We start from the raw sequence: 68,368 nt of genomic DNA on the forward strand, positions 1-68,368 counted from the left end.
AAGGCTTGCCAGTAGGGATTCTCAGACAGACTGAGGATGTGCCTCCAGTTTTGCAGTGGGGAACTAAGTACAGAGCTATTTGTGGATGCTTTTCCCTTCCATTATGCAAAACTGATATGACAAACAGCAGGTCTGGAGGTCACATCTGGTATTCATTGTCCACCTTCTTGGCAGGAAGGCTGTGAAAGGCAAGACTGAGTGCTAAGTGTCAGTGGGTATTTGAAGTCTCTGCAAATTCCTTAAGGATGCCAAAATGTAGGTTACCATGAGCTACATAAACAAGTCAGTGTCTGGCTTCAAACTTCTCTACATACCTATACCCAATTTGCTGAGCCGTAAGCTGAAGTAGGATATGAGAACCTGGTTCTTTCCTAATTCTGAGTGCATCTTTGTGGGGAAAAAAGAAAAGGTAGAAATATTCCACAGAGTTAAATAATATCCTAAGCATGCTTCACTAAGAGTGGATTTTGTTTTTTTTTTTTTTGCAGTAGATTCTCAGTGTATCTATGCTGTGGCAAGACCCTGGGCTTACGTGAGGTCAATCTTGGCATGGGGGCCTGTGGTCGTAACAGTGCCGTACTAAATGCTTCTAAGCTTTATCAGTGACTCCCATTGCTTCCATCTCAGTGAAAAGAGTACAAATGGCATCTGCTGAAGTGATAAACCAAGGCTCAAGAGCCATCGGTGTCTGAACTCCTTGCATTGCCTTCAAGAGGGCCATTTCCAGACAACACTGCCTGTTTCAGGTGTTGGGAGCAGCAGTGCTTGGTCAGCGGCCTCTGGCAGCCAGTGCTGCAGGGCTTGGCCTTGTCTGCTGTGGTCTTTGCACTGCCTTCCTGCCTGCAAACAGTGAGCTTTTAGTTCTGACGCATGGTGAGATCAGACCTTACAGAAAGTGCAATGGAATGATCAAGTTGCCTAATTAGTAGCATACAAAGCAGATGATATAATTGCATCCGAAGGTGAAAACTACAGGTGTGAATACTTGGGCATGCTGTGTGGTACTAATTTTAGCCCAGTGTGGAGTTGTATTTTTACTGCATAAGTAATGTGAATAAATCTAAGAAACCCATAAAATGTTTCTTGATCAACTTCTAATCATGTGGCTCTGTAGAAGGGATTGAACCAAAGTCAAAGAAGAACAAAACAGATATGACATGAGCCTGGATTTGAGGTGGGTTCAGGCAGGCAGGGTCAGGTTTGCTGCCGCCTGGCGACTAGAAGCAGCCTGCCAGCAGGAGTTATGGATACAGGTTGGGTGCTGCTTGAATGACTCAGATATTAATGGTTCCCAGCTTCTCAGATATGCACCAGTGTTGAACTTCTAGTTGTTGCTTTTTAAAATCTTCTATGTTGGGCAACTTTTTATCTGTCTTTATTGCTCTTGGTATTCAAACAAAAGATGCCCAGATTGGATCTGAATACTGTACATGACTATTTGCCCTTTTTAGACTGCTTCCCAAAAAAATGCCAGGCTTCTGTGACTGCTCTGTCAGCTGAATAACTTCTGAGTTCATTGGTCAGCTTTAACCACATTTGAAAAGAGAGCTAGAAACCTGAAAAAGCATTGCTCTGTATGAAATAGGAGGGTGACATAAATTAATGTCTCAGCTCAGAAGAAGGCAGTGAGCAGGCAGTCTCCAGCTGTTCCACATCACTCGGCAGTAGCTGACCAGTGAGCTGGGCAGTGTGGACTGGGGTCATCTCCATCCTCAGGGCTGAGGGCTGCATGCAGTACGCACTGTGCTCTGCCTGCTGCCAGCACTTAGGGGAGAGCGCGGCTGTTGGAAGGGAGGGGTGAACTCATGAGAGGATAACGGATGCAAAATAGGAAATTCTTCACTTCTGTGCCTGTGAAGTCATTTTTGGTTTTGTTTTTTTCATATTCCCTATTACTAGAGTAAATAACTCAGTTCTGTGCAATCTACTCGAGTGTGATTATGAAATGAGATTGCTAACAGAACTCACTTATTTTCCCTTCTCTTGCATGTGGAAGTGATTTTCTTGTGTGTGTGTGTGTGTGTGTGTGTGTGTGTGCGCGCGCCAGTTTTTGAGTCAGAAGTTGTATCACACTTCTTTCAACACTAGCTTTTAGTCAACTCCCTTCTGTCCACCCATCTCTATGGGTATGATTGATTATTGATTCATTAGCAGTATCTTTTTCTAGTTCATACAACCTCAGCTTGCTAGGGGACTACAATATCATTTTCCTGCAACTCTTGTCATGTTTTCCTCTTCATACATGAAATGTACACACACACACACACACACACACACACACACATTTTCTAAAACAACATGTACTAAGAGAGATTAGAAATAACTGAGGATCTCAAGTGGAACTAAGTGATGAAGTCAAGAGGCTACCTCAGATGTGAAGCAAATTTTCTCTGAAATATAGCTCTGACCCTTGGGTTGCTTTTCTTTGGGGCTTGTCTGACTGCTTGAACTTAAGAAGATGAGGCGCTCTGTGATTTGATATTATTGCATTGAGGAACTTCATGGGTCATCAAATCCAGCCTTATGAAAAAAGTGCATTCAACCAAAAGCACAGCTGATAGATGTACCTGCCCTTCTCCTTATGTCTTGCTTTGAATTTCTTACAGACTTCCTGTGGATGTGAATGGAAAATTTTATCGTTGGTGCTAAATTACGATCTTGATAGGTGCCTGCCCTGAGCCGTACCATCAGTGACGCAGGAGTGACAGAATAGATAAAATGTGATGAATGAGTAGTCCTTACTTTTCCATAAGCATCTGCTGTTGGCCACTGTTAGAGACAGCAGACTGAGCCTGCTGGGCTTATGCTCTGGTTTAAAACAAATGTTATTTTCTTAGGAATTCTGATATTCCTCTCCCTTTGGAGCAGAGGGGAGTTAGAAAGGGGAGCCCCACATGGCTGGGCTGCTATAACACATCCTGCATGAGCCAAGGAGAAGGACTGTGACTTGTAAGCAGAACATTTGTGTTGCTTCTCTTTACCAAAGGTTTGATGGTTGTCTGCACATCATTTTTGTCTGCCATGTACCATTTCTCCTTCTCAAGGCAGGCAGCCTTGGCAAATGTATTCATCCTCTATCATGCTTATGTGTCAAGGAATATCTGTGAAAATGAGAGGCAAATCAATCAAGTTGTTTTTTGAACAAGAACCAGAAACTGCTGGGGGTCCGGTTCAGCACCCACCTTCTGAAGCAAAATGCTTGTTTTTAACTTCAACTTTGGAAAACAGTTGCATTAGTCAGATACACTACTGAGCCAGAGACACATGTAACCATGACTGGTTATGTGTGAAGTTTGGATCAAGACTTACGCATACCATGTTTGGGACTGTAAACAGCTAATGTACAGTCTAAGTTTTTACAGGGTCTTTAGATTTCGCTTGTGTAAATTGTGACCAGTGTGAATATCTGAAATTGTTCTTACAGTTAAGCTTATTTCTGTGAATAATAATGTCATGTTCGTGTTCAGTTTGCCATCAAAAAACTGCTATGTGAATATCTTCCCCTATGATTGTCTTTGCCTGTATATTATTTGTTTCTGTTTTACTGATTCAGTGCTTCTTTCTCCTTGATTAATTTGGATTTCTCAAGTTTCCCAGTGCTTACCTCTATGAATTTAGCAAGTTTAATCCTACTTATACCTGCACATGTAGGGTCTCTTCAGTTTTGGGTGTTAAAATTTGGTGAATTGTAAAAAATAAAAAAAAAAAAAAAAAAAATTGGAATAATCTTAGTGGATCTGTTTTTAACTGAATGTTAAGTCCACTTTTGATTTATTAAGGAAATGGAGGAAAGGACTGTTTTCCATCAAACATCCAGGGCAAGATGTGATTGGGATTATCTTTCAATTAAACTCGAATTATTTTCTTCATAAATGTTGGCTTGAGCTTTAGCCTTTTCTATTACCCCTCAATGGATCGTGTGAATGGACCTTGCACAGAGAGGATGTGATGATCTCTGATATTCACTGGCCTTGAAAACTCCTGAATAGAACAAATGTCTTTTACCCTTTTTTAGTGCTTGGGTCTCATCCAAGGAAAGGCTGGGAATTAGCTCATCCTCAGGCGAAACCTGACTGCTTTCATTGGCTCTTGAATTATGAACTGAAACTTCATAATGGGGATGTAAGGTAAAGTAGGCTAGCCATAAAAGTTGCCTTGCTCTGTTTTTTGGATGAATGCAGCTAATAACACTGAAAAAGACTCAGAATATTCCAGGGTTTTTCTCTTAGCAAATTCATAGCACTAAATTGTAATTTCAGAAGAAGAATCTGTTGTACTGAGAGAAAATCTGCATGGGTCCTCACCAGTCTTGCTGATCTTCAGCTGAACTGAAAGAGGCCTTTCTGAAGTCACCACTGTATCAATTCACATCAGCCTGCTGAAGCCAGCTAGCATGTGCTCAGTGCCCTTTGTACGCTTCTGATGGGGCTTCAGAGAACTGGAATTATTCGTCACTGATGTCTTTGTCAAAGCAGCCATGCTCAGGGTGAGGGAGAGCCATCTGCTCCCGCAGGGTTAAGCCAAGCGGTGCCCATGAGCTTGCTGTGCTTCACCGCTGGGGCCTCCGTGGGCATTTCTGCATTTCCTTCACCAGCAACAAAATTAAACACTTGTTCAGGGTATTTTTGCCTACGGATAGAAGAGGGGGATGGAACTAAGATCCGTAGTATCTCAAAATTGAACCATAGATTAAATATCATTTTGCTTAAGGAATGTAATAAATATTTATTTGGTGAATTGGAAATGTCAGCAGAAAAGATAAATAAAAAATAGTTCAAGGTTTCCTTTTTTTTTCCCCTTTTGTTTCCTTTGACTTTTCCTTTAGGACTTTATTATTAACAATGAAATAACAAACTTGCTTAAGGGCAGAATTGCACGCTGAGGAGCATAACGGCGGTTATAAAAACAATGTTTTCCTCCCTGTATGCCAGACAGCTTAAATTTTAACCCTGTAAAGCGGAATCCACAAAGTGGGCCATATGAATTTTTGCTGATAAGGTTTTGAATTAATCCCATTTTGTACAGACCTGTGCTTGCGGAAGCTTAGGAAAATCCATCACGGTTGCAGATTGTTTTCCAAGTAATATCCTCACAGACCACAAAGCCTTTCTTTTTATGATAAATGCATAAAGGTTTTTGCTGAACTTCAGTTTTAAGCCACTCCATCTCTAATCTTCGTCGCTCGGTTTTTAAGCAGGCTTTGGGTGTCTGGCTGAGCCGTAGCAGCGCTGACATAGAGATGGCGCAGCTCAAGGTGGGGGAGTGGAGCTGGGGGAGGTTCAGCCTCGACACAGCTTGCATTTCCCTCCTCTTTGGTACAACCGAAGCTCTTATTTCCTGCACAGACAAGCAGGCAGCGTGATTCTGAATATCTGGGTGGAGGATAATATACTGCAAAATAATTCAACCATAATCCCTAAGGATGGGATAACAAATAGCATCCCTTCTGTACAGGCAGCTGGAATTACTTAGAAGGTGTAAAGCAGCTCAGTGCTCTGAGGAGCTGCCTTTATAACATGCTTTTAAGTAGGCACGTCTGTAACTTTGCAGATGACGCTGCTTGCAGGCACAGAGGTGGCTGCAGGCTTGTTGGCTGTGCTGAGGGCTGACGAAGTGCTGCAGCCTGCTGGCACTGTGCCCAGAGCTGCAGGCGCATTGCAAGGCAGCTCAGGAGGGCAGATGCTGGCTTGCAGTCACCCATGCATTGTAGTTGCCTGTCTTTCCCGGCTGCCCTTGAGAAGATTACAGCATTAAGTAAATGTTTTTCTTGATACTGGTATGATTTTTAATCTGACTGGTTAAGAGTCAGTTAAGCGGTAGCTCAAGGGAGAGCTGGCTCTGCATCCAGAGGGAAAGCTTTAAGTAAAAATAAATTTAAAACTTTCCTTAAAAAAACCATGTAACTGCACCCAGGCTGATGTTTGCTAAGAGCACTTCAGTGGTAAGGTGGGGCCTTGGCCTGTTCTTGTTTCTCAGTTCTCCAGCCTGGGCCCTGCTGGTAATGCATGCAGAAGGGGAGGTAGGAGGGAGCACGCAACAGGATGGCAGGAATGGCTGCAGGTGTCTGCTGGGCTCCAGCTGTTCAGAATCAGCTGGCCCAAATCCAATCCGAGTTAATGGGATCACAGAATGGAGGTTTATATGCCAGATAATGAAGTGAAGCCCTATGGAAGCGAGTGCTTTTAATTTTAGTTTATACTCATTGCAAGTCTTTGGAGAAATTAAGTTCCTTTTGCTCCTAAGAAGGTATAAATGAGAAGTGCACCTTTTACGCAGATGAATATGTGAATGGTGAGGAACTAATCTGATCTATTAGTATAATTGGAACTATGTCTGCTTAACGCTTTGAGCCAAACTGCATTAGGTTTAGAAATAATTTTCAGTTTAAAAAGCTGCACTTGAAAATAGTTCTATTTCTGAGCAGAGTATTTAATGCTGAATGACCAAAGAGCAATGTGTGGCTTTATGAGAACTGCTCTCCACTGCGCAGCGCAGGTCTGGAAGCTGGGCATGCTCTGCATCTGCCCTCATTGCCAACCTTCTGCAGGCCAAACAGTTCCCAACATGATACTGAAATAAACAAATAAAAGATTCTGTGTTGATTGATACTTTTGTAGTGCTTTTCTTAAACTGTTACGTCGGCTGTACTGGGTCCATCTAGCCCTATATCCTGTCTCTGCCTGTAGCCAGCAAGAGTTGCCTGGAGAGCAGCATTGCAATAAGCCAGAGAGGATGCTGGGCCAAAATATTTTCCCTGCTTCCTGTGACCGCAGTCCAGAGTGCTTCAAAATCAGTGGTATATTGCCCAAGGATGGCAGACACACAGGGCTGGCGCCGGGCTGAGTCTGCAGCATCAGGCTGGAAGGAGGTGTCCCGCACATGCGTGGAGCAGCAGTGCAGGTTCCAGGTGGGATCCTTGCTCTGCTCGTACGTCATCAGCGTAGTTTGGGTGCTGGACAGACGTCCCACTCCAAAGCCAGATATTCGGAGCTTGACTGGGAAGAGAATTTGCTTCTCTGAGCTCAAGCAATAGTACGTTTTAGGGTTAATTGATAAGGGGATGACTCTAATGTAAAATGATGGTTGTAATGAGGCTAAAGAAGTTATCACCTTTTGTAGCCAGAAAACTATCCAGCTGCGGTGGAAAGCCAAAATCTGCAAAGGAGAACCCTCCTCCAGAAAAGCACGGGGGCACCAGGTGCTGTCAGGAACTGTTCTGCTCTTGGAGAAGTGCTGGTCCTACTCTTCATTGCATTTTCAGGCTGCCACTTTTCTTCCTGAAGGTCCTTGTTCTAGAGGAGGATGAGGAGGTCATAGGAGTGGACACCCATGCTGCTGTGAACTTAGAAAGCTTTTCAGTTTGCCAGACTCTGGCAAAAGCCTCTGATCTGCACTGCACAATCGAGCCTCAGTTCACGCTGGCAGTGGAGGCCTGTAGCTGATAACGTGGGCAGCTTCAGGCTGTCCTGAAGGGTTTTGTGCAGCGTGTGCCTCTGCTGCGCTCACTGGCCCTTGCCTTTCTCAAAATGTTAAGTATTCAGCCCTACTCCACTGCATTATCTCACAAATCTCCTTTTGTTTGGCGCTTTTCTGAAGCGTGCATTGTGTGCAGTGGCACAAATGGTGGCTGAGCTGCATTTGCAGTGTGCTCGGAGGCGCTCTGCAGCACGGCCCGCTGCGGGCTGCTTCGTGCTCTTGCATGGCCTCCTTGCCTGAAACCTGTGAATGGAAGCACAGAAGCACCACAGCTTTTATTTGGTGGTGGCTGTGTCATGCTCCTATTCCTGGAGCTGTCAGACGGAAGGGAGCTAATCTGATAACCCGTAATAACTTTGTCTTCTGTGATCTTGCTCGATAGCTGTGCTTTAATGCCCAATTCCTTATAGAGTGGGCCGGAAAGGAAAAAAAGTCCTGTTCAGGCTCAAATCCTGTGCAGCCAGGCTGCTAAGTTTTCATCAAAAGCAGGAAACAGATGGACAGGCACAGCTGCAGGAGGTGCTGCAATACTGAAATACTCTCCAGGCATGTGCATGCAGGGACATCAGCACAGCAGTGCTGCTCTGCACTGTGTGGACGGGCAGCCCTGCAGCCCGCAGTGCTGCTTCCCAGAGGCACTGCTGCACATACGGCTCCAGGGCTCTGGGCCAGCTTGCTGGAATGGTGTTAAAATATGGGGAAGGCAGACGCATCAAAGACTAAGTCTTGTGTTTGTGCAGCGTGCTGAGGGCCCTGTCCTGGGGAGCTTCCCTTGTATCCTCTCCAAACACACCTTCTTACTTTCTGTTGAGTTCTCCTTTGCAATCTATACAGCTACATAACAAAGGGGTCTTGTGAGCTGATGGAGTCTCAGAGGCAGCCAGAGAGACCTCTGGGATGACCGTTCTTATGTGCTGGGGACAGAAGAGCAAAGAGGGTCTGCAGCCAAGCAGTGCCCCAAATCTGTGTCCAACCACTCAAACAGAGTCTGATATGCAGTCATTGCTCAAGGGATACGCTGTAAAAATTAGTCTGTATATTGTTTATTGGACTTCTCCTGTTTGCTTGAAAGGTGCAAATATTTAGATCTCTTCCAGAACAGATCTGAGTTATTTTTCTCATTTGGGAGGTTTATTTTCTTAAGCGGTTCTGTATTTTTTCTTTCTTTGTATAGTTTTTTACAGAAAGTAAAGATATTTTCCGAGCAAGAAGTCTACATAAACACAACTGTGTAGAGGGGAGAATGTGTTTCGCTGCCTGCTTTCCCTTTTCTAAAGACAAAAGATCCTTATTGAAATGTGCTTCCTTTCTGCCTGCTAATGGGTTTGCCTTCCTTCCTCCTCACAACGAGCTCAGCATTCTCCCATCCTGTTGGGTATGAATTTCAGCCTGGACTGTTCTCCCTGTTGAGGTGTTGAGTCATTGGCCTTGAATGGGAGCTGCAGCGGGACTGGGGGACTCTGGGGCTTGGGAAGTAAGAGGCTGTCCAGCCATGTGGTGGTAAGTGGGATGAATTTTAAAAAACAAGCGTAAGGTGCTATTCACTTTTGTCTGAGGCTCCTCATACTCTTTTCCTAGCTTTATTTCTGGACACTTTCTTACGTTATGGAGCTGGATGAATTCCAAAACATTATACATGAAATACCCCAAGGAAGGGGTGGTTCCTGTCAGTCAATAGCAGTGTTCCATTTTAAGCTGTATCAGGTTGAAGGGGAAAAAATCTTGTACTGTGTTACTGGAACTCTTTTGTGTCTTGGAGGAAAGATACTGAAAGTCTTTCTCTAAAGGCTGTGTGGGAATTATGTCCTAAAGTCTGGATATTCTCCTGAGCTTAATTGTGCTAATTCATAGAAATGCTAAACTCACTAAACTGGACAGCAGAGCTGCAAATTTGGCTGTAAGTGCAGATAGTGTATTGCTTTGTGTGCACTGCGATTCCCAGCACTGGGCTGGGCTGTACACTTCGCAAGAGTTAGAGAAATGGACAATAATTAAAGCAGGCTTTGCTATGTGCAAAACAGAAAGGAGCTAAACAAGTCAGAAGAAAGCTTCCCATGCTTTTCCCATGCTTCCCAAGTGTAGCATACTTTTAGTTACGTTTTTAGAGAGATTTGGAAGAGTAGCTTTTGGAATGGTATTTACGCTGATTGTTCAGTTTTCATGAAAGTGCTTTCAAGAGCGCTCAAACTCCCACTAATGAGGAAAGAGGTGCTCGGAGTAGACTACAGAATTCTGCCATATTCCCCTTCGATGCCCTTTTCAGCACAGTTCTTCAGACAGAAGTAATGAGAATTACTTCTGACAAATCTAGGGGGATTTGGGAACTTCTCCCTTCCCTATCTCTCAGCTTAGAGCTGTAGTTCCTCTGGAAATATTTGCAAAAAGAAAATCACGAGCTTCTGTGATGGATCACTAATCTGTCCATAAGGAAAGAGCGATGAGAGGGACAAATGTGTCGCTTGAGCACACGGTGGGGAGAGGCCTACGAGGTCTCATTGACTGCTTGGTTAATGGCAGCATACTGAACTGTCAGGCGGGCTCATTAGGGACACGCTGCTAATTCAGTCAGGCAACGGCTGCCAGGCTGCGTTGTGCGGAGCTGAGCAGCACGAGCAGAGCCTGCAAGCAAAGCTGCTGGAATCCGCTTTTGTGCTCCCTTTGGACAGCTGTCCTCCCTTGTTGGCTTCTTTCCCCAGTTCTAACTGGCCACGTGGAGTTTTGGCACTGTTCGTGTTGCCTGAAGATTAATTGTAGATTGCAGAAGTAATCCAACTAGCGCTAACCTGAGTAACCCTGCTTCTCTTCCCAGCTGATTTTGCATACATACCTTTAGTCACAGTGTCAGAGCCAGCGTTAATTCACTGCGTCTGGTGACTTAATTGGAAATTGGTTTGAGCTCATTCTCTTTAAACCCTAATTTGAAATGCTGTAGGTGTTTTCCTTATCTTCACTGCTCACATCTGCTTGGCAGCATATGCTGAAGTTTGCATTTCTTTTCTGCTGTCAAAAAGACAACCTTAGTCTCCTGGCTTGATTTTTCAGTTACGTCTCTCTGGAGCGATGCCCAAATGACAGGACAGATCTTTAGCTTAATGACCTGGAGATACAAGGAAGGCCTCGTGCCTTCTCAGACGTCACATGAAAATCTTTCCCAAGAATTAAAATTCACCAAAGAACTGCAGGTGGTTTCAGAGTTACCGCAGTATTTGCCTTGTAAATCCACCGCAACCCCTGGAAGGACTTGGTACTGAGCTGTAATGCAAAGGGATGGCTTTTGGAGCAGAGAAGAAAGAGCAGTGATGGGGAAAACCCGTTATGTGCAGCCCACAGGAGCTGGCATCCTGTTTTTTGTGTGATGGACCCAAGTGATTCCTTGGGTGATTATCATGGAAGGTTGAACAAGGGTAAGAGATTGTTTCTGGCTCATAAAGGGAGCAACTAGATTGTGTCTGTGCTGTTTTTTTTTTTAACGTGCATAAGAATATAAAGTTAATTGAGGAGTTGGAACCCAACAGAGGGTTTTCTGATTCTCTACCATCTGTTTGCCTTTATGACTCCAGCTCCTCTCCTATTCTTGGGGATGATTTTCCCTGACATCTTCAGTCTTATTAAAGCTTATTTTTGTTTCTGCCCAGTCTTCTGCCAGAGAAAGGCTGAAATGGATAAGTTTCTGGTAATCGTTTTCTGTGTTTTCACCTGATTTGTCTCATTGTTTTAAGGCTAGGTCACATACTTAAGGATTTCAGATGTGATCAGAAATGAAGCAGAGCAAGGTTTCCCAGGAGATGACTGTGTGTGCTTGTGCAGAATATGCTTCCCAGGGAAACGGTCTGCAGAATTACCTTGCAGAATGCTGCACAGCTCCAGCACGTGTGTCACTAACTGTCCATTCACAATTGATGATTTCTCCAGGTAATGCTCTCATCCAGCCAGACTCTGTCAACACACCAGGAGGCTGCCCTCCTTCCCAGAAACAACAATTCCTGCCTCTGCCTGTTCACATGGAGGGATATCTGTGTAATTTAGGGAAGGGAAACAGTATTTTTCTAAGAATGGAAAAATACTTGCTGTGTGGGAGGGAAAACTTCTTGCGACCAAGCACTGAGTTTTCTCAATTCACTTTGTGGGGGGTTTCTATTAGAGTAAGGCTGGAGGAGGGAGGTCTGAGATGGTTCTGGGAAGCTTTGACTCAGAAAGGGGAGAGTGATTCATAGATTTTTAGTACTGTTATTTATTAAAGCCAGAACAGACCATTGGACCTAGTCTTTTTCTTATCTTTCCTTTTGAAAATGCAAAGCACTTATGCAATGACCCCGAAAGAGTCTGTGGGTTTAAACTTAGGTCTTTCGGCATTAAAATATAAATCCCAGTGGTGGAAGCCAGCCTACCACTATTTTAAAGAAGATTTATGGTCAGTTACTTCTGGAGTCTTGATGGAAGAGTTCATTCATTCAAGAGTTGTTAATTTTCAGAGGGAAATGCTGCTTACCAAGGAAATCAGCTTTTTTAGGAGGAGCCTTTTTCTTCTCCCTGATTTGGAAGTGCACATTTACTTCTCCATAACTTCATTGTTAATACTCAAAATAGACGATGAGCTGCAAGATGTACCTTAGAAAAAAAGATTTAAAGCTCATATTTTCCTTTAAGCTTGCCTTACACCGAAGGCTCACACAGCCCCTGTACATTTGGATATGCTGTGTCAGTGGCTGAGAGTCAGAAAAGCTTCCAAGCTTCCAGCAGTCCATGGTGGATCCTGGAGCAAACAGCTTCATTACCCTCCTGAAAACACTGCTAGTAGGGCGATCTCATCACGTCTAAACTACTGCCTTGAATTTGGTTTGTACTGAGTCAGTAAAGCTAGGTAATGCCTTAATCTTGGCAGAGGTAGGGAATGCATGCAGAGGCTCTTCAAGAGAGAAAAATGATAGAGAAAGGACAAACATCCACTGTCACAACAAATAGAGGAACTTGGACTTGGAGCTGTGTTTAACTGCACTGGGGTAGACAAATCTTCCAGAACTGTGCATCAGACACTTCTGACAAACACAACATCTGTCCTAGAAGGATTTAATTATGTGAAATAAGCTCAAGATAAACTGATTTGTGTCAGTAGCTGTAATAAACACATTCTGCATGGTTAAGAAGTCTCCAAGGCTTTGGATAATCAACTGAAATCTCAATTCAGTTTAATCTCTGATAAGCGTTTATCAGTAATTTTAGACATTTAGTTGACTTGTAAGCAATCCTGTAAGATTACCAAAACCAATTTCTTGATTCACAATTATTACTGCATTCGAAACTTTTTTGCTTAAATATCCAGAGTGTGGTTCCAAAAAAGTATTTCCCTGGGAATGGTTTTGCTGCTTGGGAAAAATCTCACACAGGTGCAACCAATTAGAAAAGCCAGACTCCTTTTTTTTGTAATGAGAATAGCAAAAAAGAATCCAAAGAAGAGGTGGTGGTATGTTGCCTTGCCAGCAAGGGAAGTCAAGAGGACTGCAAACATTAATGGAAGTAGAATTTTGGAGGGAAAAAGCTACAGTCTGCTGTGAGATGTACACAAAATTTTCTGGTTTACAGAACCAATAGTTTAAGAAGCCAACAGAAATATGCCAAGAAAAACTTTCAGTCAAACAACCTAACCTGGTTACTGGAGAACGTTGCACTCTTTTGTGGAGGAGCTGACCGTGGATACAAGTCCTCTGCCATGCAAGAAGACTTGCTCTGCTATAACCAATTTCAACTGCAGCAGCCAACGTCGGTTCCTCAGATTGAATGACACCAGTGCCAAAGGATAGTGACCTTCTTCAGCTGAGAGGAACAGAGCTGGGTGAGTGGTTATTTTGACAAATTCTCCTAGCTGCATCCCCGCCCTCAATCTGACAGTACAACACTGATGTATTCCTCTTCTCTTCTAGGAATGAGAATTTGGCATCCAGCAAGAAGGTAAGCAGCTTATTTAGTTATAACAAATCCCACATCCATTCCAAAAAGTTTGTCCTAGAAATCTTTTCAATCTGAAATTGAAGTAAGTCTCAACTAATTTCTCATGCAAAGGATTCTGCTCATATGTTTCTTTTTTGTTTTGTTTCAATTTAATACCTTATGTACATGCAGAATATAATAACTTACTCTTTTGTCTCCCTGGCTAAGGAAAATTCATTGTGTATTTTTGCTTTGCCCCACTATTTTGAGAAATTCATTTCACCTACCAAAATGATTACATGTCCATCAGTCCAAAGTCCAACTCCTTACCACTGTTATATATACTGGATAAATTGAAGCCAGACTATCTCAAATATATGTTTCTGTGACACACCAAAATGTTTGGTAGGATTGTAACTGTAGATGGAACTGAGAAGTATTTTATAGTTGAGCAAATAAAACAACCAATCTTCCCCTGCTGCCTCCCCCTCTCATCATTCTTAAATCCACTGCAAACTGTGGATTTAAGTGATTTAAAGTGTATAACCATTATTTGATCTTTTCCTACAGCATCCATAGGAGCCTGCTGAAGCAGCTACCTGAAGCAGTCCTCTCAGCACTCTCAACCTGTAGCCTTGTGTGCCTCATCTCTGGATCACCACTGCCTTTGGGCTTTCTCCTGGCCCTGAGTCAGTCTGCTCGCTGTTAAACGTTCTCCCATCTGTTTTTGGCTGCACGCTGGATTTCTGCTGGACCCTGAAAGCAGTGAATAGTTGTGAAGGAAAATTATGCAATTGAAGCAGAATACAATTTGAAGAGCCCTCCATGTGGGGTTGCTGAGTACTGGAAGCCTCCCTTTTCAGCATTCATGGTTCTTTAGTTACTTCAGTGCCCCGGTATGCAGAGCTGGCTTCCTTGGCTCTGGTTTTGTCTCAGTTTTTTTTCCACTCCTCTTTCCTCAGACCTGTCATTCCTCCTCAGCTACTCTTTTTCCTCTCTGCCTCAGGTGCCATCTCCCTTCTGTGCAAAAAACCTGACTTCTAAATCACAGTTGCATTTTTTGCATTTTAGTGTTAAATTTCATTTTATTTTTAATGCAACCACATTGCATATCTTTTTTGGGGTCACAGAAGCATGTTTGGAGTCTTTCAGTGGTCACTGCCAGGTTCTTCTCCAAACAGAACTGAAACCAGTATGTTGCTCTCTGTACTAGACCCTTCCTAGCAGCCGTGTTATGCAGCTCCTCATAAAATGGATCCCTGATTAGGATTTTTGAATAGCTCAATCACTGAAAAAATTGCATTTTGAACAAGCTAGAGCTATTTTTAAAAAATTGGGATAATGTGTGATGAAAAGTTTGAGTCTGAAGAAATATCAGTGACAACACCCTTCAGAAATTTAGGCCCAAAACATGGTCAACGTGAGTATCACAGTTATGAACTTACTGGAATTTAATTGAACAATAAGTTTTTTTGTTTTTTTGTTTTTTAAATACTATAAAAATTTTTGACAAAGATTGAAAATCGTGCTCAGAACAGTCATCCAAAATGGTACAATTTTAGTTAATTTGCATGAAACAGAGGGCAGGTTCTTTGTTTTGGAATTGTCTAGCAGCAAGTTTGGGGCAATGTGATCCTGAATAAGAAATCAACATCAGAGCACAGCTGCCCAGACGACATGAGTAAAAACCATCCTCTGCTCTCACTGTCACTGGTACAAACTACAATACAGCCTGGTATATTGGGCCAGTGGGGTGTGAATTGCCATCCTCTTCCTGCCATGCAAGGTGCTCCCTTGGTGAGGTTGCAGAAGCACTAGTTGGTGTGCCACCTGCAGTGCCTTCTGCTGTGCTGGGAGCTCTACAGACTTTAATAGTGTTAAAGTGAAAAGGAAAATGTACTTCATCTGGGCTATTCTGCATTACAGTGTTAGCAGCTGCATTTTCAGTATTTTGCAAATTTGGCTACGTGCTTTGTTGCTGCAGCTGCTGGCACCAAACAAAAAAGATAAGCATACATTAAGGCAGGGAAACAATTGTTGCTTCTGCTCCATTAAACTGGAACACATGATTAATGTACCAATAGCTACTTTGTCAGACAAACTCCATGCTTGAATGTTTTCCAAATCATAAAACAAGACCAAAGATTTATAATTTTGTGTCACAACTCATAAATCCAGATCTCCTCTTGTCCTTCTACTCTGTGTGGATGGCTTGTAGAGGAAATTGTGGTGGTTTGGTTAAGTCTACATTTCAGCAGTCAGTCCTCTTAGGTCAGACAGGTAAGAAATATCTGTAATTGTCTGAGCAATTTGGCAGTTGATCTCATACTTAAATCACATTTTCCCCTTTGAAAGTTGGAAATGTCCATGTATAAATGAGACTCACAATCCGCATACCTCTGCCCTTGTGAATTAGACAAGGTATCACTTGCTGTTACATCGCAACTCCTGCTGCAAGATAAGAACAAGTTGTTACCTTGATGTAGTAAAGGAGAACAGCTTGATGTTCTTCTAAAAGCATATACCTTTTTAGTATACTTTTCTAGAGTAAAACAAGGCTCCTGACTGTTCATTATAAGAAATAAAGCTGAACACATTTTGAAATGAGTCTTCTGAAAGCAGAATTTGGCAAATGGGCAGCAGTGGGAGATTTAAACTGATGTCTGGTGACCTTTGCATTAACAAAGCAAATGATTGCTGTTTGCTAAAATTGTATTAGCGTTGGATGCTTCTGGTACGGACTGAGCAAATGAAATTTAAATGGCTGTCTGACAATCAGTAAACTTTACCTTTTGATTGAGTCTACAAATGCTATAGCATAGGCCTCCGGGCAGAAGTTTGAGGCGCTGCTTTTTTTGATGACCACATGATTTAATTCTTCCAGAAAGTGATTTTGTTTGTAGTAGAAAAGCGTGATGAGAAGAGGTAAAACCCTGGTACGGAGTTAAGATCAGTTCCCGCACGTTTCATTCCAGCATGGTGCATCCTTTGGTTGCCACGGTACTTGTTTGAGCATCCTGGGGAAGTGGCTGTCTGCCACAAAGCAGGGGTTGCACCACCGTGTACTCCTGCTCAGGAAGGACCAAACATAGCAGTAGCTGTCACCTTTTGCGTGGCCCTTAGTAGGCAGAGGCAGAAGCAGGAAAGAGGGCCTCAAGTGAAGCTGCTCCCGGATCAAAAAATACCCCCACTGTCTTCACTATGGTACTACTGTAGCACCATGAAAAATAGAAACACTGTTTTCTGGCGGTACTTTCTGCAACCTCTTTTACTCTTGCGTTCCTCTGTTCCTCTTTCTGTGCTGTATGCTCTTCTACATTCAGTCACCCCTTCTGATTTCACTTATTATTCCTGTATACACTTAATCCAAGGTCATCTGTTTTAATGACTCTTTTTCCTTTACTCCCTGGGAAACATCTGCATTCTTCTTGTTCTCTTCCCAGGGCTTTTTTATATGGCATCACCAACACTTTTTAGCAGGCTGCGAGCCTCCCCGTGCTGCCAGCCAAGCCAGTCCCCCTGAGCAGCAGGCTGGTCAGCCTCACCTGCGTGTTTCCCCTCTGGGATGTTCCTGGTGGCTGCTGCCCTGTTCAGTGCAGCATGTCCCAGTTTCTGTGCATGTGCTGGGGTTACAAGAAGGGTTGGCATAGAAAGCAATCTGGCATCTTCCACAGCTCTCCTTGTTATTTTTTTTTCCCCTTGTGAAGGAATTTAAGTATCCATTTCAGGAAAATTAACCCATGTGGAACATTTTTTTAACATCTTTGGAGGAATACAGGATAGCGTTTTCTTGCAAGTCTTATCTGGACAGCTTCTGGAAGCTGCACAGAGTAAGCTGGGGCTGATTGGCAGCTGTCAGCCACTGGTTATATGTGTTCAGTGTTTTCTTAGGCAGGATGAACTGCCGGCTGCTGCTCTCTGGGATGTAGCAGGAGGCAGGGCAGCGTTTTCATTTAATTGCTTGTGGAGATAGCTGCAGGATTGTGGTGTCAAAATATTGCTAGGTCTCCGGGGATTTCTTGTCATTTTGTTGCCACAATAAGGTCATAGTTGTCACAGTGGCTTAGTGCAGCCACAGAATATGTGTGCGATTATTTATGCAACCTGCAAATGTAGTGCAGTAATAAAATGCAGTGTTGATGTGTCTGTGATTCTCATTCATTTGCGTATTCTAATGCTTTTGTCCTCTGCAGTATTATTTAAATGCTTATTTCTCATGTTTGAGATCTATGAAGATGTTATATTTTATCAGAGCGGCTGTATTTTGCAATATCTTAAATATGATTCTGCTTGTGGGTTTGTGTCTTTCACCACCTTTATTACCCAGACATTTCAGTTTGATGAATCCATATTTATAAGGAATTTGTTCCACAGTAGATCTGCCATTGCATTGTTAATACCAACATGACAGGCAGCCTGCAAACGAGGTGTCAAGCATATCTAGGCGTTTCCACTTGAGTTTTCTCAACTGTCCTAAAGCCTGGCCAGTCCGTGCTGTGGAGCATTTGCAAAGTGATGTGAACACAGTGCAGAGGTACTGAAGAATTACAGGACAGCAAACACTGGAGATAAAAATGGGGTTACTCTGTCTCCACCCCTCACCAGAGCAGGCCCAAAGCTGGCTTTGCTTGAGAACTGAAGGATTTCTGCCTTTCTGTGTCACAGGAGATCCTATTCAGGTTTGTGTTTTCTGCATGCATAATATTAGCCTTTAGCAGGAGTGGATTTTTTTTCAGCAGAAATGAGCTTAGTTGCTTAACGTGCAAAAATTCCTTTCTCTCTATTGTAGTTTTGAGGGCCCTTTACCCACACTATAATCTTTGTGTCTTTCCTCTTGTCTCCTGTGAGATGGTGCAGTTCAAGCGTCAGGGTTGAATCAGAAGAGCTCTTGCCCTGTGAACAATATGAACAATGCTCCAATTACTCTCTTGCCTGTATGTGAAAGATTAGACCATGGACTCTTAGCTGAAAACACCCCTGGCAGCTTGCTAACATGCATGGGCTTGCTGGCCCAAGCAGAATTGCTTACATTAGTAAAAACATCAATGTGAACTTGCTGTACCACTTACCAAAGTCACAGCACTGCAGCCATTGCAGGGCATGGCTGGAGTAGCTTTCCTGATGCTTCTTTGTGCTTTTATTATTTGCATTTGTCATGGCTTCAGTGCATCTCACTTCTACCTTCATTTTTGTTTAGTTTTGTTCATCTGTTATGATATATTTGAAAAATTCATGATTCTGTAAGTTGCAGTTTTTTCTCCCAGAACTTAAACTAGAGATTTTTTGTAGGTGTTGCAGAACAGAGATGAAATCTGAGCTCATGGAACTAATCTGTAAAACAGGAGTTAATCTAATGCCAATTTGCTGATCCATATAAAGCATGCATGTGCAGTATTTTGTTGTCTATATCCACAAGAGGAAGCAAACATGCAAAAAAGATGAAGCCCAAATGTATGGTAGCTGCAATCAGCCACTGCAGCTGCAAAGAATTTCCCAAGAAAGATGAACATGATAATCACAGTCCAGCACATTGACCTGTATGTTCTACTTAATGGATGTGCACAAAGCTAGCCTCTCCGATAAGGGAGACATGGAGCTGGAAAACATCCCTGGAAATCTGGAGGACTTTTAAGGTGAATAGGAGAAGGAAGAGAAAAATGTGCTTTTCAGGCTGTAATGAAAGATGGCTTTGGAGGAGGTGTGCGTGCCAGGAGCCTGAGGCAGGAAGCGGAAGGTAGAGAATTCAACGTCTTTGAACACTGACAAATCTCCTGGCTGTGCTTATGGTCTGACATAAGCATCTCCTCACTGACTGCATCAACACGAGGGTTATGCATCACTTTTGTAGCTTCATCACATTAGGTAAAGCTCACACCCTTTCTATCCATACGCATTTCTGCCTGCCTGGGGAGCTGAAGAACAGCTTCATACAATTACTTCATCTGGAAAGTGCACAAACACAAGTCATACTCTGTTTCAGATTATGTGATTTATGTCTCAGAACCACTTTTGTGTTTGCCTGCCGCAACCATTTTTTAGCCTGAGTTGTTGATTTCAGAGACTGCTATTTTGCTATCCGTCATCAGGGGTTTGGTCAAAGGTTTCTTCTGATCAAAATATTTGTCTTTGCAACACTCTCAGTGAGACATCCCCCTGCGTCCTTTGATGCAGTGTAGGAATGGCTGGAAGTAATAACACACATACAATTGGAGAGGTTTTCATACAGTGTGTTTTGGGAAGCTGTGGTATCTTTGGCAGTTTAGCCATCACACTTGTTAGGAGACAGCCAAATACAACACAGAGCTGTTGCTTTCTAAAAGCTATTTTATAAGAAGCGTAATTCATCACACTGATTCACTGCTCACACATTTGATGAGTAGACCATCAGCAACCAAACCAAAATAAGGGATCAGAGGCATTAGAATCTTTGGGTTTGCATTTCTTCACTGAATGCCGTTGTGTGCAGATCTCGGTGGTGGTTTTGCTGGTGACAGTAGTTATGTTGGTCATTCACATGATCTGCCACAAGTGGTAGCATTTGGGAGCAGGGAGGACCATTCATACTTAAGCTCTTAAGGTCTATGAATATACTTTATATCTAAAGTGATGATATTTTGAGGTTGAACTAAAGAATGTATGGAAAGAGTGGTGGGATCCATTTGCAGATAACATAAAAAGCAGATCCTCCTGCTTAAGGTACAGAGTTTCTGCCATGTTCCTTTAACAAGCTATGCACATGATGATTAAAAATCGTTTAGAAATGCGTTCTAATTTGACTGTGCTTATGAGCTTTCTTGTTTTAGCTGGGTAGATTTCTGTATCTGAATTTCCCTAAGGGAAACAGGGACTCTAAGCAGAGTTTAACTGAAACTTTAGCAATGAACATTTATAAAAATGGTCATTGTGTAGCTGATCACAAAAACTATACTTTATGCTAGAGTGCAGGTACCAGAGACTTTGGCATAACTAACAGTCTCCTATGCAAATATTCATAGTGGAAAAGCAATTAATCCCTTTCCAAAGGGCCAGTGCAAATCTTTCAATGGCACATAAGCCTGTTTTTGTGGGAGCAGGTGCTTAGCAAGCTCTGAGGATTGACACATGCAAATATCTTGAAATCAAATTTTCTAACTCTTACAAATTTGCTGTAAGTTCTGTATGCTGTGAATGTAGCAGTGTATTACATGGCACGTGAATGCTCTGTACGAGCAGAAATTCTGTACAGTCATCTCAGTCTGGAGCAGGACTGCATCAGCTTTAAGCTGGGGTATAACAAAGCTGTAACTGATGGTTTCCAGGTCTTCTTGCCAAGCTGCCCGTTTTGATCAGTCGTAGCAAGAGACCCTCATTGTATAAAAATTCTTTTGTTGAAGACAGCAGACAGGTTCTGTTCTGTCCTCGGAGACAGTGGCGTGGTGCCAGCAGCAGCAGCCAGCGATCCAAAGTGTTGTGTTTAATCACAAGATGAATTTTTCTTTTTGTTGCCTTTTCCTTTCAATATCACCAAGCATGACATGTTGTAAAACAGTAACACCAGTTGAACAAGGGTTGGCTAGCATCTCTGAGCCCCCTGGCTACGTTGATAGCAAAAATGAACATTTGGCTTGATGCACAGCCAATAGAGACTCCCAAGGAACCGGAGTAGGAAAACACACTTGTCAATGGATGGGCCATGCGCCTGGTGAAGGGGAAGCAAGAGGCACCAGGGTGTAAGATCTGTAGTTAGGGATCACTTTCTTTATTTCTTACGTGTTTTCAATGCTGACTCTTTCAACAGTGTGTCAGATACCTGAATTTTCAAGTGCTGGATCCGATCTGTTAATGGTCTGTGGTTCTCTTAGATGTCATTTATTTTAGTCCAGGCTGGCTGTATGCAAGTCAGTTTATAAAAGGAGATGGCAGTTGATCCAGATCAAGTTAAAGATGTGTACTCATCTTTCTGAACACAGTGACTGCAAGAGGATGTGCTTTGCACTGAATCATGTAAGAAAAATTACAGTTGTTTTTTTTTCCCTGAAGGATGATAATCGATTCAGACCATCTACAGCTGTGACTGGGTGAGCATCCCAGTATTCTCTTCCATGATGCAGAAATCTGATCATAGATAGGAGGATTTGTGGGGAAGAAAAATATCAGCAAACAACTATGTTTATTCATCTTTGTTGAAGGGAGTGCTGGCAGTGTTTGTGTGGCAGAGTTTGGTCTGGATGTAAGAACTGATCATTCTGCTTGGCAGGGTAAGGTATGTGAACTTCCAGAACCTGCTGTTTGAAGGATTATTAATTATATTGAAACTTCAGATGTGATCTCCTCTAACTACAATCTATCCTGTAAACTATGAATTTTATATACTTTAAGGTCACTGCTGCTAAAGACAAATGATAGAACTTTACAGTATACGGGGGAAGATAAGTGTGCCCTCAAGGCAGTGTTTCTTTAGATTAAGATTTGTTTGTGAGTTGGAATAGTTTTACTAGTATCTTCATCTCAGAGGTACAGATTTGTGTGTGCTCTTTTTAGTCCAAGTTGCATTTTATCGGCTTTTCACAGTCAGTAGAAGGGGCAAGCAATTATCAGTTAATCTACACTATGAATAATGTGTCTGCTAAAACATCAAGAACCATTGCATGGCTCAGCTTGATGCTGGTGCTAGTTTGTCAAGGCTGAATTCTCTTGAAAGCAGTTTCAGGTTGCTGTCTTGGCTTGCAGTTGGCTTTAATACCCATTTTACAGGGGTTGCTTCTGTCATTATTATCTTCTGCTGAAGATACTTGTGCAGTGAAACTGTTCTGTGGTTTTGATACTCCTGAGAAAAGATTACAGGAACTCAAGAGTAAAATGCACAAGTGCTTCTCGTGCACTGTGCTGCCATGGTTGTATGTCACTTTTCAAGCAGACACCGTGTGACAGCTCCCAGGGAAGCACCCTTGTAGGATTGAAATGTAAACCTGACACTTCTTCCCACCTACCTGTGCTTGCAGACCTGGGAGGGGTGGGACTGGACATGGTTGTGCATTTATGTAAATATAAAGTACTGAATAGAGATTGCAGGAAGAAACTGTAAGCAAACAGCTGTCTTTGCAAATTTAGTATTTATACTGAAGTTCAAATGCCTTGTTGTTTAGAGTATTATTTGCCTTGGGCACTGGCATACACAGTCACATTGGCTTAGGCAGTCGCGTTGGCTGAAAAGAATTCCCTCACTGCCTTTTCCACACAAGAGATTATTAAGTAGATAATAGCAACAATTGGCTTTTCTGATCTGGCCTTGACATGTGTCCCAAACACCTTCTTCAGCGTCCAGCTCAATTCTTTTCCACGGCAGCAGTGCTCCACCCCTGATTTACCATCATTGCCACTTATGCCCCACAGGAGCTTCATCCTCAGCTTGCTTTAAAAGATTCCTGTTGGGTAGCATGTACATTCTTTATACATGGGGAATGTTTCTTATCCATCAGTAGTGTGCAGAGTCTTCTGGAGTTACTAGACAGCTCCACTGAAGGAGAAAAGTTCAAAGCAAAAGTTATGTGAATTATGTGAGGATGTCTTTTTGATATCCAAGAGCCCAAAACCTTGTCTGACACACTTACTGGTTTCTGAACAGAATTTATAAGTTGTCCCAGAGCTGCTCTGCAGAAGTGGCTGCAGGGCAGGTGATGCTGGTGACCCACCTGGAGTTAGGGGAGGTGGTGAGGAATCTTCCACAGAGAAGAAGTTGTGCAGCAGTTTACTAGAAGGGTTGCTTCAGTGACTGAAATGAAAATACTTCCGTGTATTCAGCTAAATAGGTGAAGGATCTGCACTGCAGATACAGGAAGGTTCTTTCAGCACAACGTAGCAGTGATAACTGATTGACTAAAATGTGACAGTACAGAAACTGAAAATGGAGGGAAGGTACAGTGCTGTTTCTTTGCCTTTCACTGAATACACTGAGAATGCCATCATTACTGGAAGAAAAAAAGAAAAAGAAAAGTAATATATGCCTTTTCTATTCAATGGGGAAAAAAAACGGTCATTGAAAAATTCAGAAATTTCCCAAACTCAGAATTTGCCAGAGAAATAATGAGCAAATGAATGTCATTTCTGATAAACCCTGTAGGTCCAGATGCAGCTCTTATCTTGCCTGCTTGCCTGTGCCAGTTTCTGTGCAGTCACGCTGCGGTTGCAGTGGATGTGAGGGCAGATGCAGCTCTGTGTGATAACACCTGCCTGCACCACAAGGCGCAGCGTTACAGGTAGCATCCAGCACAAAAACAAATGGCAGGCAAGAATTAAAAAATGTTCCGTTGTTTTGTTCAGCCAACAAATTCGCTACGTTCTAATACTTGAACAGCAAATGTCCTTGTCAAACAGGTCGTAGAACAAATCTTGCTTTTCTCTGCCTGCAAACCAGCGTAGCTCAGTCACTGATTCCTAAATGCTTGGGGCTGTACCTGGGGGCTCAGGCTGGTTCAGGACACTGGCGCGGCCACACCGGGGTGGCATTGCCATGCAGTGTGCCTTTGTGGGACAGCTGCAAATCATTTATTCTGCCGCCTGAGTCACAGTTTGGGAACCTTTAATCCAAAACAAATGCTGTAAATCGTCCCCTGTGGACCCAGCGAAGTCAACCGAGCTGAAGACAGATGGGAAATTACAGCAATTTGCAAGAGAGATGTTTCAGAGTGGTTCTGCCTTTCGTGATCTGTGCTCAGGGCGGGAGGCTGGGATTTTGCAGGCTGCTCAGTGCTGTGTGCTGTGTGTGCATGGTGGGCTGGAGGAAACACCAGTCAGCGTCCTCTAGCCCCTCACTGCGGGCTTTCATCTGTTTGAAGGGAGCTGAGCACTTCAAGTTATTTCTTTGTCTCTGGCTGTGCTGTTGTAAATGAGCAACACAAGATGATACGTAATCTGAACAACTCCATGCTTGCGTGTTTGTGAAGGCGTGCTTAGAATCGAGTCGAACGAGTAGGAAACAAAATCCTAATAGAAGTGGATCTGTTCTTCCCAGCCCTCTGCTCGGCCCTCCCAGTGGGCAGCACTGCTGGCAGCACAGCCGCGGCCTGCAGAGATGGGTGCTGCCCTGCACCCGGGCTGAGTGCTGCAGGGCTGCGGGCAGGGCGCTCCCTGGGCAGACTCAGGGCTGTTTCTGGAGCTGTTACAGTGCTCCTGGTTCACATTAACCCTGTGTTGTGCTGCTGCACTGCTGAAGTTTGTGGCAGGGTTCTGCTTTCTTGACATCTGTTGCTGTTCAGAGTGAGAATACTTTTTCAGCTCTGTGCACTGTATCTTTAGGATGACCATCTCATTATCTCAGGCCTTTTTTTTTCCATGACATTCACAAAATGTCCTTGAGAAGCGAAAGCCATAGTTATGTGAATTCGAGAGAAGCAGGAAACACTGAAGGAGGTGCTGCATATCAATTACCAGAGACCACAGGCAGATTTATTTCCTCATCTGGTGCAACCTAGCACTTCTACTTTTCTTTTTAGTAACCTTTTGAAGGAGGGCTATTTTCTGTATAGCCTTTGCAAATGGTGAGTTTTGCAATTCAGAAATAATAACAAGTCTTAAGTGTCTTTTAACTCGATGGAGATGAAAGCTTCTGTTCCTGGCTGGAAGGGGCGCAGTCGGACCACAGCCGCCTGGTGGCCCTGGGACTGTGGGCTGCCTGCAGCCCTGGGGAGGGGGACGAGGGAGCAGCACCCACTTCATGCTTTAAAGAGGCAATAGAGGGTTAAAGTGCCTGCGTGGGCAGCACTTTGTTTTGGGGAGAAAAAGAGAGAATCCAAACAATTTCAAAAATCAAAGTGAGTATTGTGAAAAGTAAACAGTGGCTGCCCCCCGGTGATCTGCAGCTCCACGCTTCCCCTGGCCTGTCTGGTATTGAAGAGGAATGTCAAAGTAATCCCAGAGCTGTAGGCATTCTCTAGTGTAAGCCAGAACCACTTTGCTTGTGGTATGTGATTTTCAGGAAATACTGGAAGGAGGGAAGAAGAGGAGGAGGAATAAGGGGTTAATTCAGAACAGCTCAAGCAGTTCATTATTTCCATTCTGCTGTGTTAGCTGGTTAGCAAGAAGTAAATATTCATATTTTCCTGAAGAGTAAAATGATGTATCCTACTCTTTAAATTAAATCAAGGGACAAAACAAACAGGCAAACAAACAAAATCCAAACAACAACAACAAACAAACAAAAAAGAACAACCAAACCCAAGTGGATGAACTTGAACAAAGTTCTGGAATAAGGGTTTTTTTTAAAGTACACATGGAAATACCATTGCTATTGGAAGTGGTGGAAGAACTCCACAGACACAACATCATCCCACAGTTCAGATCTGTATCCAAACCTCTTGCTTGTCAGTTTGGCCTGGAAATTTCTCAACAGTTAAATCATAAGATGCTTGATGCTTCTCATTCTGGTCCCAGCTGGGAATCTGGAAAGTATAATGCTTAAGCTGAGTATTCACTTTGATTCTTGGAAATAGGAACAAGCTTTTGGTTTTTTTTATTTTTATTTTTATTTTTTTTTCCTGAATTGATCTGCGTGTAGCATATTGTTAGCAGATGGTGACACATATGCCATTTGCATACTCTTCTATTTTGGTAGAGGAGCTGCTAATTGTCCTGTTTTGGCTCAGGAGTATATTAAGCGTATTAAGTGTCTCTAATGCATCTCAGGTAATTATAATCCTGACTTGTGTTGCTGAATTATGGCAACATAGTTGGAAGATTTTTGGTGCATTCAGGTCCAGTGCACAAATACATCTCTTCTGATAACTTTGTGGTTCTTTCAAATAAACATCCCCCCGTATCACAAACCTATAGACTTTTAGTGAAATCTGAGGTATTAACAAGGAAAATGACAAAACAGCTACCCAGTGTCCACTGCAGTATATGAACAAGGTGCTCTCTGTCTTTGGAGGTGGTGGGCTTAGAGTAGAGCAAATAATGCACAAATTATTTTCACATCCATGGCTGCCACTGAGGTTCCCCACCTCGGTGCATTTCAGAATGCATTGACAAGAAATAAATCTGTATTCTAGGTTGAATCCCATTTTCCTGTCTCTGTAATCAAGATTATATCTCTAAGGATGTTTTCTAAGCCAAGTAATTTTGTTTTCTGTCAACGTGAATTGAATACCTGTGCTCCAAACCAAATATTGGAAGACTCCCTTTATGCCTTTCCCATGCTGCCAGAAACATTTAGACCTAAGATGCTGCTGCCGTGTTTCATCACTTAGATAAAAAGCCAGTTAATATGATAGTCATTATGTATCTTAGTTTTTCATTGCTCCTCCAAAGCATTTTTGTCTTTGCTAGGTGCTATAATAAGGTTTTACCTGCAGGAGAAGCTGCCTCCAGAAGGCTGCCCGAATGCTGTTGGGTGAGCAGGGGCATTGCTGCGTGTGTAGACAGGAGAAGCTCAGGACTCAGGCTTGGCTTGTGCTGTTAAAACTGGAAACCTGTAATCTAAGCTGAGGGACACCATTGTTTAATTGTCTGTGAAGAGTCTGATTCTGCTTCTATCTTAGTGTCTCTCTGGTTGCCGATTCAGAAGTGCCTGAGGGATGTCCTTGCATGCAGCAGCAGTAGCACCATGGGCTTTTGCTACACGAGGACTCGTATTTTGCTGCTGAGCTTCTTAATCTGCTGCAGGATAATGGCAGGGAAACAAGAAGAAACAGAGCCTGAAAGTTACTTAGTGATTTTTTGGGAGACTCAAGGAAGGAGAACAGCTCCATATAAAGAGATGATAGGCTTCGAATAGAGAGGTGCAGAAAAAGGCTGTTCAGACACTGCTGCTCCCTGCCCAAAACTAGAAAGTAGAGTAGAGATGATGGTATTACTGGGAAAGGGTAAAGATGATAACAGCTGATGTTTCATGTTTCTTCATCTTGGTGAATGCAGGTGGAAGAATGCATTTTATTTTGTAACAGTTCCACTGCAGTGAGCAATGTCGCTTTGTTTCATTACTGATATTGAACCCTTGGTTTTGCTTTTAACCTTTGCTTTTTTGGTTTTAACACACATCTCTTTCTTTCAATATAATCCTATATGTTTGCTTACTGGCTTGTGTGTCCCACCACCCTCTGCTGGAAGGAACAAGGATTTTTCAGCTGTTGCTTTGTGCCCCAGGCACCTCGAGTCCTGCAGCAGAAGTGGGCTGTGCGCTGGTGTGGGAGAGGCCCAGTTCTCCCTGCTGTTACTGGCATCCATCCAGCAGAGAAAAGAGTGGTATATGGAGGTTTGGTGTATAAAAGGCTGTTTAATTTCAGGACAGTGCATGGCCGGGTGAGGCGGTGAGCATAGGGTCTGTGATAGCAGGGTGCTGAACTAGATGACTAGTCCTATTCTGTTTTGTTACCTTGACCACCGTTGTTAGGTCCGTAGATTTGAGGATTAATAGTGTTGCCAAAATAGACTGACTCACTGATGGTTCTCCTCTGATGTCCTGCCTGGAAAGGTGGCTGGTACCGGCTGCTGGCTTGGGAAGGGGTAAACACCCCGAAGCAGGTAGCCAGAGGGAGCTTTCTTCCTCAGAATGGTTTCTTTTCTAGACGAAAACATAGAGCTTGTCTGTCATTTTTATTTTCTAACATCTCCGCCCAACTTATTTTTTCTTAAATTCTTCATATCTTAAGGCCACTTTATACCAACTATGTAAATACTCTTTTTCCGTGTAAAATGTCATGCTCCCAGTTCACATTTCCATAAAACTGCTTTGGGAGGGTATCCCAGAGAGAAGTTACAGATGAGATTCTAAGATAGGCTTTTGTTTTACTGTTTTGTGTCTGTTTGTGTATCTGATATATGAGAATGGTTATACTCTTCACTTTATCTTCTTTATCTCTTTGCTGTAGAGATACCTCTATGTCTTTGTTTTGTTCATCTCTTCTGTAGAATATGAAGTCTCTAATCTTTGTAGTTTATACAGGGAAACCTTTCAATACATGCTGTAATTCTGTTGCAGTGTTTAGAACTTTTCAGATGAGATCTCAGACAAGGACTGGCTTCCTTCCCCGTACAGGCAAGCTGTTGTACAGATGAAAGAACCTGCACCACAGCTCTGAAACATGTTATTCAGGCCACGGACAGGTATTGTTTCCAGATTTCAAAGGCAGTACATGATCCAGACAAGACTGCAAGAACCCCTAGTCTTAATTAGCTGTACATTTCCTGAACAGCTCTCTCAAGTCATGGCAGAAACGTAACAGCCTTTCAGGATTTTCATTCCCCTCCTTTGTACAAGGCTCTCTAATGGCCCCAGCAGTGCGAAGAGCAGCTTTGTGCTGTAAAGTCACTTTGGATGTGTATCTTGTAAGAACGTGTCCAGGCTGCTGGGTCCATCTGTCTCCACTGGAATGATTGTATGGCTTCCAGACTTGAAGATGATGGTGTTATGGTTGTTCCTATGGTCATGTCACTCAGTGTTGGCTATTGGTATTGTTCCTATTCCATATTTCTTCCTCATCAGTTCACATGACAGTAATGTCTTTTCTTAGATATTTAGGGACACTTAAAAAGGGAGAAAAGGAACATGCTCCAGAGCTTTCAAGTAGCTTTGTGGAAAACGTAGAGTGTATTTTATTTTGGGAGTGATGTATAGCCCAGATAAGACTTTTCACCAAGAACCATTATATCTCAAGTTGAATTTTTAATTGATTTAGCTCCTCTGATCTGTACTTTGCCAGACATGAACCACTCACCTTTGGACTGAGTCCAGGGTGTAATGGAAAGTTCTCTGAAACCTCATCAGCTTTTGTTAAACCTGAGTGAATTTCAGCCCAGCACATTTCTTGTGAATAATTAAACAGTTAAGCAGCTGATGGATTTGAACCTCTGGCTCCAGTCAGCTATATTTCACAAGGAATGGGCTTGTGAAATTCATAGTGTTTTTTATGGGTCTTCTTTTGGCCTCCTGGATGGATAACTGCATCATCTGGCAACCCAGAGTGGATGTTTTTCCATCTCCCACTCATTACCAGCATGAGCTGCTCCATGTGGCACTCCTCTCATCAGTTTCTGCTTCCCAGTGGTAAATTCTCCAGTATTTATTTCTCCTTTTCCCCTTTTTATGTAACATTCGGAGTTGTTATCCTTTACTTTAATATCACTTTCTATCAGTACAACTGCTGTAGTCACAGCGAGGGTGTAGTGCTATGGCAACAGTGTATTAGCTGCAATCTTGCCAATGAGTAAGACACAGCGCAGCAATCAGATGATTTATCAAAATCTGCTGTGCAGAACTGAGCAGTGAGCTGGTGGCCTGAGCTATCCCAGAACCTGCCCATCTCTTTCATGTTGGTTGTGATACTCAGACACGTTCTCTGCTGACAGTCTCCAGCGATGCCATTTTAAACCTGACTTAGCACCTTGCAAAATATTTTTAGATGTGCAATAATCTCCCAGCTATCTTTGGTAGTGAGCAAAAATGGAAAGCAAGCATTTTTTCTGTGACTTTTCCACAAAGGTACTTTCTGTGATTTCAGGGCAGGAGAGAACATATAAATGGAAGAAAATAAAAAAAAAAAACCTCCTGGAGTGGAGAACGTGAGAGATTAGATTAGATTAGATGTGTTAGATTTCCACTGCTAGATGCTGTGAGCGCTGCCCTCCACCATGGGGTACCCTGAGCTCCAGCTGTGGACGCAGGGTGCAGCCGTGTGCCTCTGTCCCACGTGCACAGCTGCAATGGGCACTGCAGCACCGTATGTTTGTTACACCTTTGCCCAGATGTGGCAGTGATAAGAAATCCCTTACACAGATTTTACATATGCAAATGTGTAGATGCTCCTCGGCATCAGAGTTTGGCCAGAAGCTCCTAGAGGGGTATTGAGCAAGAGCAGGCTGCTGCAGATGTAAGGACACGGAAAGTTTTCAGTGAGACTGGTACCACTGCTTAGACAATTCTGTTTGCTTGTTGCCCCCTCATACCTAATTAGTCCCCAGTTCTACTTGCATGCAGTGAATCAGTGAGTTTGTATTACTGTTGTCACCACCCTAATAGTAGAGGAAGGTGATTTGAGTTATATTATTCATGCTGTAAGCCCGTGCCTTGTGATTTGAGTGGACATTGTTTTGTTGCATACCAGCATACTGAAGTCAATTATCAGGTGCTGCTGAACAGTTAAATAGGCAGTCCTTAGAGTCTTCTTATTAGGTGTGAGTATTCCAAGTTTGGATGTCTGTATGCTTGAGATTCCCACATCTTCCTCATCCCCTTCACAGGCAGATCATACCATCTCTCTGCTATGAAGAGGAGACCTGTAGGCTCCTGCTGCACATTCTGCTCCATGCCTCTGGCTGCTCAGAAGCACCCAGCAGAAGAGCAGAAAGGATTATTTGTTGTTTAATTTAGCAGAGGAAGGCAGTTGGTGATGCATGAATTGGTCTGACACCTATCAAGTTTTGTGATCTTATTTGTTAATCTTTTTAACTTTCTGTTTTATTAGGGTAGAGTTTCAAGAGCAAATAGGATAAATGAGATTAAGTCTGCCACCCCAAATTACTCCCCTCTGAGTTACGAGCAGATTCACTCTGTCGAAGAAGTATAATTATGAGGAAAATGCTGCCTGTGTAATTGTGTGCTTCGTTCAGAAGAACTTGAGATCCGTAATTATCCACACTGTGCCAGTGTGCTGCGTGCTGGCACTTCATTTCAGCTGTAAACAAAACCATGGAAGGTTTCTGTCCTGCATGCTTACAGAAGTAGCACAAAGCAGCATGGCTGGAATCGCACTGTTATCCATCAGGGCTCCTGGTTCCATTGTGGGATCTAAATTAACTTAGAGCATCGACAGTGCTGTGCCTTTGAGAAGTGCTGGTGTGGTTACCTGGAGGGTGGTTGTTGATTGTGGGGTGAGGAGCACCACCTGTGTGGAGCAGTGTGTCTTTGCAGCTGTAGAAGCACCAGGTGAGGCAGGTGTAGCTGCTGGGACACAGGCAAGTCCCTGCACACCCCATTGCTGGTCCCAGCACTTAACTTTTCCGTAGGCATTGCCTTTGAGTTCTGCAGCTGATCCAGCAAGTGCAAGGCGCTGTTTCCTTGGCTGTGTGATTCCATGGTGAGATGAGTTGGTGACACAAAGACCATCGCCTCTTGAAACCTTGGATTCGCCAGCAAACCAAAGAAAGCTTTGAATCCGTGTGGTGTTTATCTGAATTCATAACAGCTTCCATTAAGAAAAGCCTATGAAAAGTTCATCTGGGTTTGTCCCAGAGATGAGTGTTATTGCGGCTGGGAGCAGCTCTCCCAGAGGAGGAAATACACAACGAAGGCTCACTGTAGGGCCTGTCTGGACGTTTCTGCAGCTTCCTTCTCGGGGCAGTACAGAAGATCAGATGCCAGTTTTGCCTGATGGGTTAGCATTAAACCAGCCTGCCAGACATGGATTACAATTTTTGTTACTTTGGCTAAAACTGTGTGTACATTAGAGGAGAAGGATAGAGAGGATGCATCATGTTTTGTGAGTCCTATTAGCAGTTTGATTTTCTCTTTCAGACCATTTTGCAGTTATGAGTCAGGACTTGATCTCACATCTGTTTTTATCGATCAGCCCAGTTTACAAATGAGGCCTCTTCTGACCCATCTAAAATTTTATGTAATATCTAATACTGTATAAACATTCTGGGAAGGAAAAATGGAAGGATGGTGCACAGACCTTCTGGCTAGTATGTACAGTGACTCACTCTATCCTTCATTTCAGCTTCCATGAAGTATTTTCAGACACAGTGTTTACACATTAAATGAGCTGTTTAGTTTAGCTTATGGCTCAAGTTTTTCACAGTATTTTGATGTATTTGTTGGGAACATGACAAAGGGAATAACAAATGAGAACGTTAACTCTTCCTTACATTAATCATCCGAGGGAGTCTCTCATATAATCTTTCTGTGAATTAGCAGCTATCTGTAAGAAAAAATCTCTTGCCTGCTCACAAAGAAATGGGAGAAAATGTGCTGTCCTTCTAATGCTGGCCACAAGAGCACACGTGTTTAACAGTGTCTCTTCAAGGTCGGTAACACCATTCTCAGCTGTTCAGAACAGCACATCAGTAGCACAAGCAGTGCGAGTTAGATCTGGGAGAATGTTGGGTGTGCATTGTTGTTTTTTTTTCTCTCTGCAGGCTTCAGCCTGGCAGATGGCCCGATTCAGCTGTAGATGTAACTCAGGCAAAATGTGATCCGGAATGCGTGTGTTAATGCTTGGTTTATGTGTATGGTGGCAAGGTGCTGCTGCTGACTGGCTTGAGCAGTTTGCCAGGGTCCCCGCTGGCAGGGCAGGAGGGAACTGAAAGAGAAATAAGTTTGCTGTAGTGCGTAGCAGTGAGCTTTAGAGAGGCTGTAAATGGCTGAGTGAGTAAATGCTGCATTTTATTGGACCCAGTTACCTGTCTTGGTCCAGCCCTCCTCTGCATTGGGAAATGATCTTTGCAGTTAGAGCAGCTGTCCTGTAACTAACAGGCATTTCTCCAAGCTCTTTCCAAAGTCGTCTTGTTTCTCTCCTTGTCCTTTTGTCCTCCCCAGTTACATGTGCTGAGTGTGCTGTGTCTTTCTGTGTTTTGGAACAGTACTCTCGTGGCAGTTGCCATTCACTCTCTTTTCAGCATTCCCAGGTGCTGCAGCCACTGGCAGAGCTCATGCTCTGTCCAAATTCCCACCAGGGAGGGGTTTTGCAGTGTTGGTTTTGCTTGTTATTTAGACTTGGAAACCGCTCAGGAAGATTCTGTGGGACGTGAATGGCCTTTGCATTGTTCCTGCTATGGTGATCAAGGGTGTAAGAGTCCTGTTTTGCTTTCTGCCAGATGAGAACTGGGCACTGTCTGTAACCAGGCAGTGTACATGATAAACAGAAATGCAACAATAGCATGCAGCTTTTACACAGAGAAGCAAAATGCCAGGTTGCAAATAAAGCAATAGGGTTGCAAAGCCCCCCAAGCCACGTGAGCAGCTGGAGCTTTCTGTGCTCTGGAACAAAGCGTCTTTACAAAGGGCGGCTGCAGCGTACTGTGAATTGCTGAAACTGGCAATTGAAATTTCTGATGTTAAATTGTGAATCTGGCTGAATGGCTGGTGGAGAGTGGATGAGACTACTTTTGTGATGGAGGCGAATGGGAAGAAACTGCTTGATACAGCCAAAAGAGCCCTCACCTGTAATTTTTCTCCTCCACAGGTGCCCCTGGCTGACAAAAGCCATCTCCCCAGCCATCCCGGTGTACAATGGGCTCGTGTTCTTGTTTGTGCTGGCGAACTTCAGCATGGCTACTTTCATGGACCCTGGAGTTTTTCCACGAGGTAACAGAAAATGGGTCTGGTGGGTGCCCCTCCCCCCCCTTTTCTCTGATAATCTTTCTTGTAGATTTTTAAGTTGTTTATGTATTATCCTTTACCCTCAGCTGGCAGTAGAGGCGATATAGTAGAAAGAGCTTCTGAGACTTCCCAGCTTCTGAGTTGGGAGGTGTCAGCTGTCCTTGCACTCCCTGGGGCTGGCAGTTGAGGGTACAGTGCTGCACAGCATCGTTCTCCTTTGAGCAGCTCTCCTGATTGATGTGATTCCAGTTGCCATCCCTGTGTCATGCTGGCATGTTGGATTCAAGTTGCTGTCTTCACAATAGGAAGTTGAATGTAGTGGAGGGGAGAGGCTGAACTTTCTGAAACATCTTCATCAAAGCAGACTTTCCTTCCAAAAAGCCTTAAAACAAATGCGTAAGCATTGAATGCTAGAAAAGGTAATGATTAAGGCTTGCTTTAGAGTGTCTAAAAATGTATACATTTAAAAGATATCCCTGCTTGAATTAGTATGGACGCACAGCTGATTAAATAGGATAAAGATCGCTCTGCTAATGTAATGGGAAACACAGAGGAGCTCTCTCTTTTAACACAACTTAATGAGAGAATTATCACCTAATTTTATCTGTCTTCCAATAATTATTCTCATGCAGTTTGCATCAGAACTGCTCTAGGCAGTCTTGCCAAACAGGTGGATCTGTTTGCAAGGTGTTCTTGCTCACCTCTGTTCTGTGAATATAAAAGCTATTTTGAATTGCCATTGCACCTGACAAGAACAAGATACCTGTCCTGCCAGCCTCCATGAATAGTGAGTGCCAGGATTCTCCAGGTAGCGGGCATAATGATGAGCATCTGGTGTCCTTCCCTCCAGCTGAGCCCTTTGAACCTCTGAGCAATTATGCAGCACTCCAGCAAAGGAAATAATTGTGTGCAGGGGCAACATGTAGTCATTTGTGCAGGATGATGTGCATAAAGGTACAAACGTATACTAGTGAGATTTTCAAAAATGTAAGCACGTAGAGCTTTTATCTAGTTTCTTGCATTTTTCAATTCCTCTCTCTCATCAGACATAACCACACTTGAATATGCTATGAGTGTGAGGTTATTGATGGCATCCACACTCTTTGCCTTCAGTAGGAGGAACACTGGAACAATGTTGTTCAGTTTGAACATCTCAGTTTGAGAATCTAATATCTTTGTACAGTGTGCTTTCCTCAGAGAGGAGCTTGCTGACTTACTGTGCCCTAGTGTGATCAGGACTGAGCATATTGTAAATTCATGCCTTCCTTTAGACTTCTCTAACTTCCTCTTGCCAACAAGCTCCTTAGTTTGGTCTTTGCATTTAAAGGAGAAAAAGATATGGAGATCAAATGGAAACTTTGAAATATTCATAGCATCATTAAGGTTGGGAAAGACTGCTAAGATCATCTAATCCAACCATCAATTAATTCTTATCAGCTTCTTCTAATTCCCAGTTCCTTAACACAAAGGAGTCAGGAGCAAGGCGGAGTCCCTACAGCTCGCCTTTCTTCCATCCCTTTCTGTTTACTTGTGGCCGCAGGCTTATCTCCCTGTGCTCTGCATGCACTTGGTCTGAAAGAGGTTGGGAGTAGGGAAAACACAAGAGAGATGGGAGTCATAGTTAAAGAAAATGAGGGGGTAAAAGTGTAGATGTGTGAAGGAAGCAATCTGATAAGGAAAAGATGGGAAAGACTATAAATACCATTGCTGGGAGGAAAGGGGAGCAGATGTTATTTCAGATCACAAGTGTGCATGCTAAAAAAGCTATCGCTACCCCACACCACCCACAGAGCTGCAACCCAAGGAGTTCAAAAACTGTAGGAGTGATTTAAAATGATACATGATGGATCTGTTTGCTTTCTGCTGTTGAAATTACAGATTTAATCTTGGTTTTCAAGCTTTTTAGCACATTCCCGATAGTTACAAATTTACTTTAAAAACAAAATAATAGAAAAGCAATGCAAAAACAGAGTCTTAAGAAATGGCAGGATTCCTTTAAGGAAGTTGCCAAAAATCATGAGACGTGTTATAAAACCAGGAGATTTGGTTGCCTTTTGTCAGCAAATAACACTGAAGGAATCTGAGTGGTAAGGTACTGACCTCTACCAATGGCTTCTTGTGCTCAGATCACCTGAAGCTGGTAATAAGGACATCTCCAGCTGTATCATTTGAGCTTACAGGTTCTCTGGCATGGGGGGAAGTAAGCCCCCTTTTTCTTGTATTACTGAACAGGACCTAAATTAACCTCCAGGATCCATTACTTATTTATTCTTTTTTTATTTTGCTGGCTCTCTGAATGATCCTGAGATGAGCCAGGACTTGCTCTGTGCAATTGAGCTGCCAGTAATGCACTGAAATGATTGAGAAGAAACGGAAGTCACTGAAATTGAGACTGCCCTGACAAATCTGATTTACAGTCTGAGTTGAGTTTGCTGATGTTTGTTGCTGGCTAATTATAAATTCCAACTACAAACTGACTTCCAGTATTTTTAATGTGAATATTCTATAAATACTTTTCAGTTGTGTGTCAATTCTGCCAGACTGATGTGTTTATACAAGCATATACCACTGTGCATAGGTATGTACAACTTACTGACTTTTTGACCGCATAGTCAGTATTTTTACAAGTGTTTAAATGGTGTGACCACTGTCGTGCCTTGTTTTCCTATGCCCACACATGTTTTGTACAGCATGGACTGATTTGAAGCATTGAAGAACCCAAAGATTGTATTAATAGAAGTGCCCCAAGGGATTTAGAGTCTGGCTCCCACTGACTGTCAGTGATCGTTTATGAAGGAAAATTGTAGGGAGCAGTGCCAGTACAGCAGTCTGCTTCCATGCACAAACATTAATCCAGAGAATATTCTTGCAAGGTAAATATTGTAGCTGAGCCAGATCCCAGACTCATCTAAGTGAAGAGAAAAGCTCCTTGTGAAGTTGGTGGAAATCGGATCATTTTAGTAGGGCTAACACATTTAGAGAAGATTTAATATAGAACAGCATGACAGTTATTGATGCTCCACCGGGATAATATCATGAATTTCCACCTAATTTGGAGTCTGCAGCTGCACAGCAGTGTTTTACCAGGTGTTAAGTAGAGTTTAACTACTTACGTAGTCTCTGTCAAAAGGAAACAAATAAAGATTACAGGAATCTAAAATAAAAGATGAGCTTTTGTGAACATCGTTCTTTCCTTTTCTTCCCAAGATGCATTCTAGACTGGCTTTTATTTTTGCATTTATTTTTAAATGGCCTCTTTTTTTAAACAGCAGCACTTGGTTGAGACGATAAGCCATCCACCCACTGGGTTGTCATTAATAAGATGACTCTGCCATATTGTCCTCCCCATCTTATTAATGGCAAAGAGAGGCTAAATAACTTATCCCAAGGTCACAGAGTGAAAAAATCAGAATACAGGACTTGATGACTTCCAGTCCTGTGCTCAAATCGCTGGATTGTACTGCCTTTGAGAGAAGTGAGATCATCCCAGTTATGTACTGCTACTAAAGTAAGAATATTCGGGGTATGCTATGAAGAAGTGAGCAGGAGATATGCTATAAGAAAGCAGACCTGGTGCCAGGGCTCATTGCAGCACACAAATTGCTTCTCACTGTGGCATCAGGCTCCCAGGAGTAAAAGGGGTGGTGGTGGACTGGCACTGGAGCACTTGACAAATTATCACATGCGGTCATCTGGGTTGGTTTGGAGGTTTGAGCTAACAAAACCTTATTTTAATATCTCTTAATGTAATTTCTTGTGATTTATGTGCTGGTAAGCTAGCATTGAGTTAATCTTAAATTGCCTTCTCAACAGGGGCTTGAATGATTTCTTGATTTCTGTCTCCTCTTTGACTCTAGTTTGCATCTCATCCCATCCATTCTGCCTGTAACTGTTGGCTAAGATAAGACTCAAACACTTCTCTTTGTCCAGGCTCTGGACTGGCTGCCTGGTGCTCCCATGGGAGTTGCCTCGGGTGCAGAAACAAGCCCAGATCACTGATATGTTCAGCAACCAGGACAACCTGTTCTGACAGTCCATCACTTCCACCACTCTGTTTCTCTGACAAGCCCAAGAGCACATGCAGTGCCCCTGTATCCAAGGCGCTGTCTGGATTAGATATTTTATCATTGCTCTCTGTTATTTCCAGTAACTTTTAGTTTTGCATTGAGCAGCAGATGAAGATGAAGATAAAGACGATGACTTCCGAGCTCCACTCTACAAGAATGTGGAGATTAAAGGAATCCAAGTACGGATGAAATGGTGTGCCACCTGCCACTTCTACCGTCCTCCACGCTGCTCTCACTGCAGCGTCTGTGACAACTGTGTTGAGGTAACAGTGCTGTTGATTGTGTTGACTTTGGCCCAGTGGTGGGGTTGCACGTACATGCTACTGGAAATGTGCAGTTGGGTCCTTCCCCCAGTATTTCAATTCTTGGAAGTTCCCAGCTCTAACCTTGGTGATGGTCTTCTACTGATCAGTACCATTTGAAGCACAGCCTTCTGTTATGTTGTATGTTACATATGCAGTATTGTTTGATGTCAGCTTTGTTGCTGATAATAATTAGGTTAAAAAGTTTATAATCCTGGCTGTGTCTTCCTGGAGGTAGCTTAGGGATCATGATTGTAAAAAAGAGGAGCATTTATGGAGAGGTGAATGGGAGCATTTATGGAGAGGCAGAGCTCAGGAGAGCAGAAAGTTCAGGGTGAACTATTCTCACTTGTGTGTTTGTCCACCAATGTGGGCACCAGTTTGTTTGAAATTAAGTGATGAGCCATAAGATCACGGGGGATGTGTGGAAATCAAAGTCAGAATTCTGTGTGTAATTCTACACTCAGTGGAAGGGCTCTATGTTTACTTCAGCACCTCAGCTTGGAGCATGAACTCAGTCATGCTTCTAATGTTGTCCCTCTGAATTATAGGGCTTTCATGTTTCTTAATAACCCTGGGGTCTTGGTAAAGCACACAGGATATTTAAAAATAACCCCCAGATAGTAAGGAGTGCTTTTGGGCTATAGACATCTCCTAAAATTCTAAGTACAGAATGCTGTATCCACAGTACTTGTGTTGCCTGGGGGCAGTTTCTATAGCTAAGCTAAAAATTCCATTTGTTAAGGATCATTTCTGATGCAAGGTCTTTTTTTTTTTTTTCCCAAATAGAAATGTGGTTTTTTTAATGTGTCTAAAATATATTCAGCTGTGCCATTAAAATGAAAGGGACTGCTAATCAGACAGCAAAAAATACTGGTATCAGCTAGAATGCTATATACACCATCTTTGTCCTAATCCTCTTTGCCAAAAGCAAGGGAATAGTCCCAAGGAAAGCTGCACAGTTGCTTCTGTGAGAAAGGCTGACAGGGTTTATCTTGTGTCAGTGATTTTCTCCTTCAGGAGAAAATCCTTAAGGAGGATGCTGGATCTGAGAAGATGGAGAGAAAGGAGCTACTGAAGTTCCTGGGTGGAGGAGAATAGCCACAACTATTTGTTCGTTGTCACACAGTTGCATTAGACTGCTGTGTATTGTTAAATAGAGGTGGATTTTTTGGAGAAAACCTGGCTCATATATTCCTAGTTTTAAAACAAATGTTTTCACTATTTCTAGATTCTAAGGACTGTTTAGATGATAAAGTTCTCAATTATCCCATAGAATTTCTTTCTTCTCCTCTCCCCAGTGGCTTAGCATGAAAATCCATTTTCAAGAAATGATGTTTTCTCAGGAAAAGATTGCCCAAAACCCAGTGGTACAAACACTTGCGATTTCGTGCTGCCATAGGGCCTCCAGGGGAGGCAGTTCTGCTGCAGAAATGAAAATGAGAGGGAATCCAAAAGTAACCCAAATAAACCAGCGGAACACAAGGTGACTGCCTACTTCTCAGGAGGATTTATTGATAGTCAGACTAGTTCAACGCTTCTGATTCTTCTGGTGGGCAAGAATGAAACTCTGCTTGTATAATTAAATTATGATTGCTGTGAAGAAATATAGGCAGAAAGCATTAATAACTTCTGAATCAATAAATAGTGATCTCAAACAGCATACTTTATTGATTCTTGTAATGTTTATTTCTATTCACCTGTCTATTCCACAAGAGCTTGAAGACAGTGAGAAGAGTGACTTTGCTGGCTGTTCAGTGTGGAACGCATTCAGGGTTGGAATTCACCTCTTTTCTCATTCAGTCTAGAATGTGCTATGAAAGTTCTTAGCCTGAATATAGAACTTTTTGAGCCAGTTTGATAAAAATAACCTAACAACAAAAAATGACAACGCTTGCTGAAATAAAATCAGTTGAAACCCGAAGCCTGCTGTGACCAGATGGACTGAAAAATAAATCCATGACAAAAGTAGTCGGACTTTTTTTTCTTTACTGAAGCATTCACAGTGGGTATTTATATAGTTTCATAATCTGTAGATATTTTAGGCAGCGTACAACCAGATTCACATCATAGGCATATGCTGGGTCAGCATTTCTAGCATAGCCTGAAATGATCCTTATTAAATCACCTCTGGCATTTTCTGATGTGCTCTGAGAAAACTGATCGATTTCTTTTATTTAGTAAAGTTTTGGTAAATATATTGGGCAAAACTTACAAATATGAAAATTTGTAGGAACCTGCTTTGTGGAAAAGTATTTTTCTTGAAGCTTGCTAATTAAAGTTCAGCTACATATAAATATAGAAATGTCAGGGAGAGAATTCTGCAGCCAATGTTGCATCTTCAGAATACTATAGGGTATGATAGCTTCATTGTAATTGACTCCTCATGTGATGGATGATTAAAAAGAAATCAGTGCATCTGCTGCCAGCGGATAAATGGCCTGTTTTATGTTGCAACGTGTTCTCTTAACTCTATGAACTCTCAAGTACCTCTCCATTCATATATAAAGAAGCCATTTTGTGCAGGGAAGAGCCTTATAAAGAGACTGTACCTGATTTGTAAAGCTTCAGATCTAGCTTGATGTGATTTTACATGACGACAGTTTGGATTTACCTCTAAGAAAAGCTATTTCCTTTCACTGTTTGGATATTGTTCCCTGTCTCTCCCTTTCTTTGCAAGGATTTTGACCATCACTGCCCATGGGTCAACAATTGCATAGGACGGAGGAACTATCGCTATTTTTTTCTCTTCTTGCTGTCCTTAAGTACGCACATGGTTGGAGTATTCACCTTTGGCCTGATTTTCATATTGAACCACATGGAAAAGCTGGGAGCAGCTCATACCACCATTACGTATCCTTCTTCTTGGTCTTCAGAGACACAAGGTGGCCTAGAGGAAAATATGAAAGAGTGGATATGAAGGTTTGTCTTCCTGGAACTGGTGCAGGTTTACTTCTCTCCTGATTCCTGTTGCTCCTCCCCTGTAAATGCTTAGGACAATTCTTTCTCTCTACTTTTCTGATGTGTGGTTACCCCCAGTGCTGTGCCTGATCTTTTGTCTATCTCAGTCATTGCTGAGGCACACAGCAGAAAGATACACGGCCTCCCTGAATTTTACTTCCAATTGCATGTGACTCTACACTGTTGAGTACTCTTTACTGTATTTAAACATATGATACAGTAGTGTTTGCCCTGGAGGTATGTCATCTTCATGGCAGTGTAATGCACTAACCCCTGGCTGAGGATTGCTACTCCCTTTGATAGTTTAGTGCAGAGCAGTCTTTACAAGATGATTGAAGCCAGGATCAGAGAGTTCACTTTATTTTTTAACAATCTCAATGATAAGGACTGTTGCTAGGAATAGATGGACTTAAGGTGAAATTTGATCAGCCTAGTCGAAGATGACGAACATGCTGCTATTTCCCAGATTTTTTCTCCTTTTCCTTTTCTTGTTCTTCGTAGTTTCATTTTCCCTTCATTCACTTCAGTTTCTTTAACTCCTGGGTACAGAATGGCTGTCATGTGTGTGGCTGGGTTATTCTTTATTCCAGTCATTGGTCTCACTGGTTTCCATATTGTTTTAGTGGCACGAGGACGCACGACCAACGAGCAGGTAAGAAGCAGTCTTTTCTCTGTGTTTGTAGCTAAGATGTTGATTTGGAAAGAAAAACCAGCAAGTCAGCTTGGACAAATAAAAAAAACTAACACTCTTCTCGAGGGTTTTGTGAGGATCTAGGAAGTTTGCCTCATTTTTCATTTTCACTTTTTTTCTTGAATGCACTACAAGCTCAGATGTTCCCTTTCTCCTAACCACAAAGACTTATTTAACATTTGAAATCTACTCACGTCCTCGAAATAGGTTTTATGTGGTGTGTACTGTCAACTCCAGAAGTTCAGACTTTATGAGTCAGACTGAACAAATCATGAGACTGAACAAAAGAAAGGAAAAGATTAAATCAAGTCTTTGCCCTATCTCCTGATATTTTGAACTCCCCCAGCCAACCCACATGCTCTTAATAAGGTCTGAGCTAGCTCTTTGTCTCTCTCTCTTTGTCTCCCTTGTTCTCGTGTATGTGCATGCACACACACACGGGCTATTGGACCTAACTTGTTTTGCTTTTCCAAACCAAGTGCTGACACAGCATCTTGTGCCAAAAAACCTGTAAACTTTAGTTCCCTTCCAGTTACTCACATGTATCATGTTCAGACCCTGTCCGAGGTCTGCATATATACATGTGCATACATTGATAGCATGCAACAGATGATAGAGATCTAGTCATGGGGTCCATAGCATGCCTCTGTTTGTAAGGGGTAGCTCAGCTGGGGCATGCAGCGTGCCAGTAAGCTCTCTGAGGTCTTTGTACACTGGGGTGAGATTGTTTCCTATTCTACAAAAGACAATAAAACCATGCATAAAATCCATGAATAGTGTGAGAAATTAACATAGGCAAAGAATCTGAAGTCATCTTGAATTGCTGCCTAACAGGGACTTTGAACAAAGCAGGCTTACTGTAGCTGAAAATCCTTAAATGCTTTGCTGTGTCTATCTTAGTCTGGCTTGGAATCAGCTGGTCTTAATTTTAAAATTGATTTTGGCCAAGTATTAAGTTTGATAGTGCTAACAATAGTAACATGAAATCCAAAGCATTTTAGTCTCTTATCCCAAATCATGTTCTATCTGAGGCTTGTTTCTCTGCAGGGGTTAAAATTGTCCACGAAAATTAGAGGCTGAGGAAGAAGGAAAAAAAAAATTAAAAATTAGAAAACAAAGAACTTTTTCTGTGCTTAGTTACCTTGACATTTGGACAGGTTGAGAATTTTGCATTTAATTTGATAGAAATAACTATTGGAAAAGGCATTCTAGGTTGGTTTGGTTTCTTGAGCTACCAAACCACTGAAACACTGTCTTCATTTCTATGCAGTCCTATGTACTGCAAAGCTGTAAGCAGAGCAAGGACAGCCTTCAGGTACCTCTCTTATCTAAGTAATTAGGACCACAGGCTAGCAGTGATAGATAAGAGATCTGCTTCTGGCTTTGCCATTGTTTTAAAACATTCCCTTTTCTCCTGTAGTTTTAGTATTGATTTTCTTTTCTGACACTTAGTTATCTGCAGTCAAGACTCTTGTTACAGTATACTCAGCACACATCCCCTTTTCCCACCACATTCCTGTAGGCCAGCAGTGCAGACGTGTGGTGTTTTACTGTGCATTCTTGCTGTCCATTCATTCCAGAGCTCATAGGTTTTGAGCATTCATAGAAGACAGATTGTGATTTAGGAGTGCATGGTGGCTGAACATAGTTCTTGTGAGTTTTCTGAATACCTCTGGAAGTATTTTATGGAACCAAAATAACCAACATCTGCTCATAGGCTGGTATTTTTAGTTTCTGCATAGAGTAAATAAATACCTCTCCTTCTGAGACTGCTTCCCATCTGTATCTCAAACTGTGTTGGTTGCTCTGAAAGTAATGCCTCCTATTTATTTCCACGGAAACTGCAACAGATACAAAGAGCACAGTAACATCACTTGCTCTACCGAATTCTCAGCCACAAAAACACCCTTTTTCAATACAATCATGAAGATTGGCTGTGTGTTTAGCCCACAGTGAACAAGAGTCTATATGCTGCATTCATAAAAGTCTGCACCAGTGGAGGTGACCCACTGTCACTGTCACCACTGCTGAAATTCACCACCCAGCCCTCACTGAGCTCACAGCCACTGCTGGGTCTCCATCACCAATCAGCAAGCACTGATGAATGTCAGTGGGTGCCATTTTTTCCACATGGAGCAGTTCAGTGACACTCCTTTGTCATACAACAAAGACTCCCATGTCAGATGCCATTCTGTCAGAGTGCTGCCCTGCTGCCATCTGTCACACAGCTACAAAACTTAATGGGATATTGGTGGGAAGCTTCAACCTCTGCTGCCACACCACCAACAGCTGCCTCTGATGTCATGGGCCAACATCATAAAATAGGAGGCATTACTTTCAGAGCAGCCCTTCTACTTTGGAAACCAAATTGCTATAATTAGCAATGTGATTTGTGAGGTAGAGAAATTTTATTTTCATGTTGTGTTTGAGAAGCTGAACAGAGAGATACGAAGTGCTTTGGCAGCATCTGGCAGCTAGTTAGCTTAAGCCCAGGAATGAGTGCAGATGTGCCAAATGTGCAGGTCCGTGCTTTAGTCATCAGGTTACTCTTCCAACACTCAGAACTTCCAGCATGTCTCTCTTGGCTTTTAAAGAGTTTTATGTAATATCAAATAGGCCAGCATAATATATTGCAAAATCATTTAATCATTGTTATTTTATGTGCAAGTAATTAAAGTATTTCTGGTACTCTTTAAACTCAGTGCTAGATCAGAACTGTGAGTTGATTAAAATGCATTACTTGCAAAAAGCAACATAATGCTTTTATTGGCAACCACTATTAATCTCTCTGGCTTTATTGGTATTTATCCCCATATGGTTACTTTCAAGTATCTGCCTGCTAAGTACAAACCCTTTATAATGTTTATGAAGCTTTGACTACTTCCTGCCAGACTAATAAGACTTGACTTTTATTAAAGTAGCTAATTTCCAAGTAAGCAGGGTAATCACTGGGGAGTTCCTGGCACCCTCCCCCATGAGACAGTGGTTCACGCTGACTGCTGCCAGAGGGAGGAGGATGATTTGGAAGAAACACTGATCTCATCCAGCATTAAGAACTGTCATTCCTTTTTGTTTGGAGGGGACCTAGCTGGGTAGAGAAGTGGAGGGAAGGAAAGAGACCAATACAGGATGTTTGGCTGACAGCAGACACAACTCATGCAGGAACAGCATGGAGAGCTGAACATGGCAGCTTTGAAATGCACTCGTATTGAGCTGATGGTCTCGTGGGAAAGGCTCTTTCACTGGTTGTGTGGTAGCTGGTGGAGGGGTGTGTTAGAGCAGGGGGGAATGTGCAGCATTCAAAGAACAGCGGTCTCCTGTTTGGGCAAGACAGTATTGCTAGCACAAGGCATACTTGTCCTTGCCTTTCTAAGGGTTCGGCAATGACTTATGAAACCAGAAGTTGAGCACTGACCTGAATATGTTTCCAGGTGACAGGTAAATTTCGAGGGGGAGTGAATCCTTTTACCCGAGGATGCTGTGGAAATGTGGAACACGTGCTCTGCAGTCCTTTGGCTCCCAGGTAAGAAGAAGGGAGTAAGGGAGGTGGAGAAGTTGTTCTAAAAGAGGTAGCCATGGTAGCAGCTTCGCAGTTGCATAGCTGTAACCTGCCCAAGCAATTGCTTTCTTCATATAATTCATAATCCTCGTGCCAGAAATAGGTATTTGGAATGACCGAGTCAGCTTATATCAAGAGCTGATAGCCTTGTCTCACCAACTTGTTCATCCAGTGACTTTTCAATAACAACTTTCAGTATGTTACCACACTTCCAGCATGACTTTTTGCACTGCACAGTCAATGTCCAAGTATAGGACCTAGCCTACTGGACACAAAGAAGTTATCTAAAATCAACATTTCCTCTTGAGACTTGAATCTAATTTAGGGCAGCTGTAGTTTTCAATCCCACTGTCGCTTTCGTTATCATAAAACAGATTTTCAAACAGGTCTACATTGTAGAACCAAGGATTTTATTTATGGCTTTCTATTTTTGCAGAAATTGATTTATCCCTTCACATTTTGTAATCGGGATTTTAATGCAGTAGATCAGATGGAGTATAAATATCCTACATTCTGAGCTGTCTAGCCTGTGTACACACTAATAATATCACAACCAGAAGATTTATTTGGGCCTTTTCACGATGCTGAGCAATCCCAGACCTCAATACTGTTATCTATTTTTTATTTTTTTTAATTTGCTGTAGAACAAATAACTTCTAAAAGTCTGTTATTAGTATAAAAATAGAGATACTGGAATAGCCAAAACTTAAAAATCAGGATAAGATATTTTAAGCTGGACTTTAGAAGCTTGGAGATACTCTGGTTAAGAGAAGTGTGTGAGCAACGTCACCATTCTTGTTCTCACTTTTAGCAAGCCATGTTTTTGTGTTTTGTGAAGACCTGTTCAAATTGTCCTGTGTACTGAAAGACACTGAGCCATCAATGCTAGAATGTCCTTTTCACTAGATGAAACAGAGAAAGCTTGTGTATTGTGCTGCTTATGTGCTGCACAGCCATTGCCAAATTGCACTTGCAGAGTCACGGTCTACTGGAAAGTAATTAAGTATCTAAAATCATCCATTTCCCTTTAGATTTGTTGCTTGCTGTTTCTTTTACTTCCATTCATGTTAACACTCTAAACACACTACAGAAGCAAATCACCATGTGGTATGCTATAATTGACAGCACATCTTCTTCTCCACATTAATTCCCCACTCGCTGGGTCTTATTCCCCCAGTCTCCTCCACCTTCCACTGCAGGGAAGCTGTTTCATGATAACTAGGTAAGATCTAGTAACTTGCTTCCTTTGGTGGTAGGCCTCTCCTTCTCTCTTCTCATGATTTGTGCTCTTGTCCATCAGTGCTTCCAAAATTACTTTTTTTTTTTTTTTAATACATCCTCTCCTTTTGCTCACTAAAAACCCCAATGATCTTTTTATTGCTTTTTAATTATTACTTGGGCTGACTTCGACTGAAATAAATGGAGCTTACTTGTGTAGATTCTATCACATCCTTAAATCATGCCTCAAGTAGGAAGATTGTCTTGTCTCTGTCTAATTTTTAGGCTATAGTTTATTTTAATGATAACTGTTGAACAATTAACCAGGTACATAGTTGAGCCCAAGAAGAAGCTGGCTGTGAGCGTGAAGCCTCCTTTCCTCAGACCTGATTTATCTGAACGACAGATCACAGTGAAGATCAGTGACAATGGGATCCAAGCCAACCTCAACCGGAGCAAGGTGAGGTGGTCTTTAGGCACTTCTGAAAAGCACATCCTGAGCTTTATGGAACTAAAGCCTGGAAATAACTTTGTCGTAGAAAATCTCCTTGAGAGGACACATCTCTCAGAGAAACTGGTGTAGGTTGAGTCCTTGTCTCATACTTTATCTTCTAAAAGTAACCCAGGTTCAGTAACAGCAGCTCTTAATCTATTATCAGACTTCCAGGCATCTTTTAAAAGAGGTTGTTCTTTGCAGTAGTTCATTATATTTTGTCCCAAGAATTTCCACCCCTGTGTTCGAATTAATTTTAACTAACTCATATTGTGGGAACCCTTGAACCACCAGATTGGCTGTTGTGCTTTGAGGAAAGTTAAGAGCTTCCAGATGACAGAAAGGTTTCTGGTCCAGTGAAAGGACCACAGAAGTTGTGTTTCAGAACTTGAGTTCTAAATTTGAATTCTTCACTCTCCTATTTCTTTTTTTTTTTTTCTTATGGGGCTTTTTTGTGTTTTTGCTGTGGGCACTAACTGATTCGTTGGTCATTTGCAGTCCAAAATCAGCCTGGAAGGTCTGGAGGATAAAGGTATGGATGTGCAAACACCGCTCCCATCCAAAGGAGATCAAAGCAAATACTCTGAGTTAAAAGGGCAGCTGGGGACCAGTGAAGGTATAGTTGCATGATCAGTGTTTTATTTTTAATAATATGAAAATATTTTACCCTCTTTAAAATATTACAGTGTTCTTTCAGAACACTAAGGGGATCTGGGTGAAGGATTTACAAAAGCTGTGAATTAGAGGATAGCAGGAAGGGGAAAGAAAACTTGAAGTACTTCATTCAAGTCTAATCCGGGAATTTCAGTTTCGCAGTTTTTAAACTCTTTTAAACCCCCTCTTAAGTTTTTTATCAGTTTAACAATGAAAAATGTCATTTTGAAGTAGGGAATCAAAAATATTAGCATAAAATGCTTAGTCATAAGAAATGACTATTTCATTTTTGAAAAGATTAAAGCTTTGAGACTGTTTAAGAAATCTCCCTTTTCAGACAAAGCTATTTGCTGAATTGATCCCAAATAACCAGTAATTTGAAATACAGCAAAAATACTACTCACCAAAATATGTCACACCACTTTGTATAACATACCTTTTCTTCTTCTCTTTAGATTATTGCTCTGGACATGGGCACTGTTATTTCCACATGGGGCCCTGTTGATTTTGGTGGAATTCATCACAAAAATAGCAGGAGTTCCATTCTGGACGGAATGGAGCTCAGTTTGCAAGAGCTTAGGAATGATAGTATACTGTCCGCACATTCCAATATAATGTCTGCTTTTTTTTCTTATCCAGAAAGTGGCCTTTCACCCAAGTTGATCAGCCCTCCTACACCTGCCATGTACAAGTACCGGCCGGCTTTCAGCAACAATCCCAAAGTCCACTACCATGCTGCCGCTGAGCAGGTGAGTGAGCTGCAGTAGCCTGTGACAATCTGTTCCCAATTAATCCCGGACAACTTGGGGCTGGGGAAAAATTCATTACAGGGGTCTTGTGAATGTCACAATGTGAAAACAAACAACAACATTTGGCATCGTTGTGCAACAGTGTAGATTTTCACTGTGCTTCTTACGAAAACATGTCCACTTTTGCAACATTCCTTTGTTGAGCTTGTTGCATCTGTCCTGCTGACAAGCATGCACTGCTGCTTTGTCAGTGTCTTGACCCAATCCTGAGGTGCTGAGAAGTGTCATCTCCCGCTGGCTTCTTCTGACATACTGCCAACTCCCATTTGCTTCCGTGGAAGCTAGGCATGCTTAGTGCTTTAGCTATCAGAGTGCATGCTCAATGGATCCTTAACGTGTTAGTTTGCAAAACAGAAAAGAAATATATCAGCACCTCAAATCATATTTTATTGAAAATTAAAATTAATGAAAAATTCCTTGCTTGACTTGCTTTAGCACCTCCTGAGGGCATTTGGGTCGGAGAAAAAAAACTCAATACTCAGCATCTTCCTATCAGAAAAACAGGGATCAAACAATTAGAGAGCCTTTCCTTTGGCATGAGTGTCACCTGTTTTCTCTTCAGGCTAGAAGTTTTGAAACAGTTAACAGTATTTCCTCTGGAAGCACAGCATAAATCCAAGTCAACTGGTAATAGGCTTGTTTTCCTCACTTATTTCTCATGAACTCGTTGCAAGTATTCATTCCCCCTCGAGGACCTGAGAAAACCTGTTTGAAAATCAAAGATCTAACTTGTATATTGGCAATATGCATCCAAATCCTCATATATCAATGAAGATACTCTTCAAACACATATACCAAGTAAAGTTTTCTTATAATTAATTTTCTCAGCTCCTCCAGTGTCACCCCTAGAGTAGCAATAAGAGGATGACAAAAATAATGGAAAAGGTAGAGATGTATAATTGTTTCTAAGCAGCAGCACTGGAGTAAGACAGAATGTTCCTTAAATGATGAGGAGAACTCTTCTAGTATCCTCTTCATCTTGGAAACACAGGTGGTGATAAATGATGGAATTCCAGCTACCATCTATTTCATGTTTCAGCCTTACTGCAATAATTATAAACCTTACTTGCTGGATCTGTCCACTGAATGAAGCAAGGACTGATTTGTGAAAGGGAACATGCAAACAACAGTGTGTTCTCTGTATCCGATAAGTTTAATATTCTATTGTCTTCAATTTATTATCTAAAAATGACTTAAAATACTTTATCACAGGCATCATCTAGCATTTTCAAACTATGTAAACAATAGATTATATTTGGATCATGATGTAGAAAGTCAGAGAGCCAGGAAGGCAAGCTTGTGCTATTCAATCAGATGCATAGCCATAGATGCAGTATGGATCCAGGACAGCTTCTGATTAAACCAGGACACCAGGCAGTATTTTTAATTGGCAACTGGGTTCGGCATGTTCACCCTGGGGGTTGCTGTTTCAGCCTTAAAGGGTGATGTTAGTGTAGGCTGACTGATACTCATACAGAGAGGTTTGTAGACTTGTTGTGAAAATATTAAAAAAAAGAGTTCATTTGGCAAGCCAAGAAGATTACATGTATTTGTCTGCCAAACCATACCTACGTGTAATGTACAGAGAGAAAGAGAGTAGCTTGTGTGTGGAATATCGTCTTACCTCTTCTGTATCAGTTCTTCAGCCTGTCAGTGTAATTCTGCTGTTGAGTGGTGAAGGCTGGTAAGAAAAGTTTGGAATGAAACATATTTTTGCTAGTTATGCCTTTTTTATAATTTACCTTTTAAAAGAAATGAGAGAATAAGTTGCATTGACTGCATTTGTGATTAAACATGTGGCCGATAATCACTCTTTGCTGAGCTGATGTAGCCAATGTATTATGCTTCATGACAAAACCTTCCTTAAAGAAGAAGCAGAAACGATTTTCTTAGCATATAATGGTTTTTTAAGTGAACAGAACTGTAAGCAATCTTTCATAGAATATAAACAAAGGGAAGCCCTGTATGTTTTCAATGCAGATAAATAAGTACTGGCCTGTGTTTCCTTCTCTGAGGTAAATTATTTTGTTGTATAAATGGTGGGAGGGAGCCTGGAGCCTCTTTACTCTAATTAATCTTAAATGCTTGATTTTGAAGACCTGTGACCTGATCTTGAGAATTGTTGAATATTTATATCTCTGAGTAGAGTGAATAAGAGTGTGCTGGTCCCCAGTGTTCTGAAATGAAGCCTAAAAGATGTCTGACTCAGCACTCAGAACCAGACATCACTCAACTCAAGAGCTATTTGTGGAAAAGTTGAAGCAAAGTGCTATTCCAAGGGCATTATTACCAGATTACAATCTCATTTACCTTAACAGAGTTTCAGTTTAGAAGTTATCTCATTGTGTTCATGCATTGACGTACTTATTAGTCAATATTATTTAGCAGTTACTGTGAGTGACTCCTCGATTCTGAGGTGCTGTCCACGTGCTGAGAAGGAATCAGATTCCTCATGATGAACCTTATGAACCTTTGTCGTAGGCTGTGAGTCTGAGAGATGTCCAACTTTTTTTCCTCCTGTGCAGTCCCACGGAGAGTAGATCTGTACATGTCTATTATAGGCTTTTGTTTCTCATATTCACCTCTGTTTTAGATCACCCTGCAGGAGGGACACAGCCAGGGGGCTCTGATAGAAGAGGATGGCAGGAGCCTTGATTACCAGTCCGAACCCAGCCTGGACATCCCCAGCTACCGCAAGAGCTCCCTTCACAAGACCTATCAGTCTTCCCCACTCCAGATAGATTCCTTTGCTATCAATTCACGATCTCTGAGCCTGAAATCTGCTGGCAGGAGAGGGACAGACAAAGTGCCCCTTCATCCAATGAAGTCTGAAGGGGCGGCTTCCACTCCTTACAAAAGCATCTTTTCTCCCAATTCCCTGTCGAACAGAAACGGGAGTCTTTCATATGACAGTTTGCTAAACCCCATGTCACCCTCGGGGAGGAAATGCGTTGCCCATTCTGCAGTCAGCTCTGTCGGGTACCACTCACCATATTTATCAGCCAAAATGTGCCATCTACGGGGGAGTGAGCTGCAACGCCAACCACCTCAGAGCTTCAGCCCAGTGCTGGGGGGCCCAGCTCCACATCAGCGAGACCCCTCTCCAGTCCGCTATGACAACCTTTCCAAAACCATTATGGCATCCATTCAGGAAAGGAAAGAGATGGAAGAGAGGGAGAAGCTCCTCCACTCGCACCCTGATTCCGTGTTTGCAGACTCAGGTGTCTATGACACCCCTAGCTCTTACAGCCTTCAGCAAGTCAGCACGCTCTCTGAAGACCCACGCAGCATGGCGATGAGATACGGATCTAGAGACAATCTGATGGCTGCTACCAGTTTTAGCACAAGGAACCCTATACTGCAGTCCTCAGTGTCTTCGCTCTCAAGTGCAATGACAAGAGCTCCAAGGACTTCCACAACCTCTCTGCAAGCTGATTTAGCCAATAACAATGTCCAGACGCATCAAGCACTACAAGGCAGGGTGAGCAATGGCTCCTACAAATCACCAGGCCATCAGGTCCCATCGTCCCCCACAGGAATGCCTAGGTCACCCTCTTATGGAGGCCCAAAGGCTGTCTCCTTTGTAAACACTGTGGAAATTACAGAGGTGCAATCAGTGGGAGCACAAAGGTATGTACTGCTTAAGGTGCTGCTTAGAAATGCTTAGAGAGGCTCTTTGTGAGATGCCTCCCTGGAGGCACGGCCCTGGTTACGTGTTCGCTGTAGGCCAACGAAGGTGGCATATTTGTGAGTGCTCTTCTGTTCTGTGACAGCACCGAGCAGAAATGACAAAATACTTGCATGTTTGCTATAACGTGAACTGCAGGTGGTCAATGAAGCTGTGAAATTCATTGTGATTTAATATCTAAGGCGGACTTGATGATTATTTGCAAGACGCAGGGCAAATTATCCCTCCTGTTACACATGAAAGGGTGAAACTGTTGTAGTGCATGGCCTAAAGGGAGGCTGGACCCCACCTTTGTCTGGGCACAGAGGCACTAAGAGGATCACGGCACATACTGATCCCAGAAGCTTGGCATAGAGAGCTGTGCATTCAGCTGTGCTGCATGTCCTGCAGTACAGAAGCAGTGATGAAAGCAGAGGCCATCTCATTGTGTTCTTCCTTATCGTTAGAAGTGGTATCTGAGCAACATCTTCAGCTGCAGCTTCTGCATGCACTTACCTTTCTCTTCCTTCTGGAGACTTGACTTCGCACTGGAAAGTCTGAAAAGAGCCACGTGTCCCTGCTGAGGCTGCAGTGTGGGGCCTGGAGGGCTAATTGGGAATATTTAGGCTTTCTTTGCACCTGGCAGTTACTGCACTATGCTACCCTCTGGTTAATGTCTCAGGTTTCTCACTTCAGCATTGTTTAACATTTTGGGGAAAGTTACTGAAATGAGGGACTACCATTACTATAATTCTCCCGGAGTTTAATGGCAGCAAATTATTCCCCAATGTTTTCAAGTGAGCTACAGTTATTCTGGTTTGTCTACTGGTAGAAGAGCTAACATTTAGCAGGCAACAGCTATTCACCTCTCCTCATGTGAGTTAAGTGAGTTTGTTTCAGCGAAAGAGGACCTGCCAGCTTTCTCTTGCCTCCCTCCTCTCTGTTTGAGTCCTGGATGTGTCAGCTGCTGCTACAGGAAAGACGCTAATATGAAAAGCTCTTTACCTTTTCTTAATCTGAGACTTCCAGAACATACATGAGGTCTTTTATCCCATCGCTTGGCGAGTCCTGGGGATGAGACATGCTATGTTTTGATGTGGACCTTTAAAAGGTCTTCTGAGAAAAGCCTGTTGTTGCTTCACCCTGGCAGTAGGTCATAAGAAAGGAAATTATTTCAAAGAGTTGATCAGGAGTATGGTCTTTAATTACGGGCATCATAGTGTGCTTCCTGACTTGATTCAGTTTGTGTCTTCTATGATTAAGAAGTTCTACACTCCAGTTCTTGTATGTCTTTCAGAGATGAGCAAGATAATTTTGTTTAACTTTGAATATTTATCTAGAAAGTGTTTTTTCAGAGCATTGTGTTTCTAATTGTAAGCAAGCACGGTTTGGGTTAAAGTCAACAGTGAAAAGATTTAAACTTTCCTGCAGGTACTTTGCAGTTAGTTCGGTTCAGCAAAGCATCTAAGCAAGTGATTAAATGAGCATTTTAACAAATATTACTGCAGTCTGACCTACTCACCTAACAGCCAAGTGAATTCTCTCATTTCGCTGGCTTTTCATCATGTGCACTGGCTTCAACCAACTTTCATGTTCAAATATTTTGCATCGGTGGGACTCAGTCTAACAGTGGTGGTTGTTCATCCTGAATAAAGCCATTCCGTTATCACACTTTGCTCACTAACGTTATGTCTTGGTATTTCTTTTGGTGCAGGGATGACATACAGATGAAGACACCGCACAGTAAAATAAATGGACAGCCAAAAGGAATATCTAGGCTAGGCTCAACGTCAAGTTCCCAAGGAACACCTGTCAGCCCTGCTAGACACTCAAATGTTAAGAAGGTGTCTGGAGTTGGTGGAACGACCTATGAAATTTCAGTGTAAAATAAAATTAAATGAAAACAAAGAGCCATCCACTCAGCCAGCCATGAAGCTAGGAGCACTGTGAAGACTCAATTAACAACAAAGAAGGAGCAGCAGCAGCTGGCCACTCTCCTTTTCTTGTTTTGGATTCGTTCTGTTTTCATCTCTATCTTTTGGCCAAATAAACAGCTGCAGCCTTATTCTTGACGGAATAAAATTGTACAGTCCATCAGATTCGTCTTAACCGACAGACAGGAACTGGCTGCCACCTACCACCACAACCACAGAGCGGATTTTTTTATGCAAGAGAGTGCTAAAGCCATTGTGCGTCTGTCTGTCCAACATTGTGTACCAGTAGTGCAGTGAAAAAATGGTCAGTCCAGGATCGTTCTGTTTTCCTGTGCCCCTTCCCAGTTCTTCTGGCCAGCCACGTGTCCAGCAGGAGTCAGAGGTCCAGCTGCTGCTTTTCTGCTGGCGAGGAAAGGCTGCTCCCTGTGCCGGGCAGTCTGCAGGTGTGAGAGCTGCCCTGCGTCTCCCAGGCGCTGCAGGTCAGGTTCTCCTAGGCAGGAGCGGGACAGGGCACCCTGCACCACAAACGCTGTGTCATCTTCCAAAGGCTCCCTGCTCCTCAGACCCAGCTGGGTGCAGGAGAAAGGGCAGCAGCAGCTTCTCCAGTCTGCTGTTCGCCTTCCCACGTGTGAAAAAAATGTGTGTGCACCCACGTGTCTGTCTGACGGGAAAGGACTGCACCACCAGTGAGGATCTTCCACTCTCACCTCTCATCCCTGTTTTTTAAAGGCTTCTCTGACTCAGAAATAAATCCATGTGGACACAAAAGGAAGTGTTCAGATGGGAACAAGTTCTAAACGGTCATCAGCTGCTTTCCCTGCACCCTCCCTCTTGCCTGTTGGATCCAGGCAGTAAGGTGCTTACTGCCGTGCCTGGTGCCCTGTGCAGTCCTGCAGCAGGGTTAGCATGAGCTGTTGAATTTACAGTGTGTGTAACTGAGCCAAGCGTAAGTCTATAGGATATAAATTTGGTGTCTGCCTGATGACTAGCACATTCCCTCTGGTCTTCAGTACTGTAAGACAAAGGATCTTTCTGTTTGGTTTTTGAATTTTCTTTCCCCTGGGGAACAACTTTTTAAATAATACCAATCAAAAGATTTAACATTCTGAGGTTTCCTTTCCCTGTCTCCAGAAAACTACATTTGCTTTGTTGGATTCAAAGACAACTTTGCTGTTTAAAAACAAACAGAAAACGCAAGAAAGGGTTACGTTAATTTTTGTCTCAGAACTCTGGTAACTCTAATTTTGGGACAAATATTTATTTCCTTTTTTTTTCTTTCCTATTCCTGATCTCCTTCTCATTTGCTATCAAAAATATGGAGGTCCGCACCAATGCTAAGCAGCCAGAGTGTGCGTTCTATTAAAAATATCCTGAGTGACTGTTGCCAAAGTCAGTAAAAATCATTATTTATCACTGAGCCAGTCAGCATATGAAACCTCGACTTTGCACCTCGTTCTCCTGATTTTGACTAGTTTTGACTAGAGAGCTAAATTCCTTGTTTTTCAGGATACTGGTTTCAAGGGGTTAAATCCTTTCCAGTCCTTGACTATAATGGAGAACTCTCCAGCTAAATGGTAGCAATTCAGGATGTGTCGATAACATTTTACTTGTGTTCATCTATGTCAAGATTAATTATTCCAGAAGGCAAAGATTGACCTCAGTTTTGCCTGGTTAAAATTGGTCTTTTGGTGTGATAAATGTTGACATCTTCTGCAATACACAGTTACTACATGTTCCTTTTGTATTGCATGATTTTGGAGAGGAAGACTGAAGTAAACAAAATTATGTGTGAAGCTCTATATTGTCTGAAGGGAGAAATCGAGAAAGCAGAGCAGCTGAAATAGGCCAAAGTTATGAGAGGGTGAACTAGGAATCAGTGTGCATTTTATGGCCTCAGTGATACTTTAAATGCCTGCTGTAAGGGCACTGCAGAGCAGAGGAGCAGTCGTCCTTCTGTGCAGATTTGTTTGCTGGCACGTGGAATATCGCCGTTAGTTGGAGGCACGGCGGTGCCAGAAGAGTGCTGGCAGACTGGGTCAGGTACAGAGGGAGCAATATGTGGTAGAAGACTGGACAAGCTGGCTGATAGGAAGATTCAAGGGACTAAAAACATGTCACTGGCCGAGCAGTGAATTGGAAATTGAGTATGATAATTTTACAGATATGTTAGTTAGAATAGGTAAAACCAAAGGCAAACCAGAGTTGTTCCCGGTAGCCAGTGGCCTGTCTACATTCAGAGGGAGGAGACATGATGACAGGGAAGGAGAAGGGGAGTAGTCTTCCAAGGCAGAATACTGGAGACTACAGACTGAAGGCAGTCAGACCTTATTCAGACACGTGATGAGGGAAGGTTCTGTTCAAGGTGGAGCTGCAGGGCCAGGGGGCTACACCCTGCGGCCTCAGCTTTCTGCCATCTTTAATTGTGACTGATCTGCAGCTCTGCCCTGATGTTAGCTCCTTTGGAAGGTGCAGGACTTCTTCAAGGGCTGGAATTCATTCTGGTGCACAGAATAACATGAGACTTACCTGTTTGTTAAATGTCATGTCTGCCACACGTAAGGGGATGGTGACACACAATTTGAGCTCACCATCTAGATGAGGGCACCTATTATCATGTACGTATGAATATGTGCATGAAATACGTGCAAGCAAAGCTGAGAATCTGCACCAGTGTTGTATTTGAGATTTGCATCCCAGTGATGCTCCACTCTGATCATTCTTTCTCCTGCATTTGTAAAAGAGAACGCTACTGAGGAACTTGAAGGGCCAAAGAGCCTCTGAAATTAACTGCATTAGGTCATGAGAGAAGAATCTCTCAGTAAGACTGAACACAGTGATGTACGTATAAAGCACTAATATCCAGGGATCTTTCTGAAGGAAAGGGCAAGGGAGGAAAGGATGACTGCACTGTGTCCTTACAGGTTCAGATCCTCAGTAAGGATTATGTATTTTGTGAGTAGTTTTGGCCACAATTAAGACACATTGGATATGGTAACAGGTTTACAATGGTACCAAAGTCTTTTTTTTTTTTCTTTTTTTTTCTTTTCCTTTTGAGGTTTGCATATAATTCAGTGCTTATAGCCTGGAGTAAGTCATTCAAATCTTCTGGCAGAATAAGCTGAGCAGAACTGTTAACAGGAGATTGCATGCAGCAAATCCAGCCTCCTTCTCAGCCAAGGCACTGAACCTACGGCCGTTCTCTTAAATGTAAGCACCTGTGTCCATAGCTCCTATTGCAGGGGACCTACTTACTGCGTCTGATTTAGGAGCAGAATCCCCTCCCTTGTTAAAATACTGTTCTTCAAACAGTTCACAGGTTAGCAGCCAAATTCTTCTCTCGCCCAAATCCTCGGTTTTTACAGACACTACAGCCAAATTTTCAGGTGGTGTAAACTGGTGTGGCTCCACTGAAGCTTAGTAAGTGATGCTCATTTTCAGTAGGTGGGATCAGCTATGAAAATCCAGCACAAGTTAACACATATTATAAAGTATCTTCTTGATTTTGTCATGTTTATTTCATGTTCAGAAAGTCTTAAAGCTTTTCAATGTGTTTTTATTTTTAGCTGTGGATTGTATTACTTTAAAAAAAAAAAAAAACAGCAATAGATTTTGTTTAGCTTATGCATCAATGTTCATTGCATATTGCATTTCATTAGCTGTTCATACACTCCCATTTAGCCTCCAGGTTTCCATTGTAGTGCAATCTGCCTTGAAAAGTTGGATCTCTGTATTGTTAATTGTATAATATATTGAGCATTATGAAATTAAATGTACCTTACTATGTGGGTGGGAGAGAGGAAATATTTTTACTTGAAGCCTTAATATTTTTTTACTGCTTTGTTTGTTGACCTCATAGGAAAGTCTAAATAGCAAAGACTTTGGGCCAAATACTGCACTGATATGCAACCAGCATTTGGTCCCCGTGTCAAAACTGGACGCAGACAAAATCTGAAGGTAACAGGGGAGAAAGCCTCAGGGCAGCATCTTTTCCTGGACATTTAGAGCATTAGAACAGTCTGAGCGCTGTGTCTGTAAGTAAGCACGTTAAAGAAGTCCTCAAGTCTTGAATTTTAAAGAAAGGTGATAGCAGGAACTGCCCAAATATCTTACATTTGCATTTTCTTTTTAAATTAAAACAGATGTAACTGCAGTTTGGTCAAAGCTCTAAGGGTTGCACAGAGCTGTGTTAGTAGCCACGTGCAGCAAATGACCTGTGCTGGGTTGCTGTTCTGAAATTGCTAACGAGGCATAACGTCACATCAGCTTGGCCTGAGATGATCAGGCTGTGGGCGTTTCCGTGGTGCTCCTCGGGGAATGCCTACTCTACAAGCCTAATGTGGAAATGTGGTTTTCTTTGGACTGTATCTATGTCCAGACTAGATATATATATATATATATGCATATATATATATATATGCACAATTTTATTTTGTGTGGGGAAAAAGAGGTTAAGATTGCTGTCCCTGACAGTGTAGAAAGCTAATGCTGAACCGTTTCTATGGTCTGTATTTCACCTGTTCTGCCACCTTGAATTGTTGGAATGTATCCGTGCAGGCTTTGTGGAGCTCTGTCTGTAACCTTTTTTGTGGCTCTCGTAATACATATATATATTTTTAAACCTTTGAGTCACTTCAGTATTTTAAAGTGTCCAGTGTCCCTGGTGCGTTATGCCTGACATGGCCTCGTGTGCTGAGTCGGTTCGTGGGGTGCTGCCCCTTTTCATTTCTGCTTCTGCAAAACATGGACTGAAACAGCTGAACTGGGCAGGCCAGTTCCAGTGCAGAACCCATGGGTGTCAAAATATTAAACCAAGTGATTGCAGGTGCTCATCTTCAAGGTGCTTTGAGTAGAAAATAAGAACCTTCTAAAAAGTGCCTCCTAGTTGTGACCAATGGATCATGCTTTTGGGGCCACAGCGGGTAGTGCAGGGACAACACGAAATGAAGCTTTTCCCAGTGTCTGTTGTTGAAGTTGTGGGACTTAATAGGAAGCCTGTGGTCCAGCACAATTGGGAATTGTTGCTACAGAGTAGTGTGGAAAAAAGTGTTCTATCCAGGATATCTGGATTTATACATCCCAAAGATGTATGACTTCTCATCTATCTATCTTCATCTGTTTCTATTCTTTGGAAATACGTCCATTTGATGTCTAAGAATGGCTTATAATTCACACAATTGCCAAACTCCTAACAGCAGCTGCTTCAGGATTTCTGATGCTGTAATTTGCATATGTAGACTAATTATACTGAGCAAGAACCCATTCAAACTTGTTCATTATAAATACCGATCGTATCTGTGTGCCATAGAGGCAGAGGTTACCTTATTACATGTCCAAAACTTAATCAACAGGCTCCATTGATGTTAACTAAGTCAAACAGATTTATGTAAGGTCATGAACTGTTTTAGTACATTTTATTTAAAGACATGTTGGCTTACAGAGGTCTTGGCTTTCCTCTCTCTAAGTAATGGGTGAATTATCCACGTTTATATTCAATCCTCCATCACTGTTTTTTTTTTCTTTTTATTCTGCAGGATGAGTTTCAGTTCAGATTTTGGAACATAATAAGGAGAGACAAAGGAAACTATTTATACAGGTGAATCTATCTTCTAAGAGAGAAGCAGTTATATAATAAATGGATTAGAGTTACTGTCAAAATAGGTTTTGTTCATCTTGTCACAATAACTTGAATTTTAAAGTAAGGCTTATTTCATAGCTGATATCTGTATAACCCTGAAACATTTGAAAGATTCCTTGGTTAGACATTTCAAATTATATGAAGAAATATGATCTACTTCTGCAAATTAAAGAGTCTCAGAGAAGTGATGGTACATTTTACAGTGCCTTATATATATGTGTATATATATATATGTATATATATATAATGCCTATGTGTATATAATGTATACATAACTGTACATATATTCAAGTAAAACTAGTTCTAGGTGTCCCTATCTGGTGTATTTTAAATGGAACTGATCTGTGTTGATAGAAAAAGAAATGGTTGTATCAGCAGCAAAATACAAAACCAAAAATACTTATTAAAACATTAGCAAATAAAACAGACTGAAAACAGTGTTTCTGCCAGTGGTTATGTTCCATGCTGTGGAAGACTGGTAGGTGTGCCCACCGATTTAAGGCATATTTGGAGAAGAGAAAGCACTGGTGGAAGCTCGGAGGAGGCGAAGAACATCGAGAGCTTTCCTTTCACCCCAGCACTGTGCCCCTGTTTTAATATCTGCACTCACTGTGTGAATTTGCCCTCTGCGTGATGAATTCTGCTTTTTCTCCTGAAGCCACGTATGAGTTTGGCTGTGGGACCTGAAGGCCCTGCTGGTGTGACCTGCTGCTGCTACCCCCATATTCACTGTGTGCCACGTGGCTGCATCAGCAGCAAATGGGGACCCTGAGCGTTCCTGGAGCTGGGCCTGTCTGTGGGAAGTTGTGAGAGCATGAGGGATCCCTGAGGGCACCCCAGCAAAAGAGAGCTGAATGGGGGCTGGGCTGTCTTCCAGGGGCAGCTAAGAGCTCCGATGGGCTGTCAGAAATTGCCTGAAATGAGTGGCCTTGGGAAACCCAGCTCTGTCTGCAAGACTCCTTCAGCCTCACTGGCATTGATCCACCAGTGCTTTCAAATGGGCAAAATGGTTCCTTCCTGCCAAGTGTTTTTTTCTCCCAGCAGGAATGCGGTCTTCCTGATACAGACTAGATATGGAACAGAATTTTTGCAAAGCTTCAGACAGTGGATCTTACCTGGGGGGAGAGAGAAGTGTCTTCTGAGGCAGAGATGCATCTCATGATTGTAAGGAGGATTCTTTGTCTTGCTTTTTTCGTACAAATTACTTAATGCTGTGCTGCCATGCTATTTGCCCTTTAGACATGCTTTTTCTTTTTTTTACTGTGGAATTTCGTATAATAGTGTGACCATTGATTTGCAGGGAATATAAAGGACTGACGTGTCCTCCCCTTACAGTATATTAGATCATAAAATGCTGGCCTGAGGAGGACAGCATCCGAGTAGTGTGGGCAATGCTGAGCTTTACCAGTATTTCCTATACACAATCCAATTTTTTGGCCAACTCTATTTTTAAAGCAGCCTCTCTCCCTACTAACAGAACCTTGATGTCTTCATGTATGTTCTTCTGAGTGGCAGCCAGCAAGGAGGGATGTGGGTGTACTAGTGGAGCACCAAAGCAGTGCTTTCCTGCTTTCTGGCTTGTCCTTTCCCATCACGTGCAGGTAAGTGTCTCCTGGGCAGTGGTTTCTTCCTGCATCCCCTGCATGAATGGATCTGAGCTGGAAGGATCCTGTGATGCCATTTCATTGAAACGTGTAAAACCAAGGAATTAAGTACTTCTAAGTAGGTGTTGGTTATGACTCGCTTTTCAGATGCACTGTGACAGCATGCAGACGAACTGCTGTGTTGTCGGCCACAATCTTTTAGGATTGTAGCTTTGTGCTGCTGTCTTGCTGGCGCTTTCCCAGCATTGAGCTGCGATCTGCAGGATGAGCTACAGCAGTTAGATGTTCAGTTGGAGGCACAGTGTGCTCTTAAGGTGCAGGAATGGGCACCGGGCAGTTTGGCACCATTTCCTGGCTCCACTGCAAATTGCTGCTGAGCTTGCACATCTTTCTGTGCCTCTTTGCTCAGTGTCAGATGGGGATGTGACTCCCCAGCCTCATAAATGTGTTGTGTTTGTGAGAGGCACGAATCCCATTGTTCTGCAGTCTGTGTGGCTGGAGCCAAGCAGTTGCATCCCACAGGTACCTGGGAGCAATAGGGCAGACGGGGGGAGTATTTAACCTCAAAGTATCATTCCAGGACACATTCTTGGGAAGAAGTTTTTGGGTGTTTGTGTGATTCATGTTGCTGACAGTCATCTTACTCTTTAGTGCTGACTTTGAAAGGCAGTCTTAGTAAAAATATGATAGAAATATCTGCCTTGATCATTCCCTTGACCTCTTGCATATTTCCTTATAATCCAAACCCTCTTCATAACCCTGACACAGCACTGTCCTCATTCTAAGGGATCATGTACTTGATTGCCTCAAGCAACTCAGCTTTTTCCTGCCTGCTTATTGAAATAGGTGTACATAATACAATACAATAATAATAATAATTAAAGTTGCTGAGCAGAAATACAGTAAAATAGCTGTAGGGCCATTGCAGTGTACTTTGATAGCACAGAACACAGAGTGAGAGCTGGAAAAAGAGGTAATGGAAAAGAGAAAAGAAATACCTTCAGCTGACGTGAAAGGGAATAGATAGTGTCAGTAGAGAGCAAAGGGCAGCTGGTTTTATTGCTGGCAAGAAAAGTTTCCTCCAGTTCCTATCAGCGTGAAGGATTGGCTGGGTCAGGCAGCACGCTGTTAAGTACATAGAAGGTTTCTTCTTCCTCTCCAGATGGATTCCCATCATTATATTTTGGAATGTCAGAAGGTTATAATGTAGGCAGGGCCTTGACCAGGGCAGGGCTGTGAGGCAGAGCAGTAACATAAATCTTCAGAGCCTTTTAAAGGATTAGTCTGGGGGCAGAAAACAAGCCAGCAGGAGAAAGTTCAAATGAAGATCTGTCCTCGCAGGACAGCTGTTAGTTTTTGGCAATTCAGATTACTCTGCATTTGTCTCTGAGAGAGACTTTTTATATAAAATGCATGTTTTGATTTTAAGCAGCAGCCAGTCCTACAGTGCCACGTGTCTGTCACCTGTACCATAAAAATCCCAGAGCAATACACTGTACAAGGAATTCCCCAGGTGAAGTAATTCCAGGAAAGACAGTCAGAAACACACTTAGTTTGAAACCAGATGGCTACTTCTGCTGACACTGGCTGTATTTGGCAAATACTGGATAGAATTTCCAAGTCATTGCACACACACACATGGACATATTTACATTTTTATGTGTGTGTGGATATACATAATAAAAAGCACAGCCTTTTAATTGTGTGTGCTGTGATTCATCAGCAGCAATAGCTTTTGGCAGGGACATAATTTCAAATCTCCTGCTGAGGGTGTCTGCCAGAACATTGTTGGACAGAGATAGGATGAGGAAAGTTATTTATAAAAGGGGATAATTAGGTCCTGCGCTTATTAGTGCTGGGAAGGAGACAGACAAACAACGCGTAGTACCACTTGTAATACAAGAAGATGCTCCCCATGATTTTCTCCTTGATTCAGTGAGAACCAAGCACCTCAGCTGAAATAGCATCAATCTGTGCTGCTCCCAGGTGGCAGATCTGGGGCTGGGGTGGGGTTGTCGTGCTGTAGGACAGACAGATCTCAACTATACTTAGTCAAGTTTGAAATCGTACCACAGGATTCAGCTTCACTACTGCAGGTGCTGAGCTCTTGTAAGCAATGTGACTCTCATTACTGACTTTTGTGTTTTGTGTTCGGGCAAAAATAGTCCAGTTCATATTTGTTCAGGGTTTAACTCCTCTTATTCAGAACTGCTGGCTCTTGGCCACACTATCAGGAGATGGCCCTGGCTCAATCTGATGTTGTTCCTTCAGCAGAGGAAGGGCTGTGCCTGTGTCACAGCAGCCACACGGATGTACGTTATGTCCATTTGCCTTGAGAAGGCAAATGCATCATTCCTCTGGTATCCTCCCTGGAGGTATAAGCCTAATGAACACATCATAAGGTCATGGTTTCTCCTGCAAGTGCAATTTTTTTAAGCATTGGCACAATGCCGAGAAGGTGTGTTGTTCAGGGTGATCAGTGTGCTTAATGGCAGATGGCTCTGAGCAAGTGCTTTGCTTTGCTTTGCCTGGGCTTCCCTGCCTGACACGGGGCTGCTGCTGGGGGGAATGGCTCTCAGAAGCCCGGCTGCAGCTGCTACTGCTGCCATGTCACCAGCAGAGAATGGCACGGATGTGGGTTCTCCAGACCTGTAGTTAGAACCATTTCACCTAAAAGTTATTACATCTATTTTTTTTTCCCTACACGGCCTCAGTGGGGCCTGTATGTGATCACACTGCATGTGAAAGCTTGCTTCCAAAAGAAGAACAGCAGGGTATAGACAGCCTGTGTCAAGCTCATCCCTAGGGTGATAGTTCTGAAGGAACACGGAGATGCTGGGAACCAGCTCTGGACAGAGAGGCAGGAAAGAACATGGGGATACCGGAGTTTTGCCTTTGTAGTTTTTGTTAAGTATTGATGGATTGTTAAAAGTAGAAATCCCCTCAATTGTGTAGTGCTGTACATCTCAGCACCTAAAATGGTTTGCAAGCAGAGTGCTCCCATTATTGCTAACACTGACAGTTTGTTAGCAAAATCAAGGTTTACTGATAGCTAAGACAAAAGGGTTGGGAGGGAGCTGTTCTTGAGGCAATAGTATCAAATCTCTTTTTGTTTCCTGGATAGTGATTGCAGTAAAATACTCTGCTTATGTTTCCATTCCTTAGACCATCTGTTTCCAATGAGACCCTTCTGGCATGATGCATCATTATTTATTAGAGCATTACATTAGATAACACAGCGTTAGTATTTTTGTAATAAACCCTCCATTTTATGAGCATGACTTCAGGGGCAGAACTGGATGCCTTTCCTTAATGAAAGAGGTAGAGACTGTATTAGTATGATTCGTTTACCAGCTCAGAAATGTTCTTTTTAGTCTTTCACAAAGAACTTTTTTGGTGCATCTTTTGATTTGTAACTGTGCTCGTGTTTGGTAAACACAAATGTTCGAGTTTTAAATGGCCCTACTGCTTACTGAGGGAGAAAGGAAAGAGACAGCCTTGGTCAGCTGCTCAGGGCTGCATTTGAGATACTTCTCTTTACCAGTGATACCCAGCACTGCTAAAAAATTTCCTTTCCATCTGCTTCAGCCTGGGAGATGGTGACTGCGAGCTCCAGGTTAAGCAGTGGGTTGGTCTTTCATGATTGACTTTCTCTGCCCTAGATAAGGTGAAGCCTCATTTTAAGTATGTTTATGGAGAGGGTGTCTGTGGAGGAGGGCAAGTCTTTCATCCTCAGTGAGCTCCTCTCTCGTTTTTGTGCCCAAAAGAAAGCCGAAGGATCCTTGAGTGCGTGACTCACAATAACAAGATTAAAGTCAAGATCTGAATCAGATCTGGCATGGATACATGTACACTTCCTTTCATGCCAGAATCTCCCTAGATTTTATGTTGTATTTAACCAACACAGATCTTTGTGTGGTTGTGTTAAACTCTTCAGTGGAGCAGTCAGATACGATCAGAAAGCCAATAGCACAGCTTCCAAATCTTTTTCTTCTTTTTTTTTTTTGACTTGTCAAGTCATACAAACCAATGATGCTTAAAAGCAGTATCTCTTGCTCTCTGAAACATGTATTAAATGAGCTCAAGTAGACATCATTTTATAACCCAATAGTTTAAACTAGCATATCATTTAAATTTTGCTGGGCCTGAAGCAAGCCAGGATGACATCAGTATTTCCTTCACGAAGGCCAGCAGTGAGCCCACAGCGTGTCTGAATGCATTTGGATCCAATGACCTCATGTTTCCTTTTCTCTCTCTTCTTCTGCTAATAAATTTACAGCTGCATTTTGTATCATGCGAGATGATACGTTGTGAGCAAACATATGGGGGTCATGGAAGAGGCGTTTCAAAAGCACGTTTTTTTCGTGTCAGATGTCCTTTTACTGCTATGATGGTTTTGTTTTTTAAAAAAATGCCTGAAAGTTCTTAAGTTTTTCTTGCCAGCAGTAGGCTGGAGACCTACACAGCTAGTGGTAAACATCCAAACACTGTCTCATCTCTGCAGTGATCTGGGTCCCGTGCAGGAAAGAGGAGTTCTTCGTACTCCTTGTGCAGTGAAGCTCACACCGAGAGCTGCCGTTGCTCCTGCTGTCGCCATCAGGTTTTGCTGCCTGCCAGGAGAAAGCGACATCGTTTGTCAGACAGCATCCGTGCCGTCTTTTCTGACAGCTCTGTGACTTCTGGAGGCTGCTGTGGTAGCAGCACAGCCCGGAGGGCAGCCGGCCCTCAGCGCCTGCATATCTGCGTCTCACACAGGTGGGGTGGCCACACTGCAGCTATCAGTAGCACCAGCGTGCTGCTGTTGGACTAACAGGATAATTCCATTAGTGCCTACCATCAGTAGTTGTTATCCTCTTAGGGGGATTTTCTGCTCGCAGATGAAACACAACACAATGAAAAGGGATTAGAATTGTAGGCATATGAGTATTAAAACAAACACAAACCGAGAGCATGGAGTGAAACAGCTCCTAATGCAGTGCAGGGTGGTATGTCTGAGCTATGGGCACCGCTGCAACGAGGTGTTTTTTTCAGCCTGGTTGACTTCAGGCTTTGCAGAATGGTAAAATTAAATTAAAAATAATATTTTTTGATTTATTGAGCAAAATAATACTCTCAAAGGTGATCTCAAAAGACTTTTGCACATAAATTAAGTATGAAGGTCCCTAAAGCAACCAAAACTAAACTGGAGTGTGAGCTCCTGCAGAGGAGATTTCTGATGGTGAAGTGTTATCACTGAAGAGTGACATCCAAGATGCAGCACTGAGGCAAGCAATCATATTATCCATTTTCTTTTCTAGCACAGTGAGATTTATCAGGTGTTCAGCAATGTGGTGTTTTTGTTTGTTTGTTTGTTTGTTTGTTTTTGCTGAGAAGAAAACAATTCTGATTGCTGCTTATGATGGTCATGGAGTGGTCTGTGAGTTCCCTGCTGTGAGCCGATGACGGGCAGAATTCCCTCTGTGGGAATGGGGATTTGGACCTTATCTTGGACATTTTGTGCAATCACTGCTCCTGTAACAACACCAAGATTGCACCGAGATTTGGTTTTAGATTTCAGTTCACACAAGTGGGAGATTTTTTTATTTATTTATTTTATTTTTATTTTTATTTTTATTTGAGCAATTGCAGTGTTTGTCCCATCCAGCTTCAGCCCAACCCCAGGCAGGGGATGGGACCATGTGCACACGCAGCTCTGTCAGCTGCTGGGAAAAGAGTGCTCTCTATGGAGATTTGGTTGTGACGTTCTGTAAATAAGCTTTTGTTCTTCTCAGCTCTTGATGAGAAAGAAGATATACAGTATAAATATAGCATCTCTATGATAAGGGCTAACACTTCCAAGTTGAAGAAAATAACAAAATAGAAATGTTAAAGCTACATGAGAGGAAACATTAAGCTCAGTACCTTAGCTATAGAGACAGAGGTATGCAAGAAGGACGGAAAAAAAGCATCAAGTCTGTAGCAAACGTTCCTCAGTGTCTGTGTGGCTGCAGCGGGTCTGCGGGGTGCGCGCTGCTGTGCTGCGCTGCGCTGTGCTGGGCTGTGCTGTGCTGGGCGTGAAACAGAGACACGGAGCGGCGGGTGAGGGAAGGACGCAGAGCTGAGAGCTGGGAAGGGCCCGAAGTTCAGCACGAGCGCCGCTCCCGCTCCGCCGCGTGTCCTGCAGCGCTCCGCGCTTCGTGCTGCAGCACCGCGCGCACCGGCAGTGTGCTATGCGGGTCCGGGACCCGCAGCGTGGATGGGTGGATGGGAATTGGAAGGATGCATTGTTAAATATGAAACGTCTGAAATGTGGCAAATATTGCACTTGCAAAACTCTGAATGTAGTAGGTGGAAATGAGCGATGAATTTGGATGTCGGCTGAGAAGGAAAATCACCCCGTTCTGCTTATCTTTCCCCAAGGATTCAGTCGGTTTTAACTTGCAAACAGGTTGCTTGCAAAAAGCTCTAAATGACTGCTCGTGAGACCACGTGAGGTTTAGCACTGTGTGCACAGAGAGCTGCAGCTCCGCGGTGCGGGCAGGGGAGGAGCATTGGAGCTCTGGGCGTGGGGCTGCAGGGCTGCCGGACAGGGAGAGAGAACCGTGTGGCTCCTGGGGTTCTGCAGCCGTTACTGCGATGCTGGACGTGTCTGTGCAGGGATGGACAGACCGGCTTTGGGCCTATCTGAAAAGCCGCTGCTCAGCTGCTTTGTCAGAGGTATTTATGGGGTGGGGCCTAGAAGTGAGACGCTGACCAAAGCACACGTGATAAACGTATCGATCGGGCAACAGAAATGACAATTTGTTTTTCTTCTTGATCCGGAAAGCAGAAGGAAGCCTGCACAAAGGAAGCGGTGATTGAAGCAAGGCACGTTGTGCAGAGATGTGCGGTGTTGCGGTACCCAAATGCAGTTATTTAGAGGCACGCCGTGCCCAACCGTTAATGAACGTCTCTTCCTCCGACCTACCGGGCCGTCTCCTCGGAGCCGTGCGGACATCGGCTGCACGAGGCAGCTCCGACCGGCTCCGCACAGCGCTGACGGTGCTGCCTGGCGGCTGCGGTGCGCCGACAATGCCGTGCCGTGCCGTGCCGTGCCGGTGAATG

General features: G+C 42.8%; 2 protein-coding genes and 1 long non-coding RNA gene across 8 annotated transcripts in view; all 3 read left to right on the forward strand.

The window, feature by feature from the left end:
• Positions 1 to 4,803: 4,803 nt before the first annotated feature.
• LOC104913524 lies at positions 4,804 to 17,598 on the forward strand. The gene is made up of 3 exons (XR_795438.3): positions 4,804 to 13,306; positions 13,395 to 13,422; positions 13,972 to 17,598. It is a non-coding gene; the product is annotated as an uncharacterized LOC104913524 (long non-coding RNA).
• Positions 17,599 to 33,477: 15,879 nt separating this feature from the next.
• ZDHHC8 (zinc finger DHHC-type palmitoyltransferase 8) lies at positions 33,478 to 60,127 on the forward strand. Of its 4 annotated transcripts, XM_031555928.1 has the most exons (11): positions 33,478 to 33,676; positions 37,864 to 38,021; positions 40,741 to 40,913; positions 41,571 to 41,673; positions 45,144 to 45,235; positions 46,449 to 46,493; positions 46,817 to 46,949; positions 47,481 to 47,598; positions 48,276 to 48,385; positions 51,039 to 52,075; positions 53,827 to 60,127. In XM_031555928.1, exons 1-11 carry the CDS (start codon positions 33,493 to 33,495, stop codon positions 53,996 to 53,998), a joined length of 2,325 nt encoding a protein of 774 aa, XP_031411788.1. In that variant the 5' UTR covers positions 33,478 to 33,492; the 3' UTR covers positions 53,999 to 60,127. The 4 variants fall into 4 exon arrangements, with proteins under 4 accessions (XP_031411788.1, XP_031411789.1, XP_019476513.1 ...); XM_031555929.1 differs by lacking the exon at positions 46,449 to 46,493; XM_019620968.2 differs by lacking the exon at positions 33,478 to 33,676 and having other exon boundaries at positions 37,934 to 38,021; positions 39,362 to 40,913.
• A 7,718-nt stretch (positions 60,128 to 67,845) lies between these two features.
• The window catches only part of PGAM5 (PGAM family member 5, mitochondrial serine/threonine protein phosphatase), a 6,142-nt gene continuing 5,619 nt past the window's right edge, over positions 67,846 to 68,368 (forward strand). Inside the window, exons 1-2 of one of the 3 annotated variants that reach the window (XM_031555931.1) lie at positions 67,846 to 67,981; positions 68,091 to 68,131. In XM_031555931.1, the coding sequence (XP_031411791.1) occupies positions 67,901 to 67,981; positions 68,091 to 68,131 (122 nt within the window). In that variant the 5' untranslated portion in view covers positions 67,846 to 67,900. The remainder of the gene's footprint in view (positions 67,982 to 68,090; positions 68,132 to 68,368) is intronic. The other 2 variants (XM_003210870.4, XM_010719992.3) reach the window with 2 other exon arrangements.

Source organism: Meleagris gallopavo, chromosome 17 (assembly GCF_000146605.3).
Source record: "Meleagris gallopavo isolate NT-WF06-2002-E0010 breed Aviagen turkey brand Nicholas breeding stock chromosome 17, Turkey_5.1, whole genome shotgun sequence".
Lineage (NCBI taxonomy): Eukaryota > Metazoa > Chordata > Aves > Galliformes > Phasianidae > Meleagris > Meleagris gallopavo.

Coding starts and splice junctions, on each gene's coding strand:
- ZDHHC8 (XM_031555928.1), top strand. CDS start 33,493: ATGGGAAGAAACTGCTTGATACAGCCAAAAGAGCCCTCACCTGTAATT. Junction 45,236..46,448: donor TGCAGTCCTTTGGCTCCCAG/GTAAGAAGAAGG, acceptor TTATTCCCCCAG/TCTCCTCCACCTTCCACTGC. Junction 52,076..53,826: donor CAATCAGTGGGAGCACAAAG/GTATGTACTGCT, acceptor CTTTTGGTGCAG/GGATGACATACAGATGAAGA.